Source organism: Ranitomeya variabilis, chromosome 1 (assembly GCF_051348905.1).
Source record: "Ranitomeya variabilis isolate aRanVar5 chromosome 1, aRanVar5.hap1, whole genome shotgun sequence".
Taxonomy (NCBI): domain Eukaryota; kingdom Metazoa; phylum Chordata; class Amphibia; order Anura; family Dendrobatidae; genus Ranitomeya; species Ranitomeya variabilis.
The window spans coordinates 76,919,789-76,991,877 of record NC_135232.1 but is presented as its reverse complement, the minus strand read 5'-3'; positions in this window follow the sequence as shown (position 1 = coordinate 76,991,877).

Below are 72,089 nucleotides of genomic sequence, written 5' to 3'. Positions count from 1 at the left end.
CCTAGCAGAGGAAAATACAGACCTGGCTTACCTCTAGAGAAATTTTCCCCAAAAGGCAGACAGTAGACCCCACATATATTGTCGGTGATTTAAGAGGAAATTGACATACGAAGTATGAAAATAGGTTTAGCAAATTGAGGTCCGCTTACTAGATAGTAGGAAGACAGAAAAGGGAACTTCACAGTCAGCTGAAAACCCTTTCAAAACACCATCCTGAAATTACTTTAAGACTCTAATATCAACTCATGACACCAGAGTGGCAATTTCAGATCACAAGAGCTTCCAGCCTCAGAAATATTCAATCACAGAGAACTGGAACAAAAATGCAAAACAAACTTAGGACTAAAAGTCCAACTTAGCTGATAGTAGTCTAGGAGCAGGAACATGCAACAGAAAGGCTTCTGGTAACATTGTTGGCCGGCATAGAAATGAATGAGGAGCAAGGTTAAATAGAAAACTCCCACATCCTGATGGAAACAGGTGAACAGAGGAGATGAAGCACACAAGTGCAGTACCACCAGAAACCACCGGGGGAGCCCAGAAACCAAATTCACAACAGTACCCCCCCTCAAGGAGGGGGCACCGAACCCTCACCAGAACCACCAGGGCGATCAGGATGAGCCCTATGAAAGGCACGGACCAAATCGGAGGCATGAACATCAGAGGCTGTCACCCAAGAGTTATCCTCCTGACCGTAGCCCTTCCACTTGACCAGATACTGAAGTCTCCATCTGGAAACACGGGAGTCCAAGATCTTCTCGACAACGTACTCCAAGTCACCCTCAACCAACACCGGAGCAGGAGGCTCAACGGAAGGCACAACCGGTACCTCATACCTGCGCAACAATGACCGATGGAAGACATTATGAATAGAAAAAGATGCAGGGAGGTCCAAACGAAAGGACACAGGGTTAAGAATCTCCAATATCTTGTACGGGCCGATGAACCGAGGCTTAAACTTAGGAGAAGAAACCTTCATAGGGACAAAACGAGAAGATAACCACACCAAGTGCCCAACACAAAGACGAGGACCAACACGACGACGGCGGTTGGCAAAATGCTGAGTCTTCTCCTGGGACAACTTCAAATTGTCCACCACATGCCCCCAAATCTGATGCAACCTCTCCACCATAGCATCCACTCCAGGACAATCCGAAGACTCCACCTGACCGGAAGAGAAACGAGGATGAAACCCCGAATTACAGAAGAAAGGAGAAACCAAGGTGGCAGAACTAGCCCGATTATTGAGGGCAAACTCCGCCAAGGGCAAAAAGGCAACCCAATCATCCTGATCCGCAGACACAAAACACCTCAAATAAGTCTCCAAGGTCTGATTAGTTCGCTCGGTCTGGCCATTAGTCTGAGGGTGGAAAGCAGACGAAAAAGACAAATCAATGCCCATCCTAGCACAGAACGCTCGCCAAAATCTAGACACGAATTGGGTTCCCCTGTCAGAAACGATATTCTCCGGAATACTATGCAAGCGCACCACATTTTGAAAAAACAGAGGAACCAGCTCGGATGAGGAAGGCAATTTAGGCAAGGGAACCAAATGGACCATCTTAGATAAACGGTCACACACCACCCAGATGACAGACATCTTCTGAGAAACAGGGAGATCAGAAATAAAATCCATGGAGATGTGAGTCCAAGGCCTCTTCGGAATAGGCAAGGATAACAACAATCCACTAGCCCGAGAACAACAAGGCTTGGCCCGAGCACAAACATCACAAGACTGCACAAAACCTCGCACATCTCGCGACAGGGAAGGCCACCAGAAGGACCTAGCCACCAAATCCCTGGTACCAAAGATTCCAGGATGACCTGCTAACGCAGAAGAATGGACCTCCGAGATGACTCTACTGGTCCAATCATCAGGAACAAACAATCTACCAGGCGGGCAACGATCAGGTCTATCCGCCTGAAACTCCTGCAAGGCCCGTCGCAAGTCTGGGGAAACAGCAGATAATATCACTCCATCCTTAAGGATACCTGTAGGTTCAGAATTACCAGGGGAATCAGGCTCAAAACTCCTAGAAAGGGCATCCGCCTTCACATTTTTAGAACCCGGTAGGTAAGAAACCACAAAATTAAACCGAGAGAAAAATAACGACCAGCGCGCCTGTCTAGGATTCAGGCGCCTGGCGGACTCAAGATAAATCAAGTTCTTGTGGTCGGTCAATACCACCACCTGATGTCTAGCCCCCTCAAGCCAATGACGCCACTCCTCAAAAGCCCACTTCATAGCCAAGAGCTCCCGATTACCAATATCATAATTTCGCTCGGCGGGCGAAAACTTACGAGAAAAGAACGCACAAGGTCTCATCACGGAGCAGTCGGAACTTTTCTGCGACAAAACCGCCCCAGCTCCGATTTCTGAAGCGTCGACCTCAACCTGAAAAGGAAGAGTAACATCAGGCTGACGCAATACAGGGGCGGAAGAAAAGCGGCGCTTAAGCTCCCGAAAGGCCTCCACAGCAGCAGGGGACCACTCAGCAACATCAGCACCCTTCTTAGTCAAATCAGTCAACGGTTTAGCGACATCAGAAAAACCAGTTATAAATCGATGATAAAAATTAGCAAAGCCCAAAAACTTCTGAAGACTCTTAATAGAAGAGGGTTGCGTCCAATCACAAATAGCCTGAACCTTGACAGGGTCCATCTCAATGGAAGAGGGGGAAAAAATGTACCCCAAAAACGAAATCTTTTGAACCCCAAAAACGCACTTAGAACCCTTTACACACAAGGAATTAGAGCGCAAAACCTGAAAAACCCTCCTGACCTGTTGGACATGAGAGTCCCAGTCATCCGAAAAAATCAAAATATCATCCAGATGTACAATCAAAAATTTATCCAAATATTCATGGAAAATGTCATGCATAAAGGACTGAAAGACTGAAGGGGCATTTGAAAGACCAAAAGGCATTACTAAATACTCAAAATGGCCCTCAGGCGTATTAAATGCGGTTTTCCACTCATCCCCCTGCTTAATTCGCGCTAAATTATACGCCCCACGAAGATCAATCTTAGAGAACCACTTGGCCCCCTTTATTCGAGCAAACAAATCAGTAAGCAGTGGCAAAGGATACTGATATTTAACCGTGATTTTATTCAAAAGCCGATAATCAATACACGGCCTCAAAGAGCCATCTTTTTTAGATACAAAGAAAAAACCGGCTCCTAAGGGAGATGACGAAGGACGAATATGTCCCTTTTCCAAGGACTCCTTAATATATTCCCGCATAGCAGCATGTTCAGGCACAGATAGATTAAATAAACGACCCTTTGGAAACTCACTGCCCGGAATCAGATCTATAGTACAATCGCACTCTCTGTGCGGAGGTAGTGAACCAATTTTAGGCTCCTCAAAAACGTCACGATAATCAGATAAAAATTACGGAATCTCAGAGGGAATAGATGACGAAATAGAAACCAAAGGTACGTCCCCATGAGTCCCCTGACATCCCCAGCTTAACACAGACATTGCTTTCCAGTCGAGGACTGGGTTATGAGATTGCAGCCATGGCAATCCAAGCACCAACACATCATGTAGATTATACAACACAAGGAAGCGAATAATCTCCTGGTGATCCGGATTAATACGCATAGTTACTTGTGTCCAGTATTGTGGTTTGTTACTAGCCAATGGCGTGGAGTCAATACCCTTCAGAGGTATAGGAACTTCCAGAGGCTCTAAATCAAACCCACAGCGTTTGGCAAAGGACCAATCCATAAGACTCAAAGCGGCGCCAGAGTCGACATAGGCGTCCGCGGTAATAGACGATAAAGAGCAAATCAGGGTCACAGATAGAATAAACTTAGACTGTAAAGTGCCAATTGAAACAGACTTATCAACCTTCTTAGTACGTTTAGAGCATGCTGATATAACATGAGTTGAATCACCACAATAGAAGCATAACCCATTTTTTCGCCTAAAATTCTGTCGTTCGCTTCTGGACAGAATTCTATCACATTGCATAATCTCTGGCGCCTTCTCAGTAGACACCGCCAAATGGTGCACAGGTTTGCGCTCCCGCAAACGCCGATCAATCTGAATAGCCATTGTCATGGACTCATTCAGACCTGTAGGCACAGGGAACCCCACCATAACATCCTTAATGGCATCAGAGAGACCCTCTCTGAAATTCGCCGCCAGGGCGCACTCATTCCACTGAGTAAGCACAGACCACTTACGAAATTTTTGGCAGTATATTTCAGCCTCATCTTGCCCTTGAGACAGGGCCATTAAGGCTTTTTCAGCCTGAATCTCTAAATGAGGTTCCTCATAAAGCAACCCTAAAGCCAGGAAAAACGCATCCACATTGAGCAACACAGGATCCCCTGGTGTCAAAGCAAATGCCCAGTCCTGAGGGTCGCCCCGGAGCAAGGAAATTACAATCCTGACTTGCTGTGCAGGATCTCCAGCGGAGCGAGATCTCAGAGACAAAAATAATTTACAATTATGTTTGAAATTCTGGAAGCGAGATCTATCCCCGGAGAAAAATTCAGGTAAAGGAATTCTAGGTTCAGATATAGGAGCATGAATTACAAAATCCTGTAAACTTTGAACCTTCATAGCGAGATTATTCAAACCTGTAGCTAAACTCTGAGGATCCATTTTAATCAGGTGAAATCAGAACCATTCAAGGATTAGAAGGAGAGAGAGACGAAGGCTGCAGTAAGCAGAGATGCAAGTGAATCAACTAATGAGCGAACTCAAAAAAAAAAAAAAATTCTCTGCAGACTTATTTTCTCTCCTTTCTTCTGCCAATTATTTTAACCCTTGTCCGGCCAAACTGTCATGGTTCTCAATGGCAAGAGAACGTAGTAAGGCATAAAAAGGACTAGCTCTTGGAAGATGGGAACTCGAGCTGACTGTGAGCTAAACCTACCGCACAACTAACAGTGGCCGGGTAGCGTGCCTACATTTTATCCCTAGACGCCCAGCGCCAGCCGGAGGACTGACTGACCCTAGCAGAGGAAAATACAGACCTGGCTTACCTCTAGAGAAATTTTCCCCAAAAGGCAGACAGTAGCCCCCACATATATTGTCGGTGATTTAAGAGGAAATTGACATACGAAGTATGAAAATAGGTTAAGCAAATTGAGGTCCGCTTACTAGATAGTAGGAAGACAGAAAAGGGAACTTCACAGTCAGCTGAAAACCCTTTCAAAACACCATCCTGAAATTACTTTAAGACTCTAATATCAACTCATGACACCAGAGTGGCAATTTCAGATCACAAGAGCTTCCAGCCTCAGAAATATTCAATCACAGAGAACTGGAACAAAAATGCAAAACAAACTTAGGACTAAAAGTCCAACTTAGCTGATAGTAGTCTAGGAGCAGGAACATGCAACAGAAAGGCTTCTGGTAACATTGTTGGCCGGCATAGAAATGACTGAGGAGCAAGGTTAAATAGAAAGCTCCCACATCCTGATGGAAACAGGTGAACAGAGGAGATGAAGCACACAAGTGCAGTACCACCAGAAACCACCGGGGGAGCCCAGAAACCAAATTCACAACAGTGAACCTAGTAAAAAATCAAAACAAAAAACAAGTGTGGTATTGCACTTTTTTGCAATTTCACCACACTTGGAATTTTTTTCCTGTTTTCAAGTACACGACATGGTAAATACAATGGTGTCGTTCAAAAGTACAACTCGTCCCACAAGAAGCAAGCCCTCACATGGCCATTTTGACAAAAATTAAAAAGTTATGGTTCTGGGAAGAAGGGGAGCAAAAAACGAAAATTCAGAACCAAAAATTCCTCTGGTTGTTAAGGGGTTCAATCTTCGAGTGATGCAATTTAGATGAAACCCCCGAGGGAGGCAATCACTATAATGAGGCAGCAGAGTTACCCTAGACTTCATCTGGCCTCTGGTCAGTGATATCCTTTTTTTCAGATGTGCAGAAGACTGTTGCTGACTGAACTTTTATGCACTCGTAATAAAAAGACGGACACCGCTGGATCAGAGTCCAGATGGTGTCCACAGTGCCTCCATCTGCCTCATTAAAGGGATTCTTCTGCCAGTGGTTCCACATGAATCACGTATTTCATAGATTTACATGAAAACCCCGATATAAGCGCTCAGCGCAGAGCACAGAACAAATGTGAGCCGAGCGTTACTGCGATCTTTGGTAGGCAGAATGAAAAAGTCAACAGCAGGTGAAGAATTGGTTTTATTTTTTTCGCCACTCCTCGTGCAGTATATGTAATTTGACAACTTTATTCTTCAGGTACGTGCGATTACAGTGATATCAGACTTACCGTATATCGGTATTTATGTTTGGCTACTGTCACACACTAAAAGACGCTTTTTTTGTTTTCAAAAACTAATTTTTTGCATCACCATATCTTAAAAGCTATAATTTTTTCCATATTTTGGCTGTCAGAGTCTTGTGATGGCTTCTTTTTTGCAGAACAAGCTGATTTTTCCATTGGTACTATTTTCGGGCGCATGACATTGTTTGATAGCTTTCTATTCTGATTTTTGGGAGGCAGAATAAACAAAACACAGCAATTAATTGTTTTTTGGCCATTTTTGGCCATTCCGTGTGTGGTAAAATTGATCAGGAAGCTTTATTCTTCAGGTCAGTAAGATTACAGCAATACCCAATTTATATTGTTTTTTTTATGCTTTATCGGTGTGCAGTCTGTCGCCTAGACAAATTAGCTTCAGCAGAGCCTGTTGCCGCTTTGCTGAGGCAATGCTGCAGAGCTTCCAGTTTCCGTCTAATGTGGATGATGTGCTCTGAGATGGTGCATCGTAGATGGAGGATGATGAGGAGCAGGAAGAAGTGCGGGAACCGCTATAGGAGGTGGATGAAACCCTGATGTGACATGCCAGGGTGTGACTCGACCACAGCCTCCACAATACTCACCCAATGTGCTGTTACAGAAATGTAGCATTACTGGCCACAAGTGCTTTTCCATGTATTGGTCATTAAGTGGACAATCCCACCACAGCTGGGAGAAAAAGGGGCAGCTGTCGACTGATATGGATGTCTGTCTCCTTGAGTCGGTGGAAATCCTGCATGTTAACAAGCCAAAACAGCAACATTACTACAGCAAGCAGCCTGAGAATATGTCCGTTTAGCCTTTGCACCTGTGCATGGATGGCTGCTAACTCTCTTTTTCATTCCAAGTCCTGGTGTAGGGACAGCTGAACGCTGTGCTGGGACAAGGATTTGGAACTGCCTGATGATGGTGTCAGAATGTGCAAGCATAGGTGCAGGGCAGGAAGCATCTGTGCAGTGTTTTCAACAGGGGATTGGGAAGCACATAGCATAGGGGAAGAGACAGTGGTGTCCCCCTGATGGCACCAATCGTGGACCAAGGCGTTTGGCCCACCGAGTCGAGAGTTTAGGTGACATGATCATGCTGGTGATGGTTAGGTTCTTAGTGGTCAAGCCCCTGGACAAGGTTTCAAATGACCATTTTGTCAGAACTCTCTTTAAAAAGGTCCCAGACTGGGGAACAACTAACTCTTCGACAGAGAAATTCAGGAGTGTCGGTGCTCTGCTGAACAGTTGTCTGCCTTCTCTGTTATGGACCTGGTGGTTAGGAGCACCCGGAATGACCTGATGAGTAAACTAGTAATTGGAACAAGCTCTGGGAAAGTGGGAACTCTGCTGACCGCAAACCCTACTCCTATCACACACACTAGAAATAGCCGTGGAGCGTACCTAACTCTCCCTAGATGCCTCTTCACAGCCTAAGAGCTAACTACCCCTAAAGATAGAAATAGAAGCCTTCTCATGCCTCAGAGAAATTCCCCAAAGGTAAAGGCAGCCCCCCACATATATTGACTGTGAGTTAAGAGGAAAGTCACAAACACAGGAATGAAACAGGTTTTAGCAAAGGAGGCCAGACTTCACTAAATAGTCAGAGGATAGAAAAGGAAACTATGCGGTCAGCACAAAAAACTACAAAAACCACACAGAGTATGCAAAATGACCCCCACACCGACTCACGGTGTGGAGGTGCAACACTGCACCCCCAGAGCTTCCAGCTAGCAAGGAAATATCATGATAGCAAGCTGGACTAGAAATTAGCAGTACTAAGAAATATATTCAGGCAGCAGTAACAACAAATGAACTAGCAGGGACTTAGCTTCTGCTGGAGTAGACAGGTCCTCAGGGAAGTCCAAGAGAGATCTGAACCAATACTGAAACATTGACAGCTGGCATGAAGTAACGATCTGAGTAGAGTTAAATAGGGAAGCCAGCATAACAATAAACGAGGGAAGCTGAGAAAGCAAACCTCAGAGACCAGCAGTTCCGCTCAAAGCCACCAGAGGGAGTCCAAGAGCAGAACTAACCAAAGTACCATTCATGACCACAGGAGGGAGTCCGAGAAATGGAATTCACAACAGTACCCCCCCTTGAGGAGGGGTCACCGAACCCTCACCAGGGCCCCCAGGCCGATCAGGACGAGCCAAATGAAAGGCACGAACTAAATCGGCAGCATGGACATCGGAGGCAACAACCCAGGAATTATCCTCCTGACCATAGCCCTTCCACTTAACCAGGTACTGGAGCTTCCATCTCGAAATACGAGAATCCATAATTTTTTCCACCACATACTCCAACTCCCCCTCAACCAACACCGGAGCAGGAGGATCAACGGAGGGAACCATAGGCGCCACATTCCTCCGCAACAACGACCTATGGAACACATTATGGATGGCAAAGGAAGCTGGAAGGACCAAACGAAATGACACAGGGTTGAGAATTTCAGAAATCTTATAAGGACCAATGAAACGAGGCTTAAACTTAGGAGAAGAAACCTTCATAGGAACATAACGAGAAGATAACCAAACCAAATCCCCAACACGAAGTCGAGGACCAACACAACGACGGCGGTTAGCGAAACGTTGAGCCTTCTCCTGGGACAACGTCAGATTGTCCACTACGTGAGTCCAAATTTGCTGCAATCTGTCCACCACAGAATCCACACCAGGACAGTCAGAAGGCTCAACCTGCCCTGAAGAAAAGCGAGGATGAAAACCAGAATTGCAAAAAAAAGGCGAAACCAAAGTAGCCTAACTAGCCCGATTATTAAGGGCGAACTCAGCCAATGGCAAAAAGGTCACCCAATCATCCTGATCAGCAGAAACAAAGCATCTCAGATAGGTTTCCAACGTCTGGTTGGTTCGTTCGGTTTGGCCATTTGTCTGAGGATGGAAAGCCGAAGAAAAAGACAAATCAATGGCCATCTTAGCACAAAAGGACCGCCAAAACCTAGAGACAAACTGGGACCCTCTGTCTGACACGATGTTCTCCGGAATGCCATGCAAATGAACCACATGCTAAAAGAATAATGGTACCAAATCAGAGGAGGAAGGTAATTTAGGCAAGGGTACCAAATGGACCATCTTAGAAAAGCGATCACAAACCACCCAGATGACAGACATCCTTTGAGAGACAGGAAGATCTGAAATAAAATCCATGGAAACATGCGTCCAGGGCCTTTTCGGGACCGGCAAGGGCAAAAGCAACCCACTGGCACGAGAACAGCAGGGCTTGGCCCGAGCACAAGTCCCACAAGACTGCACAAAAGAACACACATCCCGTGACAAGGAAGGCCACTAAAAGGACCTAGCCACCAAATCCCTGGTACCAAAAATCCCAGGATGACCAGCCAACACCGAGCAATGAACCTCAGAAATAACTCTGCTAGTCCATCTATCAGGGACAAACAGTTTCTCCGCTGGACAACAGTCAGGTCTATCAGCCTGAAACTCCTGCAGCACCCGCCGCAAATCAGGGGAGATGGCAGACAGAATTACCCCCTCTTTGAGAATACCAGCCGGCTCAGGGACTCCCGGAGAATCAGGCACAAAACTCCTAGAAAGGGCATCAGCCTTCACATTCTTAGAACCCGGAAGGTATGAGACCACAAAACGGGAGAAAAACAGTGACCATCGAGCCTGTCTAGGATTCAACCGCTTGGCAGACTCGAGATAAGTCAAATTCTTGTGATCCGTCAAGACCACCACGCGGTGCTTGGCTCCCTCAAGCCAATGTCGCCACTCCTCGAATGCCCACTTCATAGCCAGCAGCTCCCGATTGCCAACATCATAATTACGCTCAGCAGGCGAAAACTTTCAAGAAAAGAAGGCACATGGCTTCATCACAGAGCCATCAGAACTTCTTTGAGACAGAACAGCCCCTGCTCCAATCTCAGAAGCATCAACCTCAACCTGAAAAGGGAGCGAAACATCTGGCTGACGCAACACAGGGGCCGAAGAAAAATGACGTTTCAGCTCCTGAAAAGCCTCCACAGCCGCAGAGGACCAATTCACCACATCAGCACCTTTCTTTGTCAAATCAGTCAAAGGCTTAACCACACTAGAAAAATTAGCGATGAAGCGACGGTAAAAATTAGCAAAGCCCAGGAATTTCTGAAGACTCTTCACAGATGTTGGTTGAGTCCAATCATAAATGGCCTGAACTTTAACAGGATCCATCTCGATAGTAGAAGGGGAAAAAATGAAGCCCAAAAAGGAAACCTTCTGAACTCCGAAGAGACATTTAGACCCCTTCACAAACAAGGAATTAGCTCGAAGGACCTGGAATACCATTCTGACCTGCTTCACATGAGACTCCCAATCATCTGAAAAGACCAAAATATCATCCAAATATACAATCATGAATCTATCCAGATATTTTCGGAAGATGTCATGCATAAAGGACTGAAACACAGATGGAGCGTTAGAAAGCCCGAATGGCATCACCAGGTACTCAAAATGGCCCTCGGGCGTATTAAATGCTGTTTTCCATTCATCGCCCTGTTTAATACGCACAAGGTTATACACCCCTCGAAGATCTATCTTGGTGAACCAACTAGCCCCCTTAATCCGAGCAAACAAATCAGACAGCAGAGGCAAAGGGTACTGAAATTTGACCGTGATTTTATTGAGAAGGCGGTAGTCTATACAGGGTCTCAGAGAACCATCCTTCTTGGCCACAAAAAAGAACCCTGCTCCCAATGGTGATGAAGACGGGCGAATATGCCCTTTCTCCAAGGACTCCTTTATATAACTCCGCATAGCGGTGTGTTCTGGCATGGATAAATTGAAAAGTCAGCCCTTAGGAAACTTACTACCAGGGATCAAATTTATAGCACAATCACAATCCCTATGAGGGGGTAGGATACTGGATTTGGGCTCATCAAATACATCCCGGTAATCCGATAGAAACTCAGGGACATCAGAAGGAGTGGATGAAGAAATTGACATCATCGGAACATCGCCATGTACCCCTTGACAACCCCAACTAGACACAGACATTGATTTCCAATCCAATACTGGATTATGAACCTGTAGCCATGGTAAACCCAACACGACCACATCATGCAAATTATGCAACACCAAAAAGCGAATATCTTCCTGATGTGCAGGAGCCATGCACATGGTCAACTGAGTCCAGTACTGAGGTTTATTCGTGGCCAAAGGCGTAGCATCAATTCCCCTTAATGGAATAGGATACTGCAAAGGCTCCAGGAAAAAACCACAACGCCTGGCAAACTCTAAGTCCATCAAATTCAGGGCAGCGCCCGAATCCACAAATGCCATAACCGAGTAGGACGACAGAGAGCAAATCAAAGTAACAGACAAAAGAAATTTAGGCTGTACAGTAGCAATGGTGACAGACCTAGCGAACCGCTTAGTGCGCTTAGGACAATCAGAGATATTATGAGTAGGGTCACCACAATAAAAACACAGCCTATTCTGATGTCTGTGTTCTTGCCGTTCAGTTCTGGTCAAAGTTCTATCACATTGCATAAGCTCAGGCATCTGCTCAGAGGACACCACCAAATGGTGCACAACTTTGGGCTCGCGCAAACGCCGATCAATTTGAATGGCCAAGGACATTGATTCATTCAGACCAGCAGGCGTGGGGAAACCCACCATAACATCCTAAAGGGCCTCAGAGAGACCCTTTCTAAAAATTGCTGCCAGGGCACACTCATTCCATTGAGTAAGCACAGACCACTTTCTAAACTTCTGACAATATACCTCCGCTTCATCCTGACCCTGACACAAAGCTAGCAAGGTTTTCTCTGCCTGATCCACTGAATTCGGTTCGTCATAAAGCAATCCAAGCGCCAGAAAAAACGCATCTACATTAAGCAATGCAGGATCTCCTGGCGCAAGGGAGAATGCCCAGTCTTGAGGGTCGCCACGTAACAAAGAAATAATAAGTTTTACTTGCTGAATGGGGTCACCAGAGGAGCGGGGTTTCAAAGCAAGAAACAGTCTACAATTATTTTTGAAATTCAGAAACTTAGATCTATCCCCAGAAAACAAATCAGGAATAGGAATTCTAGGCTCTAACATCGGATTCTGAACTACATAATCCTGAATGCTTTGGACCCTTGCAGCGAGTTGATCCACACAAGAGGTCAGACCTTGAATATCCATATCTACACCTGAGTCCTGAACCACCCAGAGATTAAGGGGAAAAGAGAGACAAAACACACTGCAAAGAAAAAAAAATGGGTTCAGAACTTCTCTTATCCCTCTTTTGAGATGCATTAACACTTTGTTGGCCAGCTGTACTGTTATGGACCTGGTGGTTAGGAGCACCCGGAATGACCTGATGAGTAAACTAGTAATCGGAACAAGCTCTGGGAAAGTGGGAACTCTGCTGACCGCAAACCCTACTCCTATCACCTACTCTTACCTCAGAGAATTTCCCCAAAGGTAAAGGCAGCCCCCCACATATATTGACTGTGAGTTAAGAGGAAAGTCACAAACACAGGAATGAAACAGGTTTTAGCAAAGGAGGCCAGACTTCACTAAATAGTCAGAGGATAGAAAAGGAAACTATGCGTTCAGCACAAAAAACTACAAAAACCACACAGAGTATGCAAAAAGACCCCCACACCGACTCACGGTGTGGAGGTGCAACACTGCACCCCCAGAGCTTCCAGCTAGCAAGGAAATATCATGATAGCAAGCTGGACTAGAAATTAGCAGTACTAAGAAATATATTCAGGCAGCAGTAACAACAAATGAACTAGCAGGGACTTAGCTTCTGCTGGAGTAGACAGGTCCTCAGGGAAGTCCAAGAGAGATCTGAACCAATACTGAAACATTGACAGCTGGCATGAAGTAACGATCTGAGTAGAGTTAAATAGGGAAGCCAGCATAACAATAAACGAGGGCAGCTGAGAAAGCAAACCTCAGAGACCAGCAGTTCCGCTCAAAGCCACCAGAGGGAGTCCAAGAGCAGAACTAACCAAAGTACCATTCATGACCACAGGAGGGAGTCCGAGAAATGGAGTTCACAACACTTCTCCCTCTGGTCAGCCCACTGCCTCTTCCTGTCTGTTTTGGTGCTGCCGATCCCTTCCCCTCAGCACTACTTGCCTCGCTCTGCATGTCATGACATAGTTTTCAAATAGTCCCTCAGACATTAAGAACACTGTTTTTCACTCATCACCCATCAAGATGCCTATCAAATTGTAAACCCTTTAAGATCAAGTTTAGAAAAGACCCTGGCCCGCAGAAGATGATTATATAGGTTGGGATGAGTGGAAGTGGATAAGTATTTTTAACCACAATTTTGTTTAGTTCTTGGAAATCGAGGCAAGGATGGAGACCACCATCTTTCTTTTGACCTGGATCCTGTCAGGTTCATCATATATCATACCTAAACTGTCAAAAAAGGCATCAACAGAAAACCATTCTGGGGCTTGTGGGGACAAAGAAAATGCCCAGGTCTGAGGACCCCCTTGCAGCAGGACATGATTTTTCCCACCCGCGGTAACTCCTCCCCTTACAACCAGGGGAGCAAGGTAAAAAATAACCTACAGCTCTCCCTGAATACCCTAAACTGGTCTTGCTCACCTGAAAATTTATCAGGGAGGGCCATTATAGATTCGGGAGAGACCAACTGTACATCAGAGGGTACTGACTAGAGATGAGTGAATATGTTTGGAAAACGATTGCCAAACATAAAATTGGTAAGAATATGGTATATTTGAGTTTGTGATCAGAAACGAGCATTTTTCTTAAAATCAGAAAAAGTTGGTCAAATTTTGGTAAAAGTGCAGGAAAATAATTGTGTTGCCACTAAAAAATTTTTTAAGGAGATAGATAGATTGATAGATAGAATTAAAGCCAGCAATTTATGCTCCACGTACATTAAAATCACAGTGTGACAGGTAAGAATAGAATAGATAGAATAGATATATACACATAGAATACATAGATATATAGATGTCAGTGACACACACACACACACACACACACACATATATATATATATATGCAATATATATGCAGCGCCCCAGAGTCCTGGTCGTTGCAGTACTGTGGCTCCGCCACTAAGGGGAGCCATGGTACGTTCGATGGCACTGAAGGAGTTCCTCCAATCAGGTATCACAGACACCAATATGTTTCACAGCAGGGCCTCCGGGGGGAGCTAAGGGTGCTATTCATTAGGCCACTCCCCACCATAGTGGGTAAACTGGGGGTCAGGCAGGAAGTTAGAGAGAACGCTGACGGGATTGAACGGAGCAACACCCTGTGGCAGGGGGTGTTGTGAAGGGAGAGACTGTAGGGTCTCTGCCAGGGGTGGGATCCTGGCAGAGGCTTGGCATTGAAAGAACGTAACGGGTCCGCGCAGGCTCCTGGAAGCGGCGGGACTCAAGGAAAGGACTAGAAGCGAGACAGATTGTGCTGAGTGAGAAACGAGATCAAGCAGAAGGAGAATACCAGCAGGGGTTGTGCTGAAAGAGGCAGCACCTTGCTGAGGCGCAATACCGGTGGCCGGAACGCCGAGGGAGTGGATTAGAATACAGCTTCAAGCCATACTCCAAACAGCGGCAGGACAGTCGGTCTCAGGCGGGCTGTCTACCACATATCACCTATGAAGTCTTGGGGGGCAATTGCGGGAGAGGGGCGTCTCTAGGGTCCCGGAAGAACTCCAGGCCTACCTGACAAACGGGTGCCATTCCAACCTGAATACAGGGAAGGGGTGGATTACAGAGGAACATCAAATCGAGTTGTGAGGGAACTTAAGAAACAGACACAACCGTTGTGGGGTCACTTTCCGTGAGCACAGCAGGGAAGGACTACAACACATAGCGCTAAGAAGGAAGGCACAGATTTCCACCTGAGAGGAGAACTCTGGAGGTGCCATTGGACCGGCCGGACTTGCGTAGCCTGGCGAAACGTATTCTGGACTGAGGACTCAGAGATCTCCAGTAAAGAGGTAAAGAGACTGCAACCTGGTGTCCTCGTTATTTACCGCGACTTACACCCCACAGCCGCACCGCTACATCGCTACCATTACTACCACCTATTACACCGGACGTCCCCCACTGACGGACAGGGCCACGGACCGGGTCTAGCCACCGTGACAACCCCGAGACTGAGACCCAGAGGCCCGGCTCCGGGTACCCCTCGGCCCTGCGGCGGTGTGGGGGCGCTCCATATATATATATATATATATATATATATATATATATATATATATATATATATATATATAATATAGATAGATAGAAGAATAGCCAGCAGTTCAGCAGCAGCCGGGTTGTGTAAAATCACAGCAGGAGCCAACAGGAAAGAAGAGATGGATTACATACAGTATACACGAATAGAATAGGTAGATATATAGATGGCTGTGACAAATACAATAAGTACAGTGTATGTGCAGCTTACTGTACATGCATTTAATTAATAAAAGATAATTTTTCAGAAAAAATTGTGTGGGCTCCTGCATAATTTTTGTAAGCAGCAGAGGGAAAGCCGATGGCTGGGGGCTGATGTTTATAGCCTGGTAAGGGGGTAACACCCATGGAACTTCTCAGGCTATTAATATCATCTCACAACTGTATACTTAGCCTTTACTGGCTATTAAAATATGGGGGCTCTAAAAAATTACATAGGGTCCCCCTATAATTAATAACCAGCAAAGGCTATGTAGACAGCTGTGGGCTGATATTAATAGCCTAGGAAAAAACAGGCTAAAAACATCAGCTCTCAGACTCCCCAGAAAAGGCACATCTCTAAGGGTACTGTCACACAGTGCAATTTTGATCGCTACGACGGTACGATTCGTGACGTTCTAGCGATATCGTTACGATATCGCAGTGTCTGACACGCAGCAGCGATCAGGGATCCTGCTGAGAATCGTACGTCATAGCAGATCGTTTGGAACTTTCTTTCGTCGCTTGATCACCCGCTGACATCGCTGGATCGTTGTGTGTGACAGCGATCCAGCGATGCGTTCGCTGGTAACCAGGGTAAACATCGGGTAACTAAGCGCAGGGCCGCGCTTAGTAACCTGATGTTTACCGTGGTTACCAGCGTAAAAGTAAAAAAAAAAAAACCGTACATGCTCACCATCTGATGTCCGTCCGGTCCCTTGCCGTCCGCTTCCCGCTCTTCCCCTGTATCGATGGCAAGTGGGGTGGTAGTTGGGGGGTTGATGTCATTTTTGTATTGTCAGGTGACATCAATCCCCAAGGTTAGTAATGCAGAGGTGTCTATAAGACACTCCCATTACTAACCCCATAGTGATATTTTAAAAAGCACATCCAGAAGAAAGTCCTTTTTTGAAATAATGACACCGAGTCCTTTATTGAATCTAAATTAAACCATACTGACCGAACACCTAATACACTGATGCCAATGTCTCCTGCAAAAAATAAAATAATAAGCCACAATATACCTCATCTGTCCACAGAGAAAATAATCCGTAATGTCCCATGATGATCTTAATGACTTTAAGAGCAGTTACTGATGTGACTGCTCTCAAAGACAGCCGACTATACACTGACAGGAGGTAGTCGCTCCTACAGTGTATAGCACTGAGCTGCCGTGAGAGAGGTCACACGAGTTCATCAGTTGATGAGCTTTGGTGATCTCACTTATGGGACCATTGCTGCATGAGAAAGTTCATCAGAGTTCATTATGAACTCATGTGACCTCCTGTCGGCGGCCGGGTAGAGTAGTTACATCTCCTGATGTGACTGTTCTACAAGGGAGATTGCCATGGGACACTTGGAATTGCATGAACTACGTTGGACAGGTGAGTATATGTTGGTTTATTAATTTTTATTTTTTTCAAGGAGATATGTGCATTGGAGATTAGGCATCAAGGTGAGTATATGTTGTTTTTATATTTTACATTTTTTATAGGAGGGCATCGGAGTTTCGGTGTTAGCTGAATATAGTGTGGATTTTTTATTATTTCTTTTTAACTTGAGCACAGTCGTCGGTTGACAAGAGACTACTTCTCCTATCAGCGGCTGCTGCTATCACTGTTATCAGTGACAGCAGACATAGCCTGATGGGAGAAGTTGTCTCTCATCTGCCAGTCCCTGCTGACCTGCTGTAAGCTTTTTACTGCGGGTCACATGATCCCTGACAGAGCGTGTCAACAGACCCCATACTTCTGAAAAAGACAAAAGTATTGGCCAGATGTAATGTGATGCTGAGTCACTTCTCACGGCTTGGCTGGATGGTCAAGGATTATGATGTCAGAACCCAGATGGTATGTCATAAACAGAAGGAAGAGACAAAGTTGTTGTCAGGTAACCTAACGAGGTTGGAATACCAATAGGATAGTTGATCATAGCAGAAGGGAGTTAAACAGACAGATGGTCAGAACTATTTCCAAGGTCAGGCAACGAAAGACCTACAAACATAACGCAAGGCAAAGAGAGACAAACCCCACAGTAGCTGAATGTACATCTGGCAGAGGTCTGGGAGTAACAGCCCAGTTAGGTAGCCTGGCAATCACCTGAGACAACGAACACTTCTTTTCGGTCTTGGATTGGACGGCTGAGCCATCAATCAACACACTAACAGCTCAGCATGTCCTATAACCAGACTGGATGACTGAGCTGTCAATGAAAGTACTGACAGCTTCAATACACCACTGTACCAGATTGGATGGCAGAGCTGTCAGTAACTGCATCCCAGACACACTGAGAGGAGAAGCCTAGATGGCAGACAGCTACGGGCCAGGATGGGGACGACTGGTCTAGATAGTTGTCACTAAGAAAGAGACTTTACCAAGAATAGTTATTTATATCTGCTGATTTTATTCTTTACTTATATTATTTATTTTTTAGGAACAAATGTTTTAAAATGTTCCTACAAACTGAAAAATAGTACTGACTTTAGAAAAATATCTCAGTTGCTTTTATTATAGAAGAAGTTTTATAGGTCATTATTCAATTATGTTGCTAAATTGTGCAATTATTTTATCATCATTAATGTTTTTACTATTGTTTGTATTATTGATTTATCTTTGTTCTTATAAAAATTCAGACTATGATAATTATTAATATCATTACCATTATCATCTAGAATACACCAATTAGACATGGTAATATTTTTATTTCTAAAGATCTAATTAAAAGTTTTAATTGTAATAATGTTATGTCTCTCTATGTTCTTTATTACAATATAGATTTGTATGTAAAAACATTATCTTAATCTTACCGAGGCTACAAAGTGCTGCAAATCAGTATGGGTTTGAGTCCTAAGACCCAAAACACCACACTGCAGCATACAATGGGTACGGAAAGTATTCAGACTCCTTTACATTTTTCACCCTTTGTTTCATTGTAGCCATTTGGTAAATTCAAAAAGTTCTTTTTTTTTCTCATTAATGTACATTCTGCATTCCATCTTGACTGAAAAAAACAGAAATGTAGTAATTTTTGAAAATTTATTAAAAAAGAAAAACTGAAATATCACATGGTCATAAGTATTCAGACCCTTTGCTCAGTATTGAGTAGAAGCACCCTTTTGAGCTAGTACAGCCATGAATCTTTTTTGGATTGATGCAACAAGTTATTTACACCTGGATTTGGGGATCCTCTGTCATTCTTCTTTGCAGATCCTCTCTAGTTCTGTCAGGTAGGATTTTGAATGTTGGTGGACAGCTATTTTTAGGTCTCTCCAGAGATGCTCAATTGGGTTTAGGTCAGGGCTCTGGCTGGTCCAGTCAAGAATGGTCACAGAGTTGTTCTGAAGCCACTCCTTTGCTATTTTAGCTGGGTGCTTAGGGTCATTGTCTTGTTGGAAAGTGAACCTTCGGCCAAGTCTGAGGTCCAGAGGTTTTCATCCAGGATATCTCTGTACTTGGCCGCATTCATGTGTCCTTCAATGACAGTTTTCCTGTCCATGCAGGTGAAAACACCCCCATAGCATGATGCTGCCACCACCATGTTTCACTGTTGGGATTGTATTGGGCAGGTGATGAGCAGTGCCTGTTTTTCTCCACACATACTGCTTAAAATTATCACCAAAAGGTCTATCTTCATCTCATCAGACCAGAGAATCCTTCATTGAAGGAAGGGAGTCCTTCATGTGTTTTTAAGCAAACTCTATGCAGGCTTTCATATGTCTTGCACTGAGGAGAGGTTTCCATCTGGTCACTCTGCCATAAAGGCCCGACTGGTGGTGGGCTGCAGTGATAGTTGACTTTGTGGAATTTTCTCCCATCTCCCTACTGCATCTCTGGGGCTCAGCCACAGTGATCTTGGGGTTCTTCTTTACCTCTCTTACCTTCTCTCACGACTGCTCAATTAGGCTGGACGGCCAGGTCTAGGAAGACTTCTGGTGGTCCCAAACGTCTTCTATTTAAGGATTATGAAGGCCACTGTGCTCTTAGGAACCTTGAGTACTGCAGAAATTCTATTGTAACCTTTGCCAGATCTGTGCCTTGCCAAAATTCTGTCTATGAGCTCCTTGGCCAGTTCCTTTGACCTCATGATTTTCATTTGGTCTGACATGCACTGTGAGCTGTGAGGTCTTATATAGACAGGTGTGTGCCTTTCCAAATCAAGTCCTATCAGTTTAATTAAACACAGCTGGACTCCAATGAAGGAGTAGAACCATCTCAAGGAGGATCACAAGGAAATGGACAGCATGTGACTTAAATATGAGTGTCTAAGCAAAGGGTCTGAATACTTATGACCATGTGATGTTTTTAGGGTTTAGTTATGAAATTTGCAAAAATTTCTACATTTCTGTTTTTCTTCAGTCAAGATGGAGTGCAGAGTGTACATTAATGAGAAAAAAATGGCTGCAATTAATTAAAACGTGAAAAAGTTAAAGTGGTCTGAATACTTTCCGTACCCACTGTACATAAGTATGCACAGAGCATTGTAATTAACCAACAGAAACTCTGTGGGTTCAAATATCACTTTGCGAAAGTTGTGTATGGACCAATAGACTTAATACTGTGCTCATACATTGGCATATCGAGAGTTTGATTTAAATGGTATGCCTGTTGAAACATAGTGAATGTGTCTTAAAGGGATTGTCTAATACTTAAACAACACCTTTGAATCCCTAAGTCTGCCACTACTAGAATAATAAAACTCATAATCATCTCCGGTGTCGGCACAGGAGCATCAAACTTCTGGAATGGCACCGTCACTGGAATACAAGTATTATTATTTTACCAGTGGCAAAGATAGAGATTCAGAAGGAGTTGTCTGAGTAGTACAAACTGCTCTAAGCTGACCTCAGTGAAGCAAAAAAAAATTGTTGCAGAAGTGGAGCAGAAGGGCAGTTTTCTTCACTCATGACACCTGGATGTGCATTGCTCCATGACATCATGACATCATCTGAAACATATTCAGCATCGGAGATGCCAAAGACTAAACACAAAAGCAAAGACTGAAGGAGTGGGAAAGCGAGCCAGTGGAGGGCTTATATTGACCAAGCTATTTAATTGCAGAACAGGATCGGTAATGGTTGATGTTATAATGTTTCTTTTATTTTTTAGCTACTTTCTGGCCTTTTTGAACATGAACTATTATGTGTTTTTATGTATTTTTTGGTGCTAAGTCATTTTGATCTTAATGGGAATCTGTCAGCAGCATCGACTTTCCTAAGTCATCATATGGGCATATAGATCATAGAAAGTTGAATAAAATAATACCTTGATTCGTCACACTGTGTCAGTCTTCAGTAAGGAAGAGGGGCCTCAAACTGTCCCTAGAACTGGGACCCTAATTACCATGTCCCAGGGGTACTCTTGAAGGTAGAGACCTTGCTATGCTCCTCTTAACCCCTATCTGTCCCCTCCCAAACCCCATGAGGCACAGGACAGAATTTTAAGGTAAACAAGACACAAAGACAAAACAGGGATAACAGAAAACCTTTATCATGCAAAAACACAAACCAACAATAGGGAGGAGGATAGGGACAGGAAGGAATGGCTTTTGAACATTAGAAAATTATTTAAGAGACGCTTAGCACAGAATTTGATATAGTGTTCACATTTGGACAGGGAGGTCAGGGACCCATCAGTTTATGAGACCACCTTGACGTCGGTTGATGGGCACACACTATTTGATTATATCAAATTCTGTGCTAAGCGTCTCTTAAATAATTTTCTAATGTTCAAAAGCCATTTTGCTATTCAAATTTCAAGTATTCCATATTAGACATGCTTTGGCACGATAGAGTGCAACCTTTTTTGTATATTTATGTATGGAGGTAGCTGCTCCTGGTATGCACCTATTCACACTAGTTAGGATGTGCAAGTCTTTTTTCTGTCATTTCAATGCTAGCTTATTGACTGAGCACTCCTCCAATCACCATGTGGTTTTTAATTGCATCTCATTACACTTGGTCCTGGCCAACTCATATGTAGGCTGTGCTGAACAGAGGTTTTCACATTCACCCAGGCATACAGACATTGGCCTTTGGTAAGTGTTCACATTTGGACAGGGAGGTCAGGGACCCATCAGTTTATGAGACCACCTTGATGTCGGTTTATGGGCACACACTATTTGATTATATCAAATTCTGTGCTAAGCATCTCTTAAATAATTTTCTAGTGTTCAAAAGCCATTTTGCTATTCAAATTTCAAGTATTCCATATTAGACATGCTTTGGCACGATAGAGTGCAACCTTTTTTGTATATATATATAGATCTCCCTGAGAATCTGCCTCCAGTGCTTATTTTAAATTAAAGGGGGTGCTACCAGTGTGAGACACGTAGATCCTGACATTACATGTCTCAACACTGGTAATGCCCCTTTTCATTTAAAAAAAAAAGCTCTGGAGGCAGATTCTCAGGGAGATCTATGTCCTGCCAATAGATCTTAATAGTTCACTTCACTTAGATATTAAGAAAAAAAGTTGATTACTCTAGAATAAAACATCGGATTGCAAATATCAAGGTATCATTTTTTTTTACTTTCTATGACTTACCTTCTCATATAGATGGCTTAGGTGGGTAGATCCTACTGACAGATTCACGAAGAAAAAGTGTTGTAAAATTGCTGAAAGAACTGACATGTTGCGTTTCTTGAAAAAAAACACTACTGGTCAAAAAATGCAAGAAAATAAATTCAACATGTAAATGAGATTTTGGAAATTTCATTAATTTTGCTTTTCCTACTAAATGTTGCATTTTTTCAGCACAAAAAACAAGTAAAAAGGCCTCAAAAACTCTGAGTGCGAACAAGTAACGTCACTGGCTTTATTAATTTATTATTTGTTTAATCATTGTTTTTTTTCATTACAGTGTTTTCTAATTATTCTTAGAAATGTATATAAATGTAGAAACAATGTTTTAGTTCACTTTGTTTTCTATATATTTTTTGATGAAAAATAAAAGGGAAACATTAAACTGATCTTATTTTTCTGTGCTGGAAATCTTAATATCTTTGCAGCGCTGAAGTATTAGGAATAAAACCATATACCAGGTGTTTCACTTGAGAGTGACAACTGTTTTTAAAACACCAGTGACCCCTTAAGCCCATATCCCAATATAGTTCATGTTTACGTGACTCAGTACAAATAGGAAGAGAGCGGATACTGTAAACATTAGTCTAACTGTGTATTTACTTAGACTAAATTGTACTAACATGACAAGTTAAAGTTGGAGCTGCTGTGAAAAAGAAATGACATTCTCCTATAAATGCACTAGATATGTGAGCAGCGCAGTCCTGGCAGGTTTCTGCGCTCCATACTGGACTCACGCAGTAGTTTTACTCTACATTTAGTCATTTCTATAAATAAAATGAAAAGTCACTAAAATAATGTGAGAAATTCATTTTTTTTTCCCAGACTTTTCACCAGGGACACAACTGAATATTTGTAACTATACATCACCAGCTCTAAGGCAAATGTTACTTTTAGGGCTCTAAGGCTCTGTTCTGTTCAACGCTGCAGTCAATCGATGTAGTCACTCAGGCAAGTGACCAGATGCAACAGTTAGGCCGGGGTCACACTAGAGAGATTTACGGACGTATGAGATGCGCAAAAACAACGCATTGCACACGAACCAATGATTCTCTATGGGGCAGCTCCTATCTGCCGTATATTACGCATCCGTATTTTACGGCGGTACAAAATCGCAGCATGCTGCGTTTGTCAGCGTATTGCGCAAAAAATACGCCAATGCAAGTCTATGGGGGAGAGAAAAATACGGATTACACACAGACCATGCGGGTGACTTGTGTAAAATACGCAAGAGTACAGCAGGTGACAGGAAATGTGCCAAGCCCTCAATCAGGAAGCTCAGACATGCTAATTAGATTCAAAAGCCAGACAGACATCCCGGAAGTCTGCCACACGCCTCCACGGAGTCTCCTGCATCATGGCCAATATTATAAATGTGGAAATGCTGCTGGTCGTGGTGCAAGAGAGGCCCGAAATTTGGGATCAGAGAGATGCCCATTATTCCAACCGGGCCAGAAAAGAGGCGGCATGGAGGAGCATCTGTGGGATCCTTTTCCCAAAATATGAGCAGTGGCCACGTAAGGTCCAGAGGCAGATAAGTAAGTACACTCATGTTTCTCACACTCGGAATAATATTGCAAACTGCATCACCAACATGAATTTGGTCCTAATGTTCTTTAAATTAAGATTAATCTCATTTATTTATATAGCACCATTAATCACATGGTGCTGGACATGAGAAAGGGGTTACGTTCATATTTGTTTAGATGTCGTTTACATTTTCTAAATTTACAATGACATACTGCTACAGAGGGGAGAGGACCCTGTCCTTATGGCATGAAAATCTACGTATTTTCCATTATATCATATTGTGCTGTTTGAGGTCACAATATTTATGTTGATGATATTTTTTGAAAAATGTAGGTTACTAGGCCACATTAAAATCAAAATATCACTGTTGCCTTGTGTTACCACTGTGAACAATGGCCTTATACATTATTTTTTGCTCTTTCATTGCAGTGGAAGATATTATGAGATGATGGTGCAGCATACACGACCAATATAGGCGTGAAAGACAGCAGCGGGCCAGGAGTGGGTCAGCAGAGCATTCCAAAAAGATATACCGTATATACTCGAGTATAAGCCGACCCGAGTATAAGCCGACCCCCCTAATTTTGCCACAAAAAACTGGGAAAACTTATTGACTCGAGTATAAGCCTAGGGTGGAAAATGCAGCAGCTACCGGTGAATTTCAAAAATAAAAATAGATGCTCCATACTGTTCATTATGGCCCCATAGCTGTGCCATATAGTGCTCTGCACCATTATTGCCCCATAGCTGTGCCATATAGTGCTCTGCACCGTTACTGCCCCATAGCTGTGCCATATAGTGCTCTGCACCATTATTGCCCCATAGCTGTGCCATATAGTGCTCTGCACCATTATTGCCCCATAGCTGTGCCATATAGTGCTCTGCACCATTATTGCCCCATAGCTGTGCCATATAGTGCTCTGCACCATTACTGCCCCATAGCTGTGCCATATAGTGCTCTGCACCATTACTGCCCCATAGCTGTGCCATACAGTGCTCTGCACCATTATTGCCCCATAGCTGTGCCATATAGTGCTCTGCACCATTATTGCCCCATAGCTGTGCCATATAGTGCTCTGCACCATTATTGCCCCATAGCTGTGCCATATAGTGCTCTGCACCATTACTGCCCCATAGCTGTGCCATACAGTGCTCTGCACCATTACTGCCCCATAGCTGTGCCATATAGTGCTCTGCACCATTACTGCCCCATAGCTGTGCCATATAGTGCTCTGCACCATTATTGCCCCATAGCTGTGCCATACAGTGCTCTGCACCATTACTGCCCCATAGCTGTGCCATATAGTGCTCTGCACCATTGCCCCATAGCTGTGCCATATAGTGCTCTGCACCATTACTGCCCCATAGCTGTGCCATATAGTGCTCTGCACCATTACTGCCCCATAGCTGTGCCATACAGTGCTCTGCACCATTACTGCCCCATAGCTGTGCCATATAGTGCTCTGCACCATTGCCCCATAGCTGTGCCATACAGTGCTCTGCACCGTCCATTATTGCCCCATAGCTGCGCTGCTGCTGCTGCAATAAAAATAATAAAACACATACTCACCTGTCTTGCTTGCAGCTCCTCGGCGCCATCTTCCCGGCGTCTCCCTGCACTGACTGACCAGGCAGAGGGCGGCGCGCACACTATATGCGTCATCGCGCCCTCTGCCTGAACAGTCAGTGAGGAGAGAGAGACGCCGGGAAGATGGAGACAGCGCCCGGCGTGTGGAACGAGGAGAGGTGAATATGACACTTACCTGCTCCCGGCGTCCCGCTCCTTCCCTCTGCCTGTCTTCGGTGCCGCAGCCTCTTTCTCTATCAGCGGTCACCGGCACCGCTTCATTAGAGAAATGAATAGGCGGCTCCGCCCCTATGGGAGGTGGAGCAGCCTATTCATTTCTCTAATGAGCGGTCCCACGTGACCGCTCAGGGGAAGAGGCTGCGGCACCCGGAGACCGTGGGACGGGCAGGGGGAGCGCCAGGATCGCCGGGACTAGGTAAGTATATGACAGTGCTCACCCGCCGACCCCACCACCGATCATGACTCGAGTATAAGCCGAGGGGGCACTTTCAGCCCAAAAATTTGGGCTGAAAATCTCGGCTTATACTCGAGTATATACGGTATATATATATATATATTATGACCAACTTTCCTTTTTGGACCCCAGTATGGATCTGAGACCGTAAGTAAAAACATCATAAAACATAACACATATGTTTAATACAGGTAAAATGGTAAATTTTTTAAAAATAATAATAAACTTTACTAACAGAACACAGTCCAACCTCACTGAGAGGGAGACCGGTTCAGACTCGGAGGCCCTGATATATCCGGTTGGGGAAGGAGAAGAGGTGGCTGGCCCATCTTTACATCCTTCTAGTGAGATCCATCCTACAACATCTTCAGTTGCACCACAAGATCCGGCAACAACTGGTGAAGAAGCTGCTCCACCACCCACAGCTGGACCACATCCAGTAAAGCCAAGAAGATCAAGGAAACAGTAGCAGAGCTACTGTTCCACTGGAGACATCCCCACAGCCTGCTGTCATTTTCTGCTATGGCCGCAGGAGGAGAGAGCTGCTAGAATCTCGCAGGAATGCAGACATTGAGGTCATTAATTATTTGGCCAGGGCTGCACAGGATGATGGTGAGGAGGCCTATGCGAGGAGCCTGGCCCGGTACCTCCGTCCCATACCCCGTGAGATGAGGCTATGTGTGAGAGGGTGTTTTCAAATACTTATTGATGCATGTACCACACCAAATTAACCTTATGAATTGTTTGAGTTCATTGCGAGGTGGCAGCTGTCACCACATAAAGTCCTGCGCCTTCCATCATCTCAACAGGTGCATGCTCAACAAGTATTTGAAGCACCCCCTCCACGTGTGCCTACACCTCTACCCCTTACCACCCAAAACCCCCCAAGGCCAGCACATTACCATATGCCATCATACCATCAACCTTCCCAATATGGCCACTTGTCCAGACCCAGTGCTGGAGGCTGGTCCCAACCTGGGTTTGGACAACATGGCCATATTGGTGGGGGTTATGAGGCAAGGCCTTATTTCCAACATCATGAGGGCCATAGTCAAAACCCTTATTATTAGAGCCAATACACAACTGCCCCATATGAGCAAGGGTATCATTTAGAGCAGGGTCATACATCATACTCACAGGATGATGTACAATTGGCCCAACAAAGGCCACCTGACCAGGACCCTGAGCTTCCGCCATCACCTCCACCAACTTACAGAAATCTGCAATGCAAATTGGTTTATGAGGCTTGGTTTTATATTTTTGTGTGCAAAATATTTTGTTTTCATTCTGCTGTGAAAGCACTTTGGTATGTTTTTGTTAGCAAATGGTTTTTTAATGCTTAAATTTTGATATAAAACCGTATGATATGAATATGGTGTGTGAGAAAAAACAGGCTTTTGATATAAGTAAATATATATATATATATACTGTATATATATATATATATATATATATATATATATATATATATATACTGTATATATATATATATATATATATATATATATATATATATATATATATATATATATATATATATATATATATATATAAAAACATTACAACAAAGAAACAGCATTATCTTGCCAGGGAGTAGCTGCTTGAGGAGAAACAAAATAATTTGTAAAAATATCCCTAACTTTTAAGCCAGAAAGGGGATGCCGTGGAGGAAGGACTTGTGTTGTAGGCCTACCCGCATTATCCAAAATGCCTTCAACACAGTCAGCTGAGGAGCACTCATGAATTCTAGTGAAGTTGTGCAGAACAAAACAAGCTTTAATTACTTCATTTACATTTTGCTCATTCAGCTGAATGGCAGACTGGAGAACACGCCATTTGGATGCCATAATGCCTAAGGTGCACTCCACCAGTCGCCATGCCCGTGAAAGTCTGACATTAACCCCTTCATGACCCAGCCTATTTTGGCCTTAATGACCTTGCCGTTTTTTGCAATTCTGACCAGTGTCCCTTTATGAGGTAATAACTCAGGAACGCTTCAACGGATCCTAGCGATTCTGAGATTGTTTTTTCGTGACATATTGGGCTTCATGTTAGTGGTAAATTTAGGTCGATAATTTTTGAGTTTATTTGTGAAAAAAACGGAAATTTGGCAAAAAATTTGAAAATTTCGCAATTTTCACATTTTGAATTTTTATTCTGTTAAACCAGAGAGTTATGTGACACAAAATAGTTAATAAATAACGTTTCCCACATGTCTACTTTACATCAGCACAATTTTGGAAACAATTTTTTTTTTTGCTAGGAAGTTATAAGGGTTAAAATTTGACCAGTGATTTCTCATTTTTACAACAAAATTTAGAAAACCATTTTTTTTAGGGACCACCTCACATTTGAAGTCATTTTGAGGGTTCTATATGGCTGAAAATACCCAAAAGTGACACCATTCTAAAAACTGCACCCCTCAAGGTGCTCAAAACCACATTCAAGAAGTTTATTAACCCTTCAGGTGTTTCACAGCAGCAGAAGCAACATGGAAGTAAAAAATGAACATTTAACTTTTTAGTCACAAAAATGATCTTTTAGCAACAATTTTTTTATTTTCCCAAGGGTAAAAGGAGAAACTGGACCAGGGACGTTGTTGTCCAATTTGTCCTGAGTACGCTGATACCTCATATGTGGGGGTAAACCACTGTTTGGGCGCACGGCAGAACTCGAAAGGGAAGGAGCGCCATTTGACTTTTTGAATGAAAAATTGGCTCCAATCTTTAGCGGACACCATGTCGCGTTTGGAGAGCCCCCGTGTGCCTAAACATTGGAGTTCCCCCACAAGTGACCACATTTTGGAAACTAGACCCCCCAAGGAACTTATCTAGAAGCATAGTGAGCACTTTAAACCCCCAGGTGCTTCACAAATTGATCCGTAAAAATGAAAAAGTACTTTTTTTTCACAAAAAAATTATTTTAGCCTCAATTTTTTCATTTTCACATGGGCAACAGGATAAAATGGATCCTAAATTTTGTTGGGCAATTTCTCCTGAGTACACCAATACCTCACATGTGGGGGTAAACCACTGTTTGGGCACATGGTAAGGCTCGGAAGGGAAGGAGCGCCATTTGACTTTTTGAATGGAAAATTATCTCCATCGTTAGCGGACACCATGTCGCGTTTGGAAAGCCCCTGTGTGCCTAAACATTGGAGCTCCTCCACAAGTGACCCCATTTTGGAAACTAGACCCCCCAAGGAACTCATCCAGAGGCATAGTGAGCACTTTAAACCCCCAGGTGCTTCACAAATTGATCCGCAAAAATGAAAAAGTACTTTTTTTTCACACAAAATTTCTTTTAGCCTCAATTCTTTCATTTTCACATGGGCAACAGGATAAAATGGATCCTAAAATTTGTTGGGCAATTTCTCCTGAGTATGCCGATACCTCATATGTGGGGGTAAACCACTGTTTGGGTGCACGGCAAGGCTCGGAAGGGGAGGCGTGCCATTTGACTTTTTGAATGGAAAATTAGCTCCAATCGTTAGCGGACACCATGTCGCGTTTGGAGAGCCCCTGTGTGCCTAAACATTGGAGCTCCCCCACAAGTGACCCCATTTTGGAAACTAGACCCCCAAGAAACTTATCTATATGCATAGTGAGCACTTATAACCCCCAGGTGCTTCACAGAAGTTTATAACGCAGAGCCGTGAAAATAAAAAAATAATTTTTCTTTCCTCAAAAATGATTTTTAGCCCAGAATTTTTTATTTTCCCAAGGGTAATAGGAGAAATTGGACCCCAAATGTTGTTGTCCAGTTTGTTCTGAGTACGATGATACCCCATATGTGGGGGTAAACTACTGTTTGGGCGCACGGCAGGGCTCGGAAGGGAAGGCACGCCATTTGGCTTTTTGAATGGAAAATTAACTCCAATCATTAGCGGACACCATGTCGCGTTTGGAGAGCCCCTGTGTGCCTAAACATTGGAGCTCCCGCACAAGTGACCCCATTTTGGAAACTAGACCTCCCAAGGAACTAATCTAGATGTGTGGTGAGCACTTTGAACCCCCAAGTGCTTCACAGAAGTTTATAACGCAGAGCCGTGAAAATAATAAATGTGTTTCCTTTCCTCAAAAATATTTTTTTAGCCCAGAATTTTTTATTTTTGCAAGAGTAACAGGAGAAATTGGACCCCAAAAGTTGTTGTCCAGTTTCTCCTGAGTACGCTGATACCCCATATGTGGGGGTAAACCACTGTTTGGGCACATGCCGGGGCTCGGAAGGGAAGTAGTGACGTTTTGGAATGCAGACTTTGATGGAATGGTCTGCGGGCATCATGTTACGTTTGCAGAGCCCCTGATATGCCTAAACAGTAGAAACCCCCCACAAGTGACCCCATTTTGGAAACTAGACCCCCCAAGGAACTTATCTAGATGTGTGGTGAGCACGTTCAACCCCCAAGTGCTTCACAGAAGTTTACAACGCAGAGCCGTGAAAATAAAAAATCATTTTTCTTTCCTCAAAAAAGATGTTTTAGCAAGCAATTTTTTATTTTCACAAGGGTAACAGGAGAATTTGGACCCCAATATTTGTTGCCCAGTTTGTTGTGAGTACGCTGATACCCCATATGTGGGGGTAAACCACTGTTTGGGCACACGTCAGGGCTCAGAAGGGAAGTAGTGACATTTGAAATGCAGACTTTGATGGAATGGTCTGCGGGCGTCACATTGCATTTGCAGAGCCCCTGATGTGCCTAACCAGTAGAAACACCCCACAAGTGACCCCATTTTGGAAACTAGACCCTCGAAGGAACTTATCTAGATGTGTGGTGAGCACTTTCAACCCCCAAGTGCTTCACAGAAGTTTATAACGCAGAGCCGTGAAAATAAAAAATAATTGTTCTTTCCTCAAAAATTATGTTTTAGCAAGTAATTTTTTATTTTTGCAAGGGTAACAGGAGAAATTAGACCCCAACAGTTGTTGCCCAGTTTGTCCTGAGTACGCTGGTACCCCAAATGTGGGGGTAAACCACTGTTTGGGCGCACGTCGGGGCTTGGAAGGGCGGGAGCACCATTTGACTTTTTGAACGCAAGATTGGCTGGAATCAATGGTGGCGCCATGTTGCGTTTGGAGACCCCTGATGTGCCTAAACAGTGGAAACCCCTCAATTCTAACTTCAACACTAACCCCAACACACCCCTAATCCTAATCCCAACTGTAGCCATAACCCTAATCACAACCTTAACCCCAACACACCCCTAACCACAACCCTAACCGCAACACACCCGTAACCCTAATTCCAACCCTAATCCTAACCCTAATCCCAACCGTAACCCTAATCCCAACCCTAACCACAACTGTAACCCCAACACACCCCTAACCCTATCCGTAACCCTAACCACAAGCCTAATCTTAACCCTATTTCAAACCCTAGCCCTAATTCCAACCCTAACTCTAATTCCAATCCTAACCCTAAGGCTATGTGCCCACGTTGCGGATTCGTGTGAGATTTTTCCGCACGATTTTTGAAAAATCTGCAGGTAAAAGGCACTGCGTTTTACCTGCGGATTTACAGCAGATTTCCAGTGTTTTTTTTGTGCAGATTTCACCTGCGGATTCCTATTGAGGAACAGGTGTAAAACGCTGCGGAATCCGCACAAAGAATTGACATGCTGCGGAAAATACAACGCAGCGTTTCTGCACGGAATTTTCCGCACCATGGGCACAGCGGATTTGGTTTTCCTTAGGTGTACATGGTACTGTAAACCTGATGGAAAACTGCTTCGAATTCGCAGCGGCCAATCCGCTGCGGATCCGCTGCCAATCCGCGGCCAATCCGCTGCGGATCCGCGGCCAATCCGCTGCGGATCCGCGGCCGATCCGCTGCGGATCCGCTGCGGATCCGCGGCCCATCCGCTGCGGATCCGCGGCCAATCCGCTGCGGATCCGCTGCCGATCCGCTGCGGATCCGCGGCCCATCCGCTGCGGATCCGCGGCCGATCCGCTGCGGATCCGCTGCCGATCCGCTGCGGATCCGCTGCCGATCCGCTGCGGATCCGCTGCCGATCCGCTGCCGATCCGCTGCCGATCCGCTGCGGATCCGCGGCCGATCCGCTGCGGATCCGCGGCCGATCCGCTGCGGATCCGCTGCCGATCCGCTGCGGATCCGCTGCGGATCCGCTGCGGATCCGCTGCGGATCCGCGGCCGATCCGCTGCCGATCCGCTGTGGATCCACGGCCGATCCGCTCTGTGTGCACATGCCATAACCCTACCCCTAACCCTAACCCTACCCGTAACCCTAACCCTACCCCTAACCCTACCCCTAGTTCTAACCCTAGTTCTAACCCTAACCCTAGTGGAAAAAGAAAAAAAAAATATTTTCTTTATTTTATTATTGTCACTACCTATGGGGGTGATAAAGGGGGGGGGTTTATTTATTATTTTTTTATTTTGATCGCTGTGATAGAACCTACCACAGCGATCAAAATGTACCTCTAATGAATCTGCCGGCCGGCGGGCGCACTGAGCATGCGCCCGCCATTTTGGAAGATGGCGGCGCCCATGATGGAGGCGGACGGGGACCGGGAGCCTCGGTAAGTATAAGGGGGGGGAGATCGGGGCACGAGGGGGGCGTCGGAGCACGGGGGGGTGACATAGGAGCAGGGGGGAGCGGGCAGGAGGACGGGGGAGCGGACAGCAGGACGGGGGAGCCGGCAGGCGGACGGAGGGGACCGGACCCTATAACGGAGCACTGGGGGGGCGATCGGTGGGGTGTGGGGGGGTCACATTAGTGTTTCCAGCCATGGCCGATGATATTGCAGCATCGGCCATGGCTGGATTGTAATATTTCACCAGTTTTTTAGGTGAAATATTACAAATCGCTCTGATTGGCAGTTTCACTTTCATCAGCCAATCAGAGCGATCGTAGCCACGGGGGGGTGAAGCCACCCCCCCTGGGCTGAAGTACCACTCCCCCTCTCCCTGCAGATCGGGTAAAATAGGAGTTAACCCTTTCACCCGATCTGCAGGGATGCGATCTTTCCATGACGCCACATAGGCGTCATAGGTCGGATTGGCACGGGTTTTCATGACGCCTACGTGGCGTCAAAGGTCGGGAAGGGGTTAAATACACGCAGCCGGTGGTCCAAGTTGCGCCGGGGATAAGGCCTCATGACATTCCTGCTCAATTGGAAGGCCTCATCTGCCACAAGAACATATGGGACTGCTTCAGCATTGGAGCCTGGGAATTCGAGTCGTGGTGGTGGTGGGAGGTCCTACAGGTTTTCACATAGCCCCCGACCCATAATGGACGCATTGAAGACTCTAGAGTCTCCAGTTCGCCTATAGGCCCCAATATCTACAATTATAAACCTGTAGTTACTGTCAACTATAGCTAACAGAACTACAGAGAAAAACTGCTTATAATTATAAAATTGGGTGCCTGAGTTCGGCGGCTTACACATCCTGATATGTTTCCCATCCAGGGCTCCAATACAGTGCGGAAATTGACAACAGTCAGAAAAACCATGGGCTATTTTCAGCCAATCCTCCATTTTGCATGTAGAAAAGCCACGGAGACACCATCACGTGTTTCTCAACGCAAGCAATGAATAGCCAGGTCTTTCACCGGGAAGGAACAACCACGGGAAGGGCAGCATCCAAGAAAGGAAAACCACCTATGCCAAAACATGGTATCCATCCACAGACAGCTGTTTCAGGGTAATTGCCCCTCATCAGTGTGGAGTAGGAAACTGGCTATTAGGAGCAGTGCCGAGTGAAAAGACTATAAACATGAGGATGAATTACCTCGGGGAGATCAAAACATCCAACCCCGCCGAGACACCATCATGTGTTTCTCAACGCAGTGATCCAGAACACTGCCCCCATACCTAAAGGGAAATATGAAAATGCATGTAGAAAAGACGTGGAGACACCATCACGTGTTTCTCAACGCAAGCAATGAATAACCAGGTCTTTCACCGGGAAGGAACAACCACGGGAAGGGTAGCATCCAAGAAAGGAAAACCACCTATGCCAAAACATGGTATCCATCCACAGACAGCTGTTTCGGGGTATTTGCCCCTCATCAGTGTGGAGTAGGAAACTGGCTATTAGGAGCAGTGCCTAGTGAAAAGACTATAAACATAAGGATGAATTACCTCAGGGAGATCCAGAACACTGCCCCAAACTTGCATATTTCCCTTTAGGGATGGGGGCAGTGTTCTGGATCACTGCGCTGAGAAACACGTGATGGTGTCTCTGCGGTGTTGGATGTTTTGATCTCCCCGAGGTCATTCATCCTTATGTTTATAATCCTCCATTTTGGGCTCAGGCATCACAAGTTCATGTAGTTTGTCCCATATTTGCACACATGTATTCCGCACAATGCCTGAAATAGTGGAACGTCCTATGAAAAATTCAAGATGCAGTCCCGCAAAAGATAATCCAGTTGACAGGAATCTGAAAGCACACACAAAAAATATAATTAGCTAAGTAACAATGCTTTTCTACAACCCTAGTAGACAAAAGTATTATGAGGAAACCAAAAGGCAGGAGACCAGTGTACCTTCATAAATTTACACTGGATACTAACATTTAACATTTACTACATATTTAGATATGCTTTCTTAAAAATGTAATGATATAAGTTAAATAAGATGGTCTGAAAATGAAATAGTGCCTAAAACATCATCTACATACAGTATGTGAGGATAGTGAATAAATACCGTAAGGTAAGGAGAAGACGCTCTTCTGCAGATATGCATTTCCGCATCCTTGCATCCTGATATGTGATTCCAGGATGTACTGTCTCCAACAAGATATCAAATTAATATTGTCATGCGACAGTACTGGAAGAATTTGTCCCGATGTGTCCACAGAGATGAATATAGCCTGTGAAAATGGCCTTTAGTGAGGCGATGCCGCAAAAGTGGATGCACCCACATTCATCTTCTCCTCCTTTGTGGATCAACTATCACAGGGTATGGCTGGCCAAAGCGGCATGACAAGACCCAATTAAATAACACCCGCTGAGTTGGTGTGAATTGCAGGAGGTCACACATGTTGCCCAACTACCAACAAAACACCTACACAAGCAGAGCAACAAAATGGCCATATGGGAGGGTTCCAACTGTTGTAGAGGCCTTAAATAGGATTATGCTGATGATTTAAATTATTTTCAGGCTTGAAAACCGTTAAATGTCCATTTTGTAAGATTGCATGAAAAAAAACGCATTACGGATGCCATACAGATTACATACGGAGGTTAACAAGTGTAAAATAAGCAGACACACACTGCCTACGGATGACATACGGATCACTGTTTTGGGATAATTTCTACGTATTACGCATGTAAAATACGGACCGTATTTCCCTACGCTGAGTGTGACGCCGGCCTTATAAGTAGGGATCAGAGGACCCATGGATGTTCAGGTTTATCCGTTCAAGCTAACTTTTATCCAAAGTTTGGTTCAGGTACCAGAACTCGACCTGAACTTGAACCAGAACCCTAAGCCCATAATAGTCAATGGGGACCTGAATTTTGGTGCTGTAAAATTCTCTCTCTCTTTAGCATCTGACCTCCGAACATTAAAACGGACTCCTGGGATAAGTCTGAGGAGTGAGTTTAGCCCCGGACACTAGGTGTCTGGTATGAACCCCAAACTTTACAGTTTGGGTTCTCTCATCTCTAGTTATAAGCACTGTAGCCATGATGATACCACTGCAGTCAACCAACAAAGAAAGGAGCAATGGCAGAGAGGCAGCTCTGTACCTAGGAAAGATGAGTAACACCTTTGTTATTGTAAACCGTTGCATCTGTATGGTGCAATAAAAGTTTAAAAGGGGCAACCCCTTTAATTTCATGGAATCATCACCAATAACAGATCATAGGCGCTTAGCTCTTGGGGCTATTGAAGTGTCAATATAGACTTAAAGGGCCCAAAACTCCTCTGCCAAATATAAAGACACCAACACTTACAATGGACGTGGTAGTTTGGGGGCCCTATCACAAATTTAGCTTTGTGACCATGAGTCAGTGTGGGACTAGCACATCGGAGCACTGTACTATCCTCCGGTGGGCCCTTCACCCTGCTTCTGTTTGGAGCAGAGACACTTTGAAGTCTGGAGCATCAGCTAAGATAGTACTGGCATCTACTTCGTGTTCTGCCGCACTACATTAATAAAATTCCTTGTGCCTCCTTCCCCCTCACACACAACACTTCTGTCTTCCTTGCTGTAAGGGCAGAGAATGGGAGTCTGCAGTAACACTGAGTGGAGTATTTTTTCCTGCACTTGGTAACTCGGCTGTACAGTAAGGTTTTTCTGTGTAAAGTGTATTTTAATTGGCAGACATCCAGACCACAGTGGAAATGCACTTATAAAAATATATTTTATTATTAACTATTAAAATATCTTAAATGGAAAGAAAAACATGAAAAACACTAGGCCTATGCGTTTCGAGCACTGAGTCCCTTAGTTATAGATTATAATAAGAGTTTAATATGGGTAGTAGGGGAGGGAGCCCTCAGTTACTGATTGTGGGGTGACGGGGAGCCCTTCCTACAACTCCGGTATCACCCTTTACTGAATGAGGGCCCCCACACTCCCAGCTATGCACACACTATACACGACTATAAACTGTTATACTCTGTATACTCTGTATACACATGTGCACACTCACACTTACTGACAGCTGATGTGAGTTTAGCTATGGGGCTCGCAATCAGTTATGACCTTATAGCTGATCTAGAAACAAAACTATAGGTGGAGGTGGAGAGTTAGAGAAAGTTCTCTATCTATATTAATGAAGCGATAACTATTTAAGGCCCCCCTCCCATCCCCCATCTCCCTCAATAAGGGTTCTTTTCACACATCAGATTTTTTGGTGTGTGTGTTGTCCATAATTTTTGCAGCTAGATGACGGGCCCATTACAGTGAATGTGCTTTTTCATTTGCCTTTTTGTGGGATAAAAAAACTTGAGACATATCCTATTTCGATCTCTCCTGCTGATCAGATTCGCAAATGAAAGCCAATGGCCCTGTGGAAAAAAAAATAAACAAAAGCGCATATTCAGAATAAATAGGAAGAAACTGCTGACTGATTCCTTTAAGGGGTTCTGTCTCAATGCCCAATATCCTTCTCCTACCATTTTGAAGCGGTCATGATGTGTACTAACACCTGATATAATCTAATGTTGGATGCACCTTAGCGAACGTCTCTGTCAATGCTACGAGAGTCAGAATGATTGCATGATGTCATATGAGCATGTTTAAATTATCAAGAAAAGTCTTGACCAAAATGAGATTGAAATGTAGAAGCGGAGTGTCCTCTGCCTTAATCCGAGGGTGCGATGCTGAACGCTTGGAAGATTTATTGCCTATAGTAGAATATTTTGATTTACATGAAACCGTCAAAGGTTAAAAATGCACAAAATTTATTGTGCTTTCTTCACTATGGACGCTTTGTAGTAAATTGATCTCTTTCATATGCTCCTGCAAAGTAGTTACTCTGAGTTAGATTTCCATTCCACATATCCTCTCCTCAGCATCTGACTGTCTTCTCTTAATCACCTCCATGTTTCATTGGGTTTGTTGTAACACGGAAATTTATTACGCCCTCTGAAGGGAGATCAGCCTACAAGTCAGCAATCTAATTCCTTTTATTTAACTTGCACACAGCTTTGCTTACATCGTATTTCTTCAGGAACAATATACCTTAAAATCTATGTAGTTCACAGGTTGCTTGAGAAATTCTAGCATCAGCAATTGTGAGACAGAAATTTTGGAAAGCTTGGGAATGATGTTCAAAGAGAACCTGTCAACCTTCCTGACGTGTCTGGTTTAGTAAATACTTGCATTCTCCAAGAAAAGTCAATTCCGGAGCTGCTTTACTTATAACTTTGCATTGTCATTCCTGCTATTTCTCCTAGAAATGTATGAATAAATTGGCAACTGGCTTTTACGAGTTTTTGAGGTGTCCCCACAACGTGTTACACTGACTATTCAGTTCTGACACTGAGATTATATGGGAATAAACCCCACAAATGGGGAAAGTAACACCTGTCAATATATTCATAAATTTATAGGAGGAATTACAGAGGAATAGCACAATATGGAATTTTACAAAAATATGCTCCGGAATGAGAGATGAACAAATTGATTTGCAGGACCATGGTTCAGAGACCACATCAGTTTTCTGTGACCACCAGACCATAGCCTTGAAAACCGCTTCCTAACTGCATCCAAGGTTGATCTTTTGATTAGCTGGCCTGGAAAGATATAACTGTTGCATTGTTGCAACACAGAAGAGAAGCGTGGAATACCAGCAGATAGGAGGCACTTGGAATATTTACATGGCCGCTAGACTAGGCCCTGCAAATGTATTGGCTAGTCACGAGCCTGAATTACTGTTTCATAGGGCATGTATTTACTAAAAGGACACATCAGCTGAGTTAACAGGTTATCTTTACACTTAAAAATTCAAATAAAACACACTATTTCTTCCCAAAACATTGATGAAATTAAGTATGACATTGCCAAAACAATGAAAATAGGCACATGCCTCCAGTACCAAATAGACTTGAGAGAATATGCCAAGCTTTGCAGATTCACTCAATTTGAGAGGGTAGATATAATTTGCAAAAAATAAATTTGGTGCAAATTGAATCTGCTGGAGAGGGGTTAAAACAAAACAAAAAAGTAATGAACTCTTATATTCACCTCCACTCAGCCCTCCTCGTATCTTTCCCATGTCAATGCTCCCTAACTGGTCCTTCGATTGTTAATCTTCGACTTCGCTTTGATTTGAGTCTTCTCCTGATGCTGCCACTGACTAGGCCCTTCCTGGTCAAGTATGACGTGACGCACATCATTTATGTCAATAAAGTACGTCTTGACCCATGTGATCACGTGGGTCATAGTCAGTGGCAGTGGTAGAAGACAAAAAAAGAGAAAAAGACTGAGGAAGGAAAATCTAAGCACCAGACAAGGAGCTGTAGAGGTGCACAGGTATGGGAAGGGCCTAGGGAAGGTTACAATACAATAGTCTATTGTTTTCTAACTCTTTTCTAGTCCTTGGAATCCTGCAAAATTGTAATTATCTAGCCAACATTTTGCTGAATTCAGGTAAATAAAAACCCCCAAAATGTGGATTCATTAGAATCCAATATTTTTTTTAAAAGTCCAAGTGAGATCAAATGTTTTAGCATTAATTTGCTCAACTCTACTGGCAACCTCTCTGGTGCCCATGGGCGCTTATATTCTCAGTGTGCATGCTATTTTGAGTCTTATTGTAATAATGTTTCTCACTTGGCTACCTGTATCTGCCACTACATGGAGCCAAAAAGCTTACTGCATACTATTTTATTTTTAAACGGGTAGTCTCAAGCTGTCTCTTAAGCAGTTCAGAGCAATGTAGTCTCGTTATAGTTTCCTCACTTCCTGGTTTCTAGTGGTGCAGACTCTCCTCCTTGAGTGACAGTTCTAGTGAGTAATAGAACTGTACTATTGGTATAACTATTAAGCCCAAAACAAGCTCTTCTATTACACATTTAGCTGTCAGTGACTTGTTCTGAGTGTATACTCTTATGCTTGCCTTTACACATTGAAGCAATAAGGCATTTTCACAAGCACACAGCTCCAGACAGCGGGAGCAGAGAGCTATGATTAGAAGACCTGCTGTGAAAACTGCTTACTGGGGCTGGAGATTTTATAACTTCACAAGATGAGAGAAAGTAGGGAGGGAGAGTAATGTCAACTGCTAACAGTTGTATAGAGATCAATAGAGTAGAGGGACCTGAATGGAAACTAGGCAATTAGTGGCCAAGATCCTTGGAAACCAGCTGTACACTATAAAAGATAAAATCTGTCATAGAAGGAAAATGAGATCAGATAGAAAAGCAAGTCAATTGCAAACTTGCTTATTTCCATGCTGTTTATCTAATTAATGCAGTTTAAAAACTTGAGAGCACCCCTTTAAATGCAATGTATAATCATATAATATATGCAGCAAGCTCATAGGCTCTTCTTAATGGTGCTTGAGAAAGGTTCTGCTGGCAATCAAAGCCTCCAGGTAGCACATATAGTAAATAAACAGGCAAAACTTTTTTTTTAAAAGAGAAGTCTCTGTGCTGTTTCTCGGAAACATTTGGTGCTGTTCTTACTATACTGATCCATCTTGTGGTAATGTGCTGTTGTTTTTATGTGCTGCTTCTGCTATACGTGGCTGTAGGTACTCAGGCATGTATTGTTTAATGCTGTATTTAATTTGGGGATATTGAGCAATTTATCAAATAAATTTGAGCTCCATACACTAGATGGACATATTAAAGGGATTTTTCAGACATTAACCAAAATTGACAAGCAAAAGGAAAGTTTAAAAATAGAAAAATGAGGCACACTAACCGCCTCTATTTTTTATGGACCGAATACTTCAGAGTTCTACTCCCAAACAGGAAGTGATGGTATTCTTTTCTTTGACCACCTGACCAATGAGATCTGTGATTGGCTGCAGCAAACAGATGACAAAACCAGTGCATAATTTAAGGCACATTTGCATCCTAACCTGGCAGAAACCATAAGAATAGCATATCCTGAACGAATGGGGTTTAGAACAGGTGAGTATACCTGATTTTAATATTTTTAAACCATTCCTGTTGCAATTTAATTTTGAGAACAAGCTAGTAAACCCTTTAAAAATTAATTAGAACAGAATCTTGGACCTCTACTTGGACCACCCCTTCTCAAATATTATTTTCCCCTATTATAAAATATAAAACACACAGACTCACCTCCAGTACTAGCACCACATCTCCTGAGTCTAGCCTGACATTCTTATACCATATGAGCCCTGCTACCAATCAGACATCACTGCAGTGCTTTGCGTTGGCGCTGTGTAGGGGCCATTGCTGCTGTGGGCTGGTGTGGCCAGGAACATATGGCACCCCACCTTTTGAGCTAATGACTCACTGAGAGGTTCGCCGTGACATGGAATTGGGCTTCATACTCTCTGATCAGAATGTTAACTAAGAACCTCACGCTCAGTTTTGGAAATTTTTGCCTAGCGGCATTAAATCAAATGTGTGATTTTTGGCTATGTGGTCCATGTGTTTTTCTACAGTTATGGCATATATACAGCAAAAATTAAGAGAGCACCACATCAAAACCCCTGTCATGGGCAGCCCAATCTCCAGACCTGAACCCTATTGAAAACCTCTGGAATGTAATCAAGAGGATGATGGATAGTCTCCAGCCATCAAATAAAGAAGAACTGCTTACATTTTTGCACCAGAAGCAGTGTGAAAGACTGGAGGAAAATATGCGAAGACGAATGAAAACTTTGATTAAAAATCATGGTTATTCCACAAAATATTGATTTCTGAACTCTTACTGAGTTAAAACATTAGTATTCTTGTTTCTAAAAAAACATATTGCCTAATACCTAATATCAAATTTTTATTCCAACCATTTAAAAGAACTCTTTAACCCCTTTACCCCCAAGGCTGGTTTGCACGTTAATGACCGGGTCAATTTTTACAATTCTGTCCACTGTCCCTTTATGAGGTTATAACTCTGGAATGCTTCAACGGATCTTGATGATTCTGACACAATTTTCTCGTGACATATTGTGCTTAATGTCAGTGGTAAAATTTCTTTGATATTACCTGTGTTTATTTGTGAAAAAAATGGAAACTGGCAAAAATTTTGAAAATTTCGCAATTTTCCAAATTTGAATTTTTATGCCCTTAAATCACAGAGACATGTCACACAAAATAATTAATAGGTAACATTACCCACATGACTACTTTACAGCAGCACAATTTTGGAACCAACTTTTTCTTTGTTAGGGAGTTATAAGGGTTAAAAGTTGACCAGCAATTTCTCATTTTTACAACATCATTTTTTTGGGGGACCACATAACATTTGAAGTCACTTTGAGTGGTCTATATGATAGAAAATAACCAAGTGTGAAACCATTCTAATAACTGCACCCCTCAAGGTGCTCAAAACCACATTCAAGAAGTTTATTAACCCTTCAGGTGTTTCACAGGAATTTTTGGAATGTTTAAAAAAAACGAACATTTAACTCTTGTTCACATATAATTTATTTCAGCTCCAATTTGTTTTATTTTACCAAAGGTAACAGGAGAACATGGATGCCAAACATTGTTGTACAATTTGTCCTGAGTACGCTGATACCCCATATGTGGGGGTAAACCACTGTTTGGGCGCATGGCAAAGCTCGGAAGGGAAGGAGCGCCGTTTGACTTTTCAATGCAAAACTGACATGAATTGAGATGGGACGCCATGTTGCGTTTGGAGAGCCCCTGATGCACCTAAACATTGAAACCCCCCACAAGTGACACCATTTTGGAAAGTAGAACCCCTAAGGAACTTATCTAGATGTGTGGTGAGCACTTTGACCCACCAAGTGCTTCACAGAAGTTTATAATGTAGAGCCGTAAAAATAAAGAATCATATTTTTTCCCAAAAATGATCTTTTTGCACCCAATTTTTTATTTTCCCAAGGGTAAGAAAAGAAATTGGACCCCAAAAGTTGTTGTGCAATTTGTCCTAAGTACACTGATATCCCATATGTGGAGGTAAACTACTGTTTGGGTGCATGGCAGAGCTCGGAAGGGATGGAGCGCCGTTTGACTTTTCAATGCAAAATTGACTGGAATTGAGATGGGACACCATGTCGCGTTTGGAGAGCCCCTGAAGTGCTTAAACATTGAAACCCCCCACAAGTGACACCATTTTGGAAAGTAGACCCCCTAAGGAACTTATCTAGATGTGTTGTGAGAGCTTTGAACCCCCATGTAATACTATTGTAGGAACTCAAGGATTCAGATAGCATGGGGCAATGAACAGACAGAGACAGGTTTCTTTAGTGCAAATAGTGTATTTGTACAACAGCAATAACACCTAAAACAATATACTGATAACCCACAGTGTCCTGGAATGAAATGAGTCCTTGAAATATATACAGTAAATCGGCAGAGTTCTTAAGGCAGAGTCCTCAGCAAGGTGAGCAAAAGGTGAGTGTGACAGGTGACGTGGTGCAGATCCAAACACTGTCGGTGCAGAAAGAGTCAAATGCAGGTATGACGTAAACACAGGGAAGTCCAGTACAAGTCCACAAGTTCATCCCAGGTGTGGAATGAACACGGTTAAGTCCAGAAACTAGTTCACAAGTTGATCCCAGATTTGGCATAAACACAGGTAAGTTCAGAAACAAGTTCATGTAAGTATTTTACTGGTGTTGTTTCCAACAGCTCCCACCGGGGGGGAGTAAATGAAGGATTACGTAGCAACTCACAGTCCAGAAACAAGTCCATAAACAAAGTTCCAAAAACACAGTTCTTACCAGGAGGAATGAACCAAGGGTTAAGTTCCAAGTCAGCAGACTAATGATAACATGGAGAGTGTAGCTTACATATGCAGGGAATGTCCAGAGCCAGAGGTAGGTACACACTCAGAACCAGCAGCTGAGCTGAAGGAGAACAGAGTTAGAATACTCCAGCAAAGAGGCTGACACCTGACTCGGGTTTTAAACAAACGAACAGGAAGTAGGGCAGACAAAACCAGCAAACTCCATCTTAAAAAAGGGCAAAATCATTCACAAGGTGACTTAGAAAACCCAGAATACTGACACCCCAACTGTTTCACTACAGTTTATAATGCAGATCCATGAAAATAAAAAATCATTTTTTTTCACAAAAATGTTTTTTAGCCCCCAGTTTTGTATTTTTCCAAGGGTAAAAGGAGAAATTGAACCCCAAAGGTTGTTTTCCAATTTGTCCTGAGTACTCTGATAACCCAAATGTGGGGGTGAACCACCGTTTGGGCGCATGGCAGAGCTCGGAAGGGAAGGAGCGCCATTTGGAATGCGGATTGGTCTGCAGGCGTCACGTTGCATTTGCAGAGCCCTGATGTACCCAAACAGTAGAAACCCCCCACAAGTCACCCCATATTGGAAACTAGACCCCCCAAGGAACTTATCTAGATGTTTTGTGAGAACTTTCAACCCCCAAATGTTTTGCTACAGTTTATAATGCAGAGCCGTGAAAACAAAAAATCATTTTTTTCCACAAAAATTATTTTTTAGCCCTCAGTTTTGTATTTTTCCAAGGGTAACAGGAGAAATTGGACCCCAAACTTTGTTGTCCAATTTGTCCTGAGTATGCCAGTACCCCATATGTGGGGGGAACAACCATTTGGGTGCATGGCAGAGCTTGGAATGCGCCATTTGGAATGCAGACTTAGATGGATTGGTCTGCAGGCATCACATTGCATTTGCAGAGCCCCTGATGTACCTAAACAGTAGAAACCCCCCACAAGAGACCCCATATTGGAAACTTGACCTCAAAAGGAACTTATCTAGATGTGTTGTGAGAACTTTGAACCCCCAAGTGGTTCACTACAGTTTAAAGCAGAGCTGTGAAAATAAAAAATATTTTTTTACCAAAAAAATGTTTTTTAGCCCCCCAAATTTCTATTTTCCCAAGAGAAATTGGACCCGAAAAGTTGTTGTCCAATTTGTCCTGAGTACGCTGATACACCATACGTGGGGGTAAAGCACTAATTGGGTGCACGGGAGAGCTCGGAAGGGAAGGAGCACTGTTTTACTTCTTCAAAGCAGAATTGGCTGGAATTGAGATTGGATGCGATGTCGCGTTTGGAGAGCCCTTGATGTGCCTAAACAGTGGAAGTCCCCAATTCTAACTGAAACCCTATCCCACACACCCCTAACCCTAATTCCAACCCTAACCATAACCCTAACCACACCCCTAACCCAAACATGCCCCTAACCCTAATCCCAAGCACACCCCTAACCCCAACACACCCCTAATCCCAACCCTAACCACACCTCTATCCCTAATCCCAACCCTAACCACACCCCTAACTCAAACACACCCCTAAATACCAACCATAACCCTAACCACACCCCTAACCCTGACTGTTGTGAATTTGGATTCTGGGCTCCCCCGGTGGCTACTGGTGGAATTGTACTTGTGACATCATCTTCCCTGTTCACCTGTTCTGATTAGATCTGGGTGTCGCTATATAACCTGGCTTCTCTGTTAGATGCTTGCCGGTCAACAATGTTATCAGAAGCCTCTCTGTGCTTGTTCCTGCTCCCAGACATCTACTAGATAAGTTGGACATTCGTCCATGTTTTGTTTTTGTATTTTGGTTCCAGTTCACAGCTGCAGTTTCGTTACTGTGTCTGGAAAGCTCTTGTTGATCAGGAATTGCCACTCTGGTATTATGAGTTAATGCCAGAGTCCTAAAGTAATTTCTGGATGTGTTTTGTTAGGGTTTTCTACTGACCATGAAAGTATGCTTTCTGTCCTCTGCTATCTAGAAAGCGGACCTCAAATTTGCTAAAACTATTTTCCTGCTGCGTTTGTTGTTTCATCTCATATCACCGCCAATATATGTGGGGGGCTTCTGTCTCCTTTTTTTGGGCATTTCTCTAGAGGTGAGTCAGGTCTTATATTTCCCTCTGCTAGCATTATTTAGTTCTCCGGCCGGCGCTGGGCATATAGGGATAAAAAGTAGGACATGCTACCTGGCTACTTCTAGATGATGCGGTAGGTTTAGTTCATGGTCAGTATAGTTACATCTTCCAAGAGCTTGTTCCTATAGAGGCTTATGCTAGTTCTCTGGCCATGGAGATCATGACAGTTTGACCGGCCCACTAAAGGGTTAAAATCCTTGGCTGAGAAAGGAGAGAAATAAGAAGTCTGCTGAGAGTTTTTTTTTTTTTTTCTGTGCTCTTAATTGGATCACTTGCCAGTCTGTCTATGCTGCAGTCTTTCTTTTTTTTCTCTCTCCTTCTAATCTTTGAATGGCTTTGTGTTCACCTGTTAATAATGGATCTTCAGAGTGTAACTGCAGGTTTGAATAATCTCACCACGAAAGTACAAAATTTGCAAGATTTTATTATTCATGCTCCGGTATCTGAGCCGAGAATTCCTTTGCCGGAATTCTTCTCAGGGAATAGATCTAGCTTTCAGAATTTTAGAAATAATTGTAAGCTATTTTTGTCCCTGAAATCTCGTTCTGCTGGAGACCCTGCACAGCAGGTTGGGATTGTGATTTCCTTGCTCCGCGGCGACCCTCAAGACTGGGCTTTTGCATTGGCACCAGGGGATCCTGCGTTGCGCAATGTGGATGCGTTTTTTTTGGCCTTGGGCTTGCTGTATGAGGAACCTCATTTGGAACTTCAGGCAGAAAAAACTTTGATGTCCCTATCGCAGGGGCAAGATGAAGCTGAAATTTACTGCCAAAGATTCCGTAAATGGTCTGTGCTTACTCAGTGGAATGAGTGTGCCTTGGCGGCTACTTTCAGAGAGGGTCTCTCTGATGCCATTAAGGATGTTATGGTGGGGTTCCCTGTGCCTGCGGGTCTGAATGAGTCCATGACAATGGCCATTCAGATCGATAGGCGTCTGCGGGAGCGCAAACCAGTGCACCATCTGGCGGTGTCCACTGAGAAGACGCCAGAAAGCATGCAGTGTGATAGAATTCTGTCCAGAAGCGAGCGGCAGACTTTTAGACGGAAAAATGGGTTGTGTTTCTATTGTGGGGATTCTACTCATGTTATATCAGCATGCTCTAAACGTACTAAAAAGCTTGATAAATCTGTTTCCATTGGCACTTTACAGTCTAAATTTATTTTGTCTGTGACCCTGATTTGCTCTTTGTCATCTATTACTACTGACGCCTATATCGACTCTGGCGCCGCTTTGAGTCTTATGGATTGGTCCTTTGCCAATCGTTGTGGGTATGATTTAGAGCCTTTGGAAACTCTTATTCCTCTGAAGGGGATTGACTCCACCCCATTGGCTAATAATAAACCACAATACTGGACACAAGTGACTATGTGTATTAATCCGGATCACCAGGAGACTATTCGTTTTCTAGTGCTGTATAATCTACATGAGGATTTGGTGCTGGGATTGCCATGGCTGCAGTCTCACAACCCAGTCCTTGACTGGAGAGCTATGTCTGTGTTGAGCTGGGGATGTAAGGGGACTCATGGGGACGTACCTTTGGTGTCCATTTCATCATCTATCCCCTCTGAAATCCCTGAGTTCCTGTCTGACTATCGTGACGTCTTTGAAGAACCCAAGCTGGGTTCGCTACCTCCGCACCGTGAGTGCGATTGTGCTATAGATTTAATTCCGGGTAGTAAATACCCAAAGGGTCGTTTATTTAATCTGTCTGTGCCTGAACATACTGCTATGCGAGAATATATAAAGGAGTCCTTGGAAAAGGGACATATTCGTCCATCGTCATCTCCCTTAGGAGCCGGTTTTTTCTTTGTGTCAAAAAAAGACGGCTCTTTGAGACCATGTATTGATTATCGGCTTTTGAATAAAATCACGGTTAAATATCAATACCCATTGCCGTTGCTGACTGATTTGTTTGCTCGCATAAAGGGGGCCAAGTGGTTCTCTAAGATTGATCTCCGTGGGGCGTATAATTTGGTGCGGATCAGGCAGGGGGATGAGTGGAAAACCGCATTTAATACGCCCGAGGGCCACTTTGAGTATTTGGTGATGCCTTTTGGTCTTTCTAATGCCCCTTCAGTCTTCCAGTCCTTTATGCATGATATTTTCCGCGATTTTTTGGATAAATTTATGATAGTGTATCTGGATGATATTCTGATTTTTTCGGATGACTGGGACTCTCATGTCCGGCAAGTTAAGAGGGTTTTTCAGGTTTTGCGGTCTAATTCTCTGTGTGTCAAGGGTTCTAAGTGCGTTTTTGGGGTTCAGAGAATTTCCTTTTTGGGATATATTTTTTCTCCCTCTTCCATTGAGATGGATCCTGTCAAGGTTCAAGCTATTTGTGATTGGACGCAGCCCTCTTCTCTTAAAAGTCTTCAGAAATTTTTGGGCTTTGCCAACTTTTATCGTCGATTTATTTCTGGTTTTTCGGATGTCGTTAAGCCATTGACCGATTTGACTAGACAGGGTGCTGATGTTGCTAATTGGTCCCCTGATGCTGTGGAGGCCTTTCAGGAGCTTAAGCGCTGTTTTTCTTCTGCCCCTGTGTTGCGTCAGCCTGATGTGACTCTTCCTTTTCAGGTTGAGGTCGACGCTTCTGAGATCGGAGCTGGGGCAGTGTTGTCGCAGAAAAGTTCTGACTGCGCCGTGATGAGGCCTTGTGCCTTCTTTTCCCGTAAATTTTCGCCCGCTGAGCGGAATTATGATGTTGGGAATCGGGAGCTTTTGGCCATGAAGTGGGCGTTTGAGGAGTGGCGCCATTGGTTCGAGGGGGCCAGACATCAGGTGGTGGTATTGACTGACCACAAAAATTTGATTTATCTTGAGACCGCCAGGCGCCTGAATCCTAGACAGGCGCGCTGGTCATTATTTTTTTCTCGGTTTAATTTTGTGGTATCGTACCTACCAGGTTCTAAGAATGTTAAGGCGGATGCCCTTTCTAGGAGTTTTGAGCCTGATTCACCTGGCAACTCTGACCCCACAGGTATTCTTAAGGAGGGAGTTATCTTGTCAGCCGTTTCTCCAGACCTGCGGCGGGCCTTGCAGGAGTTTCAGGCGGATAGACCGGATCGTTGTCCGCCTGATAGGCTGTTTGTTCCTGATGATTGGACCAGTAAAGTCATCTCTGAGGTGCATTCTTCTGCGTTGGCAGGTCATCCTGGAATTTTTGGTACCAGGGATTTGGTGGCAAGATCCTTCTGGTGGCCTTCCCTGTCACGAGATGTGCGAGGCTTTGTGCAGTCTTGTGACGTTTGTGCTCGGGCCAAGCCTTGTTGTTCTCGGGCTAGTGGATTATTGTTGCCCTTGCCTATTCCTAAGAGGCCTTGGACACACATCTCGATGGATTTTATTTCAGATCTGCCTGTTTCTCAGAAGATGTCTGTCATCTGGGTGGTGTGTGACCGTTTTTCTAAGATGGTTCATTTGGTTCCCCTGCCCAAATTGCCTTCTTCTTCCGAGTTGGTGCCCCTGTTTTTTCAAAATGTTGTTCGTTTGCATGGTATTCCTGAGAATATCGTTTCTGACAGAGGAACCCAATTTGTGTCTAGATTTTGGCGGGCATTTTGTGCTAGGATGGGCATAGATTTGTCTTTTTCGTCTGCTTTTCACCCTCAGACTAATGGCCAGACCGAGCGGACTAATCAGACCCTGGAGACATATCTGAGGTGTTTTGTGTCTGCTGACCAGGATGATTGGGTTGCTTTTTTGCCATTGGCGGAGTTCGCCCTCAATAATCGGGCCAGCTCTGCCACCTTGGTTTCCCCGTTTTTCTGTAATTCGGGGTTCCATCCTCGATTTTCCTCCGGTCAGATGGAATCCTCGGATTGTCCTGGAGTGGATGCGGTGGTGGAGAGATTGCATCATATCTGGGGGCAGGTGATGGACAATTTAAAGTTGTCCCAGGAGAAGACTCAGCTTTTTGCCAACCGTCACCGTCGTGTTGGTCCTCGGCTTTGTGTTGGAGATTTGGTGTGGTTGTCTTCTCGTTTTGTCCCTATGAGGGTCTCATCTCCTAAGTTTAAGCCTCGGTTCATCGGTCCGTATAAAATATTGGAGATTCTTAACCCTGTTTCCTTCCGTTTGGACCTCCCTGCATCCTTTTCTATTCATAACGTTTTTCATCGGTCGTTATTGCGCAGGTATGAGGCACCGGTTGTGCCTTCCGTTGAGCCTCCTGCTCCGGTGTTGGTTGAGGGTGAGTTGGAGTACGTTGTGGAAAAAATCCTAGACTCCCGTGTTTCCAGACGGAGACTCCAGTATCTGGTCAAGTGGAAGGGATATGGCCAGGAGGATAATTCTTGGGTCACTGCATCTGATGTTCATGCCTCTGATCTGGTTCGTGCCTTTCATAGGGCCCATCCTGATCGCCCTGGTGGTTCTGGTGAGGGTTCGGTGCCCCCTCCTTGAGGGGGGGGTACTGTTGTGAATTTGGATTCTGGGCTCCCCCGGTGGCTACTGGTGGAATTGTACTTGTGACATCATCTTCCCTGTTCACCTGTTCTGATTAGATCTGGGTGTCGCTATATAACCTGGCTTCTCTGTTAGATGCTTGCCGGTCAACAATGTTATCAGAAGCCTCTCTGTGCTTGTTCCTGCTCCCAGACATCTACTAGATAAGTTGGACATTCGTCCATGTTTTGTTTTTGTATTTTGGTTCCAGTTCACAGCTGCAGTTTCGTTACTGTGTCTGGAAAGCTCTTGTTGATCAGGAATTGCCACTCTGGTATTATGAGTTAATGCCAGAGTCCTAAAGTAATTTCTGGATGTGTTTTGTTAGGGTTTTCTACTGACCATGAAAGTATGCTTTCTGTCCTCTGCTATCTAGAAAGCGGACCTCAAATTTGCTAAAACTATTTTCCTGCTGCGTTTGTTGTTTCATCTCATATCACCGCCAATATATGTGGGGGGCTTCTGTCTCCTTTTTTTGGGCATTTCTCTAGAGGTGAGTCAGGTCTTATATTTCCCTCTGCTAGCATTATTTAGTTCTCCGGCCGGCGCTGGGCATATAGGGATAAAAAGTAGGACATGCTACCTGGCTACTTCTAGATGATGCGGTAGGTTTAGTTCATGGTCAGTATAGTTACATCTTCCAAGAGCTTGTTCCTATAGAGGCTTATGCTAGTTCTCTGGCCATGGAGATCATGACACCTGACACACCCCTAACCCTAATCACAACTGTAAATGTAATCCTATCCCTAACTTTAGCCCCAACCCTAACCCTAACTTTAGCCCCAACCCTAACCCTAACTTTAGCCCAAACTCTAACCCTAAATTTAATCACAACCCTAACCCTAGCCCCAACCCTAACGCTAGCCCCAACCCTAGCCCCAACCCTAGCCCCAACCCTAACGCTAGCCCCAACCCTAGCCCCAACCCTAGCCCCAACCCTAACGCCAACCCTAACCCTAGCCCCAACCCTAACCCTGGCCCTAACTCTAGCCCCAACCCTAACCCTAGCCCCAACACTAGCCCCAACCCTAACCCTAGCCCCAACCCTAACCCTAGCCCCAACCCTAACCCTAGCCCCAACCCTAGCTCTAACCCTAGCCCCAACCCTAACCCTAGCCCCAACCCTAACCCTAATGGGAAAATGGAAATAAAAACATTTTTTTAAAATATATTATTTTTCCCTAACTAAGGGGGTGATGAAGGGGGGTTTGATTTATTTTTATAGCTTTTTTTAGCTAATTTTTATGATTGGCAGCTGTCACACACTAAAAGACGCTTTTTATTGCAAAGAATTGTTTTTGTGTCTCCACATTTTGAGAGCTGTAATTTTTCCATCTTTTGGACGACAAAGTCATTTGGGGTCTTGTTTTTGCGGGACGAGTTGATGTTTTTATTGGTACCGTTTTCGGGCATGTGACTTTTTTATCGCTTTTTATTCCGATTTTTGTGAGGCAGAATGACCAAAAACCAGCTATTCATGAATTTCTTTTGGGGGGCATTTATACTGTTCCACGTTTGGTAAAATTGATAAAGCAGTTTAATTCTTTGGGTCAGTACGATTACAGCGATGCCTCAGTTATATCATTTTTTTATGTTTTGGCGCTTTTATACGATAAAAACTATTTTATATAAAAAATTATTATTGTTGCATCGCTTTAATCTGAGGACTATAACTTTTTTTTTTCGTTGATGATGCTTTATGGCAGCTCATTTTTTGCGGGACAAGATGACGTTTTCAGCGGTACCATGGTTATTTACATCCGTATTTTTGATCGCGTGCTATTCCGCTTTTTGTTTGGCGGTATGATAATAAAGCGTCGTTTTTTGCCTGTTTTTTTTTTTTACGGTGATCACTGAAGCGGTTAACTAGTGGGACAGTTTTATAGGTCAGGTCGATACAGACGCGGCGATACTAAATATGTGTACTTTTATTGTTTTTTTTGTTTTTTTAGATAAAGAAATGTATTTATGTGAACAATATATATTTTTTTCTTTATTTAGGATTTTTTTTTTTTTTACATGTGTTAGTATTTTTTTTAAACTTTATAACATTGCCCCAGGGGAGGGCATCATGTTTTCTGGTCAGATCGCTGATCTGACACTTTGCAGTGCACTGTTTTAGATCAGCGATCTGACGTGCACTGCTGGCGGCTTACAGGCGCTTGTAAGCCACCTCCCTGCAGGACACGGAATTATCCCCAAGGCCATTTTGGATCCAGGGCCTGCAGGGAGAAGGAGGTAGGAGACTCTCGGAGCAACCCCATCACATCGCGTTGCTCCAGGGGTCTCAGGGAAGCACGCAGGGAGCCCCCTCCCTGTGCGATGCTTCCATATGCCGCCAGAACACTGCGATCATCTTTGATTACTGTGCACTCAAGGGTAATAGTGGGGAGTCCAACCAGGAACCAGAGCAATAACGAGTGCAGCACACGATAATTACTTAGAGCAGACAAATGTTCCAGTTCGCTCGACTTCTTGCTTTTGCATGTACGGGATCATACCATTCCCAACTCAGCATTGGACTGCTCATTAATCCATGCCAACCTCCACAGCAAGGCAGGGACAATCAAATTAGGGTGAGTAGAGGGCCAATTAGAACAGGCCTTTTGTTTCTTCACCCCTGCCCTTTAACCATTCTATCTGTGTCTGGGTATCCAAATTGTATTTTGTTAGTTGGTCTCTTGGCTATATTTGATTGTATTTGGCTCCTGTAACAAAGAAGGATGACTAGTGTTATTAACAATTGAAAAGACAACACCTTCTTGGGTTCACTATTTCCTACCCCCCTTCTTTTCTATTCTTCCTAATCTATAAGGCACCACTTTTTCTGCAGATTGGTGTTATTTGTGTTGACTGGTTGTGTGTGTATATATATATATATATATATATATATATATATATATATATATTTATATATTTAGGGATTACTAGGCTGCATCCAGGGTAAGCGGTCTTTGAGCGGGGGCGCCATATTGCGTACAAGCTAGGGTGCCAACCTCCGCTGGTAGGAAGGGTTCATTAGGGACCGGTAGGGTTGATTAGGGGCTTTATGTTAATCTATGATTAAATTACTTGTTCTGCAGGCTGCAGGTACTGTGGCAATTTGTATTTAAAGAGTTCTTTTAAATAGTTGGAATAAAAATTTGATTTTAGGTATTAGGCGATATGTTAGTTTGATAAATCACTATACCGTTGCATCTTTTTTACAAAAAATATTATTGTTTTTAAATGATTATGAACTTGTTTTCTTTGCATTATTTGAGGTCTGAAAGCACTGTTTGTTTGTTTTTAATTTTGACCATTTCTCCCTTTCAGAAAAAAAATAAATATTGCTTGGAAATTCAGAGACATATTGTCAGAAGTTTTTAAAATAAATAAACAATTTACATTTTACTCAAAAATATACCTATAAAGAGAAAAATCAGACACACTGAACATTTTGCTGTGGTCTCTTAATTTTTGCCAGAGTTATATATATAGTTTATTTCTTTTTCATTTCAGATCTAGACATATTCACTTGGGTAATTTATTTGTCTGCAACTTTCTCCATACAACTGAGCAAATAAGGAAACATTATTGCTAAATACCAGAAACACAAGAAATATTTGAGAAAGGCCAAACTACACAAGTATCTGCCTCTGGAACAAGGCTTCCGAACCTGCTCTGCTATGTTCTCTTGACCTTGGGCAGATATTTTGGTAATTGTAGTCAATTGTAATGACAAATATGTACATTTTATGTTCCTATGCTGTATATACCTCTACAAGGCCACTAATTATAATTTCACTCTTTAAACAACAATTTACAAGTAACTTGACACACGAGGTCAGAGATCAATCAAAATGTCTGTCCCCTGAGGTGTCTCCAGAGGACTTTACAAAGAAAGACTTTCTTTTGATGTTTTCTTTTTATTCCAGGTAAATGGGCCAAATGTTTTTGCGCTTTGTCTTTCCCATATACATGTTTTACAATTTTCCAAATGTATTTTTTACTATAATGCTGTTTATATATATACACTGCTCAAAAAATAAAGGGAACACTAAAATCCCACATCCTAGATATCACTGAATGAAATATTCCAATTGTAAATCTTTGTTAATTACATAGTGGAATGTGTTGAGAACAATAAAACCTAAAACCTAAAAATGATCAATGTAAATCACAACTAATATCCCATGGAGGTCTGGAGTTGGAATGATGCACAAAATCAAAATGGAAAATGAAGTTACAGGCTAATCCAACTTCAGTGGAAATGCCTCAAGACAAGGAAATGATTCTCAGTAGTGTGTGTGTGGCCTCCACGTGCCTGTATGACCTCCCTACAATGCCTGGGCATGCTCCTGATGAGGCGGCGGATGGTCTCCTGAGGGATCTCCTCCCAGACCTGGACTAAAGCATCTGCCAACTCCTGGACTGTCTGTGGTGCAACGTGACATTGGTGGATGGTGCGAGACATGATGTCCCAGATGTGTTCAATCTGATTCAGATCTGGGAAAAGCGCAGGCCAGTCCATAGCTTCAATGCCACATGAGGTCTGACATTGTCCTTCATTAGGAGGAACCCAGGGCCAACCGCACCAGCATATGGTCTCACAAGGGGTCTGAGGATCTCATCTTGGTACCTAATGGCAGTCAGGCTACCTCTCGCGAGCACATGGAGGGCTGTGCAGCCTTCCAAAGAAATGCCACCTCACACCATTACGGACCCACTGCCAAACCAGTGATGCTGAATGATGTTGCAGGCAGCAGATTGCTCTCCATGGCGTCTCCAGACTCTGTCAAGTCTGTCACATGTGCTCAGTGTGAACCTGCTTTCATCTGTGAAGAGCACAGGGCGCCAGTGGCGAATTTGCCAATCCTGGTGTACTGTGGCAAATGCCAAGCATCCTGTACGGTGTTAGGCTGTGAGCACAACCCCCATCTGTGGGCATTGGGCACTCAGACCATCCTCATGGAGTCGGTTTCTAACCATTTGTGCAGACACATGCACATTTGTGGCCTTATGAAGGTCTCATTTTGCAGGGCTCTGGCAGTGCTCCTCCTGTTCCTCCTTGCACAAAGGCTGAGGTAGCGGTCCTGCTGCTGGGATGTTGCCCTCCTATGGCCCCCTCCACATATCCTGGTGTACTGGCCTGTCTCCTTGTAGTGCCTCCAGCCTCGACACTACACTGACACACACAGCAAACCTTCTTGTCACAGCTTGCATTGATGTGCCATCCTGGATGAGCAGCACTACCTGAGCCACTTGTGTTTTGAGCAGTGTGTATATATATGTATATATATATATATATATATATATATATATATATATATATATATATATATATAATCCCCATTGCAACATGGCCAATTCTAATTTTTGCTTTTTCGCTTCTTTCCTCTCTTTCTTTGAAAAGCCATAACTTTTTATTTTTCTGCCCACATAGACAGATGAGGCTTGTTGTACTTTTGAATTACATTATTTCATACTATACAGTGTACTGGAAAATGGGAAAAAAATTCCCTGTGTGGTTAAATTGTGAAAAAAGAAAATGCAATTCTGACACTGTTTTTTGGGAATTGTTTTTACAGCGTACATTGTATGGCAAAAGTGACCTAGCAATATGGTTCTCCTCATCAGTACAATTAAGGGGATGCCAAACTTGTCCATTTTTTATATTAATGGTGACAAAACAAATGGAAATTTGTAAAAATAATTATATATTTCTTTTATTCTGACAAAATTTTCCGAGACCAATAACATTTTAATTTTTTGGTCGTTAGAGCTGAGTGAAGGCTTATTTTTTTGTGGACCAAGACAATGTTTTCCTTTTTTTTGTGATCAATATGATATTTTGATCACTTCTTACAGCATTTTTATTGCTGTGTTGAGACAACTAAAAGACCACAAATCGGATGCTAGATCCGTATGGGATCCAATTGTTTTGGTGCGCCAATAGACTTGAATATGTGAATCCCATCCAAAATACAGAAGAGACTAGTGCATGTCACAATTTTTTGCCTATGAATATTCAGTCCATGTGAACAAACAGTCTGTTGAACTGCTCTATTAAATAAAATTGGTCCAAGTACTGTCCAATTTTTTGGTAGACAAGCACTTGGACTGAAAATATGGTCACATGAATGTACCCTTCGAAGTAGATGGTGGTTGTTTGACACAGCTATCTGTGGTGCCAAAAATATCACAAAAACAGTTCAAGACATTAAAAATGATTTTTGGTTCATCATTTGCAGTGTTTTTTATAATTCACTCTCCTTTTTGCTTATGGTATTAGTTTTTTGTTTTTGAATCGCAATGCTTCAAAATTGCACACATGATTCATGAATTTGACACAAAGTTAAAACTTGTATTTTTTTGTAACTGAACTGTTTTTATGTCATTTTAAAAAATGTACCAAAAACTGCACTCAAACATACACCAAGAGAAAACTGGAGTGAAATGGAGATACTCTAAATTTGAATACTTTTTAAAGAGTAGCAATTGATGAATCAAGTTAAAATATCTGGAATTGCTAAACTCCACTTACAAAGTGGGTAAAAAACAGACAAGATTGTAAAAAATAGAATAGAAAATGAATTGGATACAAACAAAAAAAGGAGCAAGGTACACATAACTAAGCAAAAACAGGCGCAAAGGCAATAAAGAATCTGATCCATTTTTTTTTATTTGTGCCAAAACATTTAGATGAAATTGGCACAAAAAAGGCAACTAATACCTCAAAACAGAAAATGGAAAGTGACTTAAAAAGGTCAAATGATGAATTGGGGTCATATTTTAAAAAGGTGAAAACCAAGTGGGTGGATTGGCATAAAGATGCACATTATCGGACATATAGTTTTAGGTGACAACCACCCAAAAAAATCCAACTGCATGTATCACATTTTTGGCGCTTGAAGGTAGCAACTCCTTCCAGTCTGGACAGAGGACTAGTTCCTTTGGAGCTTGAATAGGTTATTTCTTCTGCCTGTAACCCATATAAATACTCAGGGTCTGATTCATCAAGATTAGAGATGCGCGAACTTGAACTGTGACGTTTGGGGTTCATAGCGGACACCTACAGTAGTGTCTGGTGTTAAATTCCAAATACGCACTTCTCGTGGAAGTCTGTTTTAGTGTTCAGAGTTCCGGGAGAACTGTTTAGGAAAGAGAGAGAAGTTGGGGTCTATGGGGTTCAGGTTCAAGTTCGGGTAGAGTTTTTGATACCCCAACCAAACTTTGGACAAAAGTTCAGTTAGTCAAACCCGAACATTCATGGTCTTTATGAGGAAGCGAGCTGGAGTCAGACACTCTTGATTTCTGAAGAGGTGCACTCCATGTGCTACTCCAGAAATCTTAATCCAGTCAGGTAATTGAGTGAGATTTCTGGCGTTGGTGAGCCACAGCTCATTTTTGAATTAGACGAAATGTGTCGTCCTGCCCATGCCATGCCACCATCCTCCTCAATGCCTCTCATTTTGTTGGAGCAAGCAGAAACTGACATTGAGACAGCAAATGTTGCAAAAACTTGTGACTTTTAAAAGCTTTTATGCCAAAATTCTGGCCTGAAATCTTTGAAAAATTGGGCCCTAAAAATAGTTTAAAAAAACAAAGATGGAAATTAGTAAATTTTATACACACAGTACAACATAAAACTAAAAATTAAAATACTCAATTGTGGAAAATGATACAGGTAATAAATTGTGTATTTTCCATGTCTGAAAACCAATCTCAGATTTGATTTTTGGTTTTAAAACATAATCGGTTACAACAATGAAACACGGCCATTTTTAGAGTAATTTTCGGATGGCTACTCACAGATTTCTATCACAATGGCACAGTGTCAGGCACAGCAAGTCCACAAAGAATAGCTCATGATACAAGTGAATAGATGGGGATGGGTAATAGCAATTAAGACGTTGAATTTGACACAGTTCATCTTGAGATATCAAGTGCTGTGATGATTGCTTCTAATTATTTCTCTTATTGCTGTCAGTAATTGTCAATATCTTTACAAAATTATCTCTTTATTATTTTCCTCTGTTGATTTTTGCTGTTTGCAAGGCTGTTGCTTTAAATTTATGAGGGATAACTTTTCTGTCGCTTTTATCAAACACAGTGATAGATAATGAAAGAATCCAGACATAGACACAAAGGATTCTCATCTCACTGTTCTAAGTGACAAAGTATCATAACATCGTTCACAAACAACATATCAGTGATGAAAGACATTTTATGATCAGAATTTTTTTTGTACCTAAAAATTTCCTCTAAAATAAATACAATTTCTAATTTTTGCACTTTAGTTTTTTTCTATTCTTTTTCCAATAGCTATAACTTTTTTATCTTTTAAATTGATATACCAATGTGATGACTTGCCATTTGTGGGACAAACTATAGCTTTGAATGACACCACTCAATTTACTATATATTGTACGGAAAAATAAAAAAAAATATTCCTAGTGGGATGAAATGGTGATAAAATTCAATTCTGTTTTTTGGGTTTCATTTTTACACTACTAATTGTATGATGAAAATGACCTAGGAATATGTTTCTTCAAGTTAGTACAAAGCTGGTGATAGCAAGTTAGTATAGGCTTTTTTTTATTTTAGTGGCTATAAAATTCAGATTTTTTTTAAAAAAAAGGCTTGTCATTGTTTTCTAAACCCCTTAACATTTTTGTGGCTATATCTGGGCCTGTTTTTTGCATATCATGTTGATGTTTTATTTAATTCCATTTTGGGTACATACAATGATTTGATCTAATTGTATTACATTTTTTGTGAGACATATGGTGACCTGAAATAGCAATTCTGTTGTTTCCTTTTTTATTACTCTTTACAGCTTTTATCAGATTGATTTATTACCTTTATATTTTGATAGATCAGATTTTTATGGATGTGGTGATGGCAATGTATATACAGGTGCATCTCACAAAATTAGAATATCATCAAAACGTTAATTTATTTCAGTTCTTCAATACAAAAAGTGAAACTCATATATTATATGGAGTCATTACAAACAGAGTGATCTATTCCAAGTGTTTATTTCTGTTAATGTTGATGATTATGGCTTAAAGCCAATGAAACCCCAAAAGTCATTATCTCAGTAAATTAGAATACTTTATAACTAGTGTTGAGCATTCCGATACCGCAAGTATCGGGTATCGGCCGATATTTGCTGTATCGGAATTCCGATACCGAGATCCGATATTTTTGTGGTATCGGGTATCGGTATCGAAACAACATTAATGTGTAAAATAAAGAATTAAAATAAAAAATATTGCTATACTCACCTCTCCGACGCAGCCTGGACCCCACCGAGGGAACCGGCAGCGTTGTTTGCTTAAAATTTGCGCGTTTACTTCCTTACGTGAAGTCCCGGCTTGCGATTGGTCGCGTGCCGCCCATGTGGCCGCGACGCGACCAATCACAGCAAGCCATGACGTAATTTCAGGTCCTTCAGGATTTTAAAATTACGTTCCGGCTTTGTGATTGGTCGCGTCGCGGTCACATGGGCGACGCGACCAATCACAAGCCGTGACGTCACGGGAGGCTGGACACGCGCGCATTTTAAAATGCGCGCGTGTCCTGCCTCCCGTGACGTCACGGCTTGTGATTGGTCGCGTCGCCCATGTGACCGCGACGCGACCAATCACAAAGCCGGAACGTAATTTTAAAATCCTGAAGGACCTGAAATTACGTCACGGCTTGCTGTGATTGGTCGCGTCACGGCCACATGGGCGGCACGCGACCAGTCACAAGCCGGGACTTCACGTAAGGAAGTAAACGCGCGAATTTTAAGCAAACAACGCTGCCGGTTCCCTCGGTGAGGTCCAGGCTGCGTCGGAGAGGTGAGTATAGCAATATTTTTTATTTTAATTCTTTCTTTTACACATTAATATGGATCCCAGGGCCTGAAGGAGAGTTTCCTCTCCTTCAGACCCTGGGAACCATCAGGGATACCGTCCGATACTTGAGTCCCATTGATTTGTATTGGTATCGGGTATCGGTATCGGATTGGATCCGATACTTTGCCGGTATCGGCCGATACTTTCCGATACCGATACTTTCAAGTATCGGACGGTATCGCTCAACACTATTTATAACACCAACTTGAAAAAATGATTTTAACATCCGAAATGTTGGCCTACTGAAATGTATATTCAGTAAATACACTCAGTACCCAGGGCTCCTTTTGCATCAATTACTGCATCAATGCGGCGAGGCATGGAGTCGATTAGTCTGTGGCACTGCTGAGCTGTTATGGAAGGCCAGGTTGCTTTGATCAAAAGAAAGAGGAAGGTGCACACAGCTCATATAACTTGGAGATGCTGGCTGAACCGGAATCATCCAAAAACATTAGAAGGTTGCTTTGATAGCAGCCTTCAGCTCGTCTGCATTGTTGGGTCTGGTGTTTCTCATCTTCCTCTTGACAATCAGGCCATGTGCACACGTTCAGTATTTTTCGCGTTTTTTTCACATTTTTTCGCTATAAACACGTGATAAAAACGCGAAAAAAACGCTAACATATGCCTCCTATTAGTTACAGTGTATTCCGCATTTCTTGTGCAAATGTTGCATTTTTTTCCGCGAAAAAATCGCATCGCGGAAAAAAAAGCAACATGTTCAATAAAAATGCGGAATTGCGGGGATTCCGCACACCTAGGAGTGCATTGATCTGTATACTTTCCACACGGGGCTGTGCACACCATGCGGGAAGTAAGCAGATTATGTGCGGTTGGTACCCAGGGTGGAGGAGAGGAGACTCTCCTCCACGGACTGGGCACCATATAATTGGTCAGAAAAAAAGAATTAAAATAAAAAATAGTGATATACTCACCTTCGATGTCTTCCCGCCTCTCAGGTGCATGCTGCCGCTTCTGTTCCTTTAGCTGGTGTGCGGTGAAGGACCTGCGATGACGTCGCGGTCCTGTGATTGGTCGCGAGACCGGTCATGTGACCGCTCACGTGACCGCGACGTCATGGAAGGTCCTGCGCACACACACCAGCTATAGGAACAGACGCCGCTGAGGAGATCAGCTGTCTGCAGGTGAGTATAAGCATTTTTTTATTTTTTTAATTATTTTTAAACATTCTATCTTTTACTATAGATGCTGCATAAGCAGCATCTATAGTAAAAAGTTGGTCACACTTGTCAAACAGTATGTTTGACAAGTGTGACCAACTTGTCAGTCAGTTTTCCAAGCGATGCTACAGATCGCTTGGGAAACTTTAGCATTTTGTAAGCTAATTACGCTTGCAGAATGCTAAAAAAAACGCGAAAAAAACGGAAAAAAACCGCAAAAAAAAAATGCGGATTTCTTGCAGAAAATTTCCGGTTTTCTTCAGGAAATTTCTGCAAGAAATCCGGACGTGTGCACATACCCTAACTCATAGATTCTCTATGGGGTTAAGGTCAGGTGAGTTTGCTGGCCAATCAAGCACAGTGATACTGTTTTCTTTTAAACCAGGTATTGGTACTTTTGGCAGTGTGGACAAGTACCAAGTCCTACTGGAGAATGAAATTTCCATCTCCAAAAAGACTGTCAGCAGAGGGAAGCATGAAGTGCTCTAAAATTTCCTGGTAGACGGCTGTGCTGACTTTGGTCTTGATAAAACCCGCAGATCTGACTTGTGTTTGAAAGAGCTATAAGTGGATATAAATAGTTTGGAAGTAGAAATTCTGTTGACAGATTCCCTTTAATATTTTAATGGATAAAAGAAGATTTGCAATTTATATAATTTCATGTGAGAAAATTACTGATGGTAAAAACTGACACATTAATGAACATATGATCTAAAACAAAGATGAAAGCTGGTCTGATTTTTGGTATACATGAACATGAGGTCTTACATGGGTCATTCCAGTATAATCCAATATCAAAACTGATAAAATATATCTTGAGTTTGACAAGATAGTTTTGTTGACAATTGCCAAATGACATCATATCCTCTAACGGAAATGTTATTTTTTTCCTTAAATTTACTTTTATTACAGCTTCCTACATATTTTATTAATTACATATACAATAAAATTGGAATTTCCTAAATATTGGAGAAGTGATGGCTATTTGATAAGCATTCATAGACCTCAGGGAATACTTTATAAACATTTACAAATGTAAGAAAATGTGGTGATCCTTTCATTTTAGGTAAGTTCAATTTTAATTGGCCTCTTGGGAATTTTAGAGCCTTTTTTGTAACTCAAGAAAAGGTCTGGGAAATTTCATACGTTACTGCGCATTGTTACAAATATACTAAACCAGTCAATAGACCAAGAATCATATTTATTTCCTACCAGCATATGTAAGGAGCCAAAGAGGAACCCGAAAGCCTTTGTAGACCAAAGCACGAGTTGGAAAAGCAATGTATAAACCACATGTTTAATTGGTCAAAGTGATTTATTAAGAAAATTTTCTTAAATTAACAACTTTTGGGTGGAAATAGTTTGAGAAGGTGAGAACTTCAGCTGTAGCTTTATTATAAACTGTGCTTCAGGAAAAAAAAAGAAAACAAAGACCACCAGGAAGGAACGTATATAATTTATAACAAAGAACAAAGTTGTTGCACAATTACATAGTTTAGATATTACATTAATACAGCTCAAGTCTTTGACTCCTTGATTGGTTTTACACTGTGTAGTTCTATCACTTTAAAAAAAAAACAACTATCTTTAATTTTTAATATACTTTGTAACTATTTTTAAATATTACTATAATAAATTCATTTAGTGTCAGGCAAACAGACAGCTTTTTTGTAAGTATGATTCCAAGAAGAGAAGTCAAGACAAATATGCAATAATTTATGCCAGGAAACTGGTACCTGAAATCTACTCCAGCTCCTAGCTATGGCATTGATTTCATGTTTTGGTACACAAACAGCCAAAAAAATTCACCAAATTAACTATGAGGCCTCTGTCTTTTAGGCTACATTCCCATGATTAGTATTTTCTCTCATCGGTCCGATTGTGCTAATCAAATTTTGATCTGACGCTGATAAAAAATTATTCCTCCTTCTTCTCCATTTTATCAGTCCGTGAAAATTCAGTGCAAGTCCGATTTTTTTTTATAGAACCATTGACTTGCATGTCAAGGTAATGCGAGAGCAATCCGATTTACGGATACAAATTGTACATGTTGCAGGAAAAAATGAACATGTGCACAGCGCCTTAGACTAATATTGGTCCATGTGCAATGCCCAATGTTTTGTCGAATCCCGTACAGACCGAAAATACAAGCTCATAGGCTACTTTCCCACAAAGAGTATTTGGTGAGTTTTTATTGTTGCAGATTTTCTGCAGCATTTTTGCACCTATTATGTAAATTAAGTTACTTGGGATTTTTTTTTCATTACGTTTTTTACATTTCTTTCTTGACTTTTTTGTCTCTCTTGTGTCATGTTTTAAGTGAAGTTGCTTCCTGGTATTTGGCTTTGACAAAACTTTTAGGCCATGTGTCCACGATGAGTTTTTGATGAGTTTTTTATGCAGCGTATTTTCACTGCATCAAAAACACATCGTCTTACAGTTCTAGCAAAATAGATGGGAGTTATGGAAATCTCCTGCCCTCTGTGCTTCTTTTTTCTCAGCGTAAACTGACCTGCGGTGCAAGTTTCAAATCCGCAACATATCAATTTCTCTTGATGATACTCTTACTTTTATGTGTAGATTTTTCACCAAAAAAATCCATAGGTAAAAAAATGCATATTCATTTTTAGTGCATTTCTGGGGTGGCAATGCATCAAAAACACATGTAATCTGCAGACGACTATATTAATTAAATTTTATTTCTGCAAATACTAGGAAACTTCAAAAATATAGGAGCTCTGTTTTTAATATGACACATCAACAAGAGACAAAAAAACGCAGCGTCAAAAACACAATAAAAATTAATGTAAAAAACACCCTGAAAATCAATGAAAAAAAATTTACATAATAGATGTTGTAGTGCAGCAGGGTTGTTGCAGTGTGACAGACAGTCAGTGACCATAGGAAAGTTCAAAACAAAGTGTCTTTAATGTGCAACGCACTCACAGATGAAAAACAAATAGCATCCCCTGGATCACAGCCAGGAATCAAGACAGTCCATATCTGAGACCAGTTGCCATGAGCGACTTCACCACCATGCAACACTGAGTGGTGCCAGGCCTTTTGGCTTCGCTTGGCTCCGTGTTACTTCACACAGGCTGAGACTGGCAGATCCACCTGCTCTGCAGTTTGCAAACCAAGACTGACACACCCAACCCTTTGCTGCAGGGTTTTTAAATGGAATTTTTGGCCATGGGCAACTTGTAAGACACGGCCTGGAGGGAGCAAACTGCCCCACTATCATCCTGTAGTTCGCTCCAAAAATAAAAGCCCATGCCTGGCTTTCTTAAACCTGCTTTGGGCAAATAGCTTGTCCAATACAAAGCTTACTTTTATATTGCACTGAAATCACAGCTATACCTGTGACTGCAATGCACTCCAGGGGCCTTGATATGCTTCTATGCACATCCTGAGGGACACATAGCAACTCTCGCATATAAAAACTGTCACTGCCTCATAGTGTATAAATGGTGCAGAAAATCTGCAACATCAAAACACAACAAAAGCTTATCAAGGGAGCATAGCCTTAAAGCATTTCCACAGCAGAAATGCACTAAAAATTCTTATGCGTTTTTACCTATGGATTTTCCGCATCTAATGCAATTCTATATATTCTAGGTTAACCTTAATAAGTTTACTGCACTTTTCTCTGGCTGGCATATAAAGTTGAAGTCTTGATTAATTCCTTTAGAGAAATCTATTAATACTGTTCAAAAGTTGGGCTAAAACAAAAGAGACAGGTAGAAACTCTGCCAACTTACAAATGTGCTACATTGGCGTGCATAGTATCATAAATTTAACATTCATGTCAAGCCTTTTTCCTTACTCAACCTGTTGGTTGGCATATTTCAAACAAACATATTGCACTAAACGAATTGGGCATACTATTAATAAATGTTCCCTAAGCCACTGATCATTTACTAGACACTTTTCAAACCTGTCAATTGCAGCAAGAGCAGTGTCTAAGGCAAAGCATAATTTTGCTCTATAAATCTCCCCTGCCATTTCCACCTCTACAGATAAAAAGGTGATACATTGGTCTCTGCATGACTGGAGATCATCTGTCATGGGTCTGTATAGACTTGGGACTTGCATAAATTAATTAATTGGGATTCCAGAAGATGAATAATTATAATGGGAAGCTCCAGTATTTCTCCACAATGTAGAGTTTTCCTTAAAATTGTTGTAACGCTAATAGATGTGGACCCACTGCACCTCGTGCCGAACTTACCCTGGAGGGGCATGATTAAGTATCTACCAGGTATTCCCTAGGGCCTCTGATGGTGATGATAGGCTGTGCTGCTAATAGATACCACTCCAGAGCAGTCCCTGGGACTGAAGCAGCTCACTCAATGGTCAGAGCATGTACACAATATACAGGAGGGGCTAGACAGAAGAGTAGTCATAAGGTACAGGGTACGGGCAGGAAGAGCAGAGAGATCAGACAGAATGGGTAAATGAGTTGGGTCGGTAACAAGTGAGATGAGATAAAATAACACAGAATTGATTGCAGAGACTGACAGGAACCAGGACACTAAGCTCAGGCCAAGGTTTGTTAGGCGGTGCTGCGGAATAAAGCAACTGCCAGATCGTAATTGGATGGGGAATCCAAACCATGCAGAGCACAGCAGGGTTAAATTCCTGCAGGATCTGGCCACGCCCACCTATAGCCATGTGGAGACATTAGGGAAAAGAAGCAGAGTTGGAAGTGCTGCATGGACTCAGCTCATTGGCCAGGCAGAGAGCCAGAGCAGTGAGTAGCACGGCGACAGGAACGTATCTGAGTTACCGCCGTGACAATTGTAAATGCAAAGAGTGTTGAATGGATTGATCAATGCTCCTTTAAGACATCCTAAAAGTTTGCTTTAAAATGAAGAAGTTTGGAAAAAGTTTGGAATAAATGAAAATTGTGCAGGAAGTTGATAACATTGTTAATTGATCATAGGGGAGTTGAAAGGGGCAATTTTCTGAGTTTGGCATCTGAAGAACTAAACTAAAAAATTGACTCCTAACCTTGCGAAAGCTTTGTCCCTCTTAAAGAAAACCTTTCATCATTCCTGACATATCTTGTATATTAAAATATAGTATTTTTACGAAATAACGATTATGAGAGTTTTTTCATCAAACTCTGATTTGTGTAGTTCCTTTGTTACTCCTCTTAGCATTTACATTGACACTCAGTGTTTCCAAATTAGAAGCATGTATCTGCAAAGTCGAAAAAGGGCCAATCATGTGAGACAGTAACACCCACTGGCAATTTATTCATAGATGATTTGAAGGAAGAAACAGGCGAACAACACAAAACAGAGTTATGGGAAAAGTTGCTTTAGATTTGTTATTTAATAGGGGATACAAGTCTTTATGAAATCAGACATGTCAGAAGTGGTGGCAGGTCCTCTTTGAAAGAAATTTATTGCCTTGCTTGTTTTTTTCTTTCCTTCATTGAAACTCATTGAGGGGAATCCGTGAAGCAATTTTCCTTAGAAAACGCATAGAAAAGTCATATTTTTTTGTATAATCATCCCACAAATGGTGAAAGTTAAAACATATATTCCAGATTATGACTGGAGCTGGGGGTCCACAAAGATAGCTATGAGTTTGTAGGCTGCAGGAAGAAAGAAAAGTGCCATCAGGAAAAATGGAGTATAGCATGAGTGTAAATGAGTGTAACTGCTGGAAACTGTATAAGATATGTGCTGCCAAATTTAAAGGGAATCTGTCAGGTGATTTTTGTATAGTATACTAACAGTATCCTGAAATAGTGGTTGGGCAACCCTTTCAGGATATGTAACTTTTATTTCTGTTCCTGGTCCTGTTGTGTTGCTATAAGCGCCAGAAAAATGTATTGCCTCACTCTAGCAAGTCAAGTATATGTAAATGGAAAATAAACATTTACCTCTTCCCCAACCCATAATCCCACTTACCCCTTTGTGCTGGCATTACTGATACAGTCACACAAGGTTCGTATCCCAATTCTCGCCATCTGCTTTCCTGACCTGAGAATGACAGTTGCATAGAAATACAAGCTGTCACACTCAAGTCAGGAGAGCAAAGTGTCTGAAGTTTTCAATGTGATCCTCATGCGAGTAACACAGCAGGTAAAAGGAATCAGTGATGCCGACGCAGAGGAATAGGTGGAATATTGGGAGCAGAAAGTAGTGAATATTCATTTCATATTTACATGTACACTGGCAAGTCAAGGGTATGTAAATGCCAAATGAATATTCACCCCTTCCTCTCCCAAAATGCCACCCACCCCTCTGTGCCAGGACTGGCCATCTGCTTTACTGACTTGAACATGACAGCATGTATTTCTGTTCAGCTGTCACTCTCATGTCAGGAGACCAGAGAGTAACCAGTGAAATGACTGGCACAAGGTGAAGGCATTGGTGTAACAGCTGGACAGAAATACGACCCTGGCTGATGCATTCAGGGTGGATTGGAGAAGAGAAAGTTTAGTTAGAGGAACACCGATAAGTGGGAGATGCAGTAGTCCAGACAAGAATGAGTAAGAGTGACAGAAAGAGTTTTGCATTTTCAAAGGTGATAAAAGGTCGGATTCTGGAGATGTTTTCAAGATGCAGGTAACAGATCACTCTATGTGCATTGGCTGCCATGGTACTCTGCAGTGCAAGTCCTATTTGTACAGGATGATGCATTGTTGAGAATGAAGATCTTTTGCACTGCATAAAAGAGCATTTTACTCAATGAATGTGTGCTTTGAATATTCATTGGGGGATTTCTGTCTGTTTGCACTGCAAAAAAATCTTGAAAAAAGTGTTTTTAAAAATCATTTTCATTCATAATAATCTTGCAATGTAAAGGCAGATTAACTCATGTAGGTTTTACAGTAAATCAATATACTTTGGGACAATGTGAATAAGATGAAACTTTAACCTCTTTCCCACCTTGGACATAACCATATGTCCCTGTGACCTGGGCCTTATTGACCAAGGATTAGTGTTGAGCGATACCGTCCGATACTTGAAAGTATCGGTATCGGAAAGTATCGGCCGATACCGGCAAAGTATCGGATCTAATCCGATACCGATACCCGATACCAATACAAGTCAATGGGACTCATGTATCGGACGGTATCCCTGATGGTTCCCAGGGTCTGAAGGAGAGGAAACTCTCCTTCAGGCCTTGGGAACCATATTAATGTGTAAAATAAAGAATTAAAATAAAAAATATTGCTATACTCACCTCTCCGACGCAGCCTGCACCTTACCGAGGGAACCGGCAGCGTTGTTTGCTTAAAATTCGCGCTTTAACTTCCTTACGCGAAGTCCCGGCATGTGATTGGTCGCGCGCCGCCCATGTGGCCGGGACGCAACCAATCACAGCAAGCCGTGACGTAATTTCAGGTCCTTCAGGATTTTAAAATTACGTTCCGGCGTTGTGATTGGTTGCGTCGCGGTCACATGGGCGACGCAACCAATCACAAGCCGTGACGTCACGGGAGGCTGGACACGCGCGCATTTTAAAATGTGCGCGTCTCCTGCCTCCCGTGACGTCACGGCTTGTGATTGGTTGCGTCGCCCATGTGACCGCGACGCAACCAATCACAACGCCGGAACGTAATTTTAAAATCCTGAAGGACCTGAAATTACGTCACGGCTTGCTGTGATTGGTTGCGTCCCGGCCACATGGGCGGCGCGCGACCAATCACAAGCCGGGACTTCGCATAAGGAAGTTAAAGCGCGAATTTTAAGCAAAGAACGCTGCCAGTTCCCTCGGTAAGGTGCAGGCTGCGTCGGAGAGGTGAGTATAGCAATATTTTTTATTTTAATTCTTTATTTTACACATTAATGTTATTTCGATACCGATACCCGATACCACAAAAGTATCGGATCTCGGTATCGGAATTCCGATACAGCAAATATCGGCCGATACCCGATACTTGCGGTATCGGAATGCTCAACACTACCAAGGATGTATTATTATATCATAGCGATTGTGCGCGCACACAGGCTCTGCACGTGCCATCGCCACCAGTGTGTTCCGCCACTTTAACCCCCTAAATGCCGTTATCAGTTAGTCAATTGCAGCATTCTGGGAGCCGACAGAGGGATGACAGTCTCTCTGCCCTTGGATCTGAGACCCCGTGGTGTCATAGGGGGTCCCAATCTTTCCTATGGTGACCATATGTTGTCATGGCAACATCCGGGTCATCAGAGCTAGGAAAGTTGCTAGATCATGCTCAGACCATGATCAGCAACTTACTCAGTCAGTGCAGAGCAGATACTTTGCATAGCATAAGGATGCTGCTGCATTCCCATACTACACAAGTGATCAGCATACAAAAAATGCTATGGGACAAAGTAAGAAAAGTAAAACATTGTTTTTAACCCCTTAACCCCCAAGGGTGGTTTGCATGTTAATGACCGGGTCAATTTTTACAATTCTGACCACTGTCCCTTTATGAGGTTATAACTTTGGAACGCTTGCATGGATCCCGGTGATTCTGACAATATTTTCTCGTGACATATTGTACTTCATGATAGTGGTAAAATTTCCTTGACATTACTTGCATTAATTTGTAAAAAAAATGGAAACTTGGTGAAAATGTTTAAAATTTTGCAATTTTCCAACTTTGAATTTTCATACCCTTAAATCATAGAGATATGTCACACAAAATACTTAATAAGTAACATTTCCCACATGTCTACTTTACATCAGCACACTTTTAGAACCAACTTTTTTTTGTTAGGGAGTTATAAGGGTTAAAATTTGACCAGCAATTTCTCATTTTTTCAACACCATTTTTTTTAGGGACCACATCACATTTGAAGTCACTTTGAGGGGTCTATATGATTCAAAATACCTAAGTGTGACAGCATTCTAAAAGCTGCACCCCTCAAGGTACTCAAAACCACATTCAAGAAGTTTATTAACCCTTCAGGTGTTTCACAGGAATTTTTGGAATGTTTAAAAAAAATGAACATTTAACTTTTTTTCACAACAAATTTACTTCAGATCCAATTTGTTTTATTTTACAAAGGGTAACAGGAGAAATTGGACACCAAAAGCTGTTGAACAATTGGTCCTAAGTACGCAGATACCTCATATGTGAGGGGGGACCACTGTTTGGGTGCATGGTAGAGCTTGGAAGTGAAGGAGTGCTGTTTGACTTTTCAATGCAAAATTGACTGGAATTGAGAAAGGACGCCATGTTGCATTTGTGCCTAAAAAGTGGAAACTCCCCACAACTGACACCATTTTGGAAAGTAGACCCCCTAAGGAACTTATCTAGATGTGCTGTGAGAACTTTGAACCCCCAAGTGTTTCCCTACAGTTTGTAACGCAGAGCCATTAAAATAAAAATTCTTTTTTCTCTCAAAAATTATATTTTAGCCCCCAGTTGTATCTTCCCAAAAGTTGTTGTCCAATTTGTCCTAAGTACGGGGATACCCCATATGTGGGGGGAACCACTGTTTGGGCACATGGCAGAGCTCAGAAAGGAAGGAGCGCCATTTGGAATGCAGACTAAGATGGACAGGTCTGTGGGCGACACGTTGCGTTTGCAGATCCATTGAACAGTAGAAACCCCCCACAAGTGACCCCATATTGGAAACTAGACCCCAAGGAACGTATTTAGATGTGTTGTGAGAACGTTGAACCCCCAAGTGTTTCATCAAAGTTTATAACGCAGAGCCGTGAAAATAAAAAACAATTTTTTCCCCACAAAAATCATTTTTCAGCCCCCAAATGTTTATTTTTCCAAAGGTATCAAGAGAAATTGGACCCCAAAAGTTGTTGTCCAACTTGTACTGAGTACACTGATACCCCATATGTTGGGGTAAATCCCTGTTTGGGCACACGGGAGAGCTTGGAAGGGAAGGAGCACTGTTTTACTTTTTCAACACAGAATTGACTGGAATTAAGATAAGCACCATGTCTGTTAGGTCTCGAGTTCCTGCTTCTGCATAGGGGGAATCTCAAACCATCTCTGCTTTGGAGGTTGGAGGTCATACAGTATGCTCAGGTCCTGTTGCGGCTCCTTTTGGACCATCTGGAAGGTCTTGTAGCATTGCCGCTATAAAAGGTTCGCATGGCTGAGCGGCCATGCGCTAGTGTACACTTGTAAACGTGTGTGTGTTGATGTGTGAAAGTCGCTCTTTAATCATCCCCTCCCTTGTGTTTGACTGCTCGCGTAAGGTGGATGATTGCTATCTAGAGCCCAACTTAGTTATCTGCACTTGAACACACAAAACAGTGTCTAATTGCTGTGACTGCCAGTGCAGCGCCGTGCGCTATCACAGCGCTTTCCCGACCCAAGTCTGGGTGGCTAGTGGCGCCAGCCAGAGCGGCACCGCATGCACTCTCTTGCATCTAAATTATTATTCCAGCCTCTCTGACACCCCAGTTGCGGTGTCAAGTGCAAGAGGTCTAGATGAACTCTAATCCCGAGTCTTGGGATAAAGTTCTGTGACTCCTTGCTTGCACTCTTTGTGCGGTACCGTGGCCCTGTGATGCAACAGGGTTCACTTTCTTCATACTGGGTGAAGTTAAGCCATGTGTGAATCCATATTGTACCGCCATATAGTCCTTCATTACTCTGCAGCAGGTTCCATCTCTGCATGGTGGACCCCGGGCTGCGAAAGCACCTTATACTATCTTTCTAATTATTTGGTGCATTCCGCTAGCCCTAACAATGTCACGTTTGGAAAGCCCCTGATGTGCCTAAACAGTGGAAACCCCACAATTCTAACTCCAACCCTAACCGGAACACATCCCTAGCCCTAATCCCAACCCTAGCCATAACCCTAACCACACTCCTAACCCAAACATGCCCCTAACCCTAATCCAAACCTAACCACACCCCTAATCCAAATACACCCCTAACCCAAACATGCCCCTAACCCTAATCCCAATCATAACCAAACCCCTAACACTAACACCCCCTAACCCTAATCCCTACCCTAACCACAACACACCCCTAACCCTAATCCCAACCTTAACCCTAACCACAACCCAAACCCTGACACACCTCTAACCCTAATCCCAACCCTAATCCCAACCATAAATGTAATACAAACCCTAAGCCTATCCTTAATTCCAACCCTAACCCTAACTTTAGCCCCAACCCTAACCCTAACTTTAGCCCCAACCCTAAGCCTAACTTTAGCCCCAACCCTAACACTAACGTTAGCCCCAACCCTAACCCTAACTTTAGTCCAAACCCTAACTGTAGCCCCAACCCTAACTTTAGCCCTAACCCTAACCCTGATGGGAAAATAAAAATAAATACATTTTTTTATTTTATTATTTTTCCCAAACT